We start from the raw sequence: 72,089 nt of genomic DNA, 5'->3' as shown, positions 1-72,089 counted from the left end.
GCAGAGTTAAGTAGTTATGACAGAGACTGTATAGCCTGCAAAGCCTTAAATATTTACCCTCTGTCCTTTAGGAAAGTTTGCCAGCACATGCTATAAAAGGTTTAAACAAAATTAACTAGTTCAACCACTGATACAAAGAGCATCATCCCAGAGAAGAAGGTCTGCACATCTTCCACACAGTGCATCATACTCATTATTATAAAGCTCTAATTCCACCCGCCTTGCACAATAACACAGCTGCCCAAAATATAACCCTAATCACAATAGTAGAGAATAAACAAACATAAGGACAAAATAAATAAGATGAAAATCAGTGCCTTAAGAAAAGGCATTTGAATGTGACAGTGAAATGCACAGATCTTTGGTGCTAATTTAAATGAATGTAGAGATATTGGCTGGTAAAATGTCTCAATGCAACTGTGAATATTCGTCAACATTTACTGCACAATTACTTGAAGCATCTACTGCACATTTCTTGATGGAGAAAGCTGTTAAGAGTCTGGGTATTGAGGTCGTGCAGCAAAAATTCTATTCTCAGTTCTGCCCTTTAGCAGTGTTGTCTTTGGGGAAGTCACTTAACCACTCTGTTCCTCAATTTCCTGATTTGTAAGATGAGGTTAATAATAATACCCGATAACTCCGATCACAGAGTTATTGGGAGTAATAAGTGAGATAATGTAAATGAAGAGGGATTAGCATAGTTCCCAGCACATAGGGAGTTTTCAACAGATACTACTGAACGGTATCTATTGGTAAATGGGATACCACTCAATTGATAATTGGGAAACCACCATGACTCCAGAAACAATGTGCTATGAGATTACTTCCTTTTAAGTTTTTTTTTTTATCTCTTTCCCATTTTAGCAGTTGAACTAGCCATATTTTGAGAGTTCAGTTTGCTATTATCCACTATTTTCTCATTTACTAAGAATATCCAAGTATAGTAGCAAGAAGGTTGTGGGAGAGGAGTCAGGGAAAGAACCTGACATTCGTAAGGGGAGAATAGACTCAAGATGTAAGGAAATCCAAGTTTAAGAGGCTATCTTTTATTTAGTTCTGTGACTACCTCCTAATAATGACTGTCGTGAGTGATGGCCAAGGCAGAGATGTTTTTATGATCAATACTTTAGAAAGCAAGACATTTGTGCCAAGGTTCTCTGTGATAGGAAATCAATTTTAAGAATAGAAGGGCAAAGTATATATTCTCTTAACTCTAACTCTAACCATGATGTTGCTATTCAAAAGACTAACTCATTCTGATCAGGGCTGAAGAGATAAAGAAACAGGGTTATTAGACTTTACCTACATTTAGGGAATCCATTTCTTAGCATACAGGTATCAAAAATAAAGGCAGAGCAAGAAAAACTGGCAAAGCTCATGACTCAAAGATCTGGTTTAAGAGCAGAACATGGACCCAGAATATGCATTAATGATGCTTGGGGGAAAGTTTAACTTTACATACCTCTAGATAAACATTTTAATTTGTATACTCAAAAAATAACCATAACCTCTATAACAAAGGAAGCCTAGAGAGGAAGATTAGAGTACGTCCATTATTTTAGGTAAAGTTTCTTACAAGATTGTGAATCTCTTCTGTAGGAAATGTCTAATTGGGAATATTATCATTTATATAAATAGAACCAACTGACTCATGGCTGACATTGTGTATCATGGGCTTCATGTGACCTGAGACCCTTTATATAAAACATGGGAATCTCCTAAGTGATCATTAGAAACCGTAAAGCCCATCTTTTTCTAAAGCCTTTTTTTCTCTTGTGCCTGTAAGTCCTTGTAGGAGAGCATGCTCTATTATCTCATCATGGCTCAGCAACAAAGATCACAACTGGTCATTTTCACTGAGGCTATTATTTAGAAATATCCAAAATAAACTCTGAAAAATTAATAGCTTGAGTTGTATCACTGTTCTTGTCAAATGTTGCGCTGGTAGAATTAAAACTTGTATTTAAATAAATTATGGTATCATCTCCAAAGGAAAAATAATTAGAATGAGTTTATAAACACTCCATCTACCGATCTGCCTTTTCCTAGGGTGTACTGAAAAAATATTTTCTTTGGTTTCCAAATATTTTTATTGAATTAGGCCTAACCATGCACAAAACATATAGTTGTGCTGATTTCCAAAATCATAGAAGCAGCACTAAGTAACTTGGAATTTGATAAATATTTCCTTCTGGCATTTATCTTCTGAATGTGTTGAACAGTAAAAAAAAAAAAAAAAGAAAAATCACCTCATAGAATCTCATTTCGGTAGGCAGTGCCAGTGTTAATGCAATCAAGTGGCATAAACAGGAAAGCACTTAATAAAAAATTGTTTCCCGTGATGACTACTAGTTTTTAAATTTGTTCCTCAGGTATCACACTTCTGTTTACACCTCATCCAGGGTGCAAGATTGGATGATTTGCCTCTGTCAGATATTGAAGCCTGGGTAAAATAAACAGTTTTCATTGGGTGCCATAAAACTTGAGACCAGAAGGCCATCACAATAACTCAGGGAGGCAATCAGAACACAGAGCAGTCCAAACACAACATTTTCTTCTCCTCTCACTTCACAAAACCAAACTGGGCTGAAACCATGCAGCCATAAAACATCAACCAGCCTAGACCACATCTCTTGAAGGCCCTGACCTCCGGAGACTTCTGTTTGTTCTGCAAAAAAATTTCTATGAGCAAAATCCTATGATTATCAGTTGCCCTAAAGAGAACATGAGGACTCCTGTACATTGCTACCATTTAGCTACAGGGAAACCATATCCCCTTTCATGGATATTTTTACAAAAAAAAAAAAAAAAAATAGCCTTCTCCCTGGTTTTCAGCATTTGCTCTTTTTTTTTCTTTTTTCTTTTTTCTTTTTTTTAAGATTTTTTATTTATTTGAGAGACAGACAGACAGACAGAATGGCAGGCAGAGGGAGAAGCAGGCTCCTCGCTGAGCAAGGAGCCTGATGTGGGACTCAATCCCAGAACCCGAGGATTATGAACTGAGCTGAAAGCAGATGCTCAGCCAACTGAGCCACCCCGGTGTCCCCGTTTGCTCTATTCTTTTTCCCCCAAACACATTTAAAAAAAAATACTTTCCTTTAAAAAAATAAGCCAAGGCGTAGCTAGTGAAGAATTTTGCCTACTGAGTTCCCTATAAGAACCTCTATGATTAGTTGATAATAATTAAATATCAATAATATTCAATTACAATAAGTAAATAAATAAAATTTTAAAATAAAATTTGAAGTTTTTAAAAATTATTTAAAAATTAAAAAAAATATATTCAATCCCCGGTCTATGGAGATCTTGGTATTTCTTTGATACTAGTTTTCTACCATTGTCTCAAAAGTAATTTATAAAAACCTTTCTAAATGCTTTACATAAAAATTAATAATTTACAGAAATCAGTGGCATTCCTATACACCAACAACAAGACAGAAGAAAGAGAAATTAAGGAGTCGATCCCATTTACAATTGCACCCAAAACTATAAGATACCTAGGAATAAATCTAACCAAAGAGGCAAAGGATCTGTACTCAGAAAACTATAAAATACTCATGAAAGAAACTGAGGAAGACACAAAGAAATGGAAAAAACGTTCCATGCTCATGGATTGGAAGAACAAATATTGTGAAGATGTCAATGCTACCTAGAGCAACCTACACATTCAATGCAATCCCCATCAAAATACCATCCACTTTTTTCAAAGAAATGGAACAAATAATCCCAAAATTTGTATGGAACCAGAAAAGACCCCAAATAGCCAGAGGAATGTTGAAAAAGAAAACCAAAGCTGGCAGCATCACAATTCCGGACTTCAAGCTCTATTACAAAGCTGTCATCATCAAGACAGTATGGTACTGGCACAGAAACAGACACATAGATCAATGGAACAGAATAGAGAGCCCAGAAATGGACCCTCAACTCTATGGTCAACTAATCTTTGACAAAGCAGGAAAGAATATCCAGTGGAAAAAAGGCAGTCTCTTCAACAAATGGTGTTGGGAAAATTGGACAGCCACATGCAGAAGAATGAAACTGGACCATTTCCTTACACCACACACAAAAATAGACTCCAAATGGTTGAAAGACCTAAATGTGAGACAGGAGTCCATCAAAATGCTAGAGGAGAACACACGCAACAACCTCTTCGGCCTCAGCCGCAGCAACTTCTTCCTAGAAACATCGCCAAAGGCAAGGGAAGCAAGGGCAAAAATGAACTATTGGGACTTCATCAAGATAAAAAGCTTTTGCACAGCAAAAGAAACAGTCAACAAAACCAAAAGACAACCGACAGAATGGGAGAAGGTATTTGCAAATGACATATCAGATAAAGGGCTAGTATCCAAAATCTATAAAGAACTTCTTAAACTCAACACCCAAAGAACAAATAATCCAATCAAGAAATGGGCAGAAGACATAAACAGACATTTCTGGAAAGAAGACATCCAAATGGCCAACAGACACATGAAAAAGTGCTCAACATTGCTCAGCATCAGGGAAATACAAATCAAAACCTCAGTGAGATACCACCACACACCAGTCAGAATGGCTAAAATAAACAAGTCAGGAAACGACAGATGTTGGCGGGGATGCGGAGAAAGGGGAACCCTCCTACACTGTTGGTGGGAATGCAAGCTGGTGCAGCCACTCTGGAAAACAGTATGGAGGTTCCTCAAAAAGTCAAAAATAGAGCTACCATACAATCCAGCAATTGCACTACTGGGTATTTACCCCAAAGATACAAATGGAGGGATCCGAAGGCATATGTGCCCCCCAGTGTTTATAGCAGCAGTGTCCACAATAGCCAAACTGTGGAAAGAGCCAAGATGTCCATCGACAGATGAATGGATAAAGAAGATGTGGTATATATATATACAGTGGAATATTATGCAGCCATCAAAAGGAATGAAATCTTGCCATTTGCAATGACGTGGATGGAACTGGAGGGTGTTATGCAGAGCAAAATAAGTCAATCAGAGAAAGACATGTATCATATGACCTCACTGATATGAGGAATTCTTAATCTCAGGAAACAAACTGAGGGTTGCTGGAGTGGTGGGGGGTGGGAGGGATGGGGTGCCTGTTTGACAGACACTGGGGTGGGTATGTGCTATCGTGAGCGCTGTGAATTGTGCAAGACTGTTGAATCACAGATCTGTACCTCTGAAACAAATAATACAATATATGTTAAAAAAAAAAAAAAAAAGAAGAAGAAGATAGCAGGAGGGGAAGAATGAAGGGGGGGAAATCGGAGGCGGAGACGAACCATGAGAGACAATGGACTCTGAGAAACAAACTGAGGGTTCTAGAGGGGAGGGGGTGGGAGGATGCGTTAGCCTGGTGATGGGTATTAAAGAGGGCATGTTCTGCATGGAGCACTGGGTGTTATACACAAACAATAAATCATGGAACACTACATCAAAAACTAATGATGTATGTATGGTGATTAACATAACATAATAAAAAATTAATAATTTATGTGCATGATTTTTTATAAATATCTCAAGCTATTAATTGAGGTAAAATCTGAGGAAGACTCTTAGTAGGAGAAACTAATTCCTGTATCTGTCTCTTTCCCACCTCTTTGCATTCATGGTTGGTGGATTTTCTTGGGAATTTACAAAACTGCTGTTAATTTATCCAAAGCAAGCAGGAGAGCCAAGAGTAACAAGAGTGGCACCTGCCAGAGGTCAGAAAGGAATGGCCACTACCGGTTATATTCCTTTTCTATTTCCAGATAGAACAATATGTTGCCATCACAATATCGGCTATGTCAAATCTTACCAAAATAAACCAAAATCCAAAGGCAGCAGACAACTCTTACATGTTTATTAACCCAGAGAGGTACTTCCTTAGAAAGTGAGTTCTGTAAGCATGGACCTTTTCTGTCTTGTTCATTAACATATTCAAAGGACCTAAAACAGACATCATTATAATTTTTAAAAACCACTGTTTTTAATTCTGAAATTTAAACCGCAGAAAATAATGCCAACTTTTAGGTTCCAAAGCTTACACACCATATGATGTCTAATGACAATATAAGATAGACAGGAGGATATATAATCTCAACAAAACCAAGGATTGATCTTTTTCCCCTTATCTGTGCTAACAGGTATAAACTTCGTTGGCCCTTTGCAGAGCACATATTGGTTATAATACATGCTCAGAAAATGAGTCTAGTATTTAAGGTTATATTTCATTCTCTATAATGATACTTGGATCTAAGTAAAGATACAGCAAATGTCAAAAGTAAAATCAATGAGGCCTGCCTTCTTCACCTGACTTAAAACTGAGTAATGTTCTTTCCTGTACTCCTGACCTGCCTTAGCCTCTTCTGTTTTTTTAATAGCACTTCCCACCTTCTGATACATTACGTGTCTTATTTATTATCATAATGGTTTCTTTGCTTGACTCACTCACCCCCCAACTAGAATATAAGTGCCACAGGAGTATTTTTAAAGACAGAAATACTTGTTTTGTTCACTGACTGGTGTTTCCCATATGCTTAGCTAAAATCATGCCTGGCACAGAGCTGATTGATGCTCAGTAAGATTTTTTGTTTAATGAATAATATTATTTTTTAAAATTAGATATGCCATTCTAATGTTGCTTATGTTAATGACTGGAAATATAAAAACATAAATGCTAAACTGAGTAACAATTATAGTATACCAACCATGGTTTGTTCTTTTTTTTTTTTTGCCTTTTTTTTTTTTTTATTTAAATTCAATTAATTAACATATAGTGTATTATTATTTTCAGAGGTAGAGTTCAGTGATTCATCAGTCTTATGTAATACCCAGTGCTCATTACATCACATGCCCTCCTTAATGCCCATCACCCAGTTACCACCCCCCCCAGCAACCCTGTTTGTTTCCTATGTTGAAGAGTCTCTTATGGTTTGTCTCCCTCTCTGATTTTGTCTTTTTTACTTTTCCTCCTTTCCCCTCTAATCCTCTGTTTTGTTTCTTAAATTTCACGTGAGTGAGATCATATGATAATTGTCTTGCTCTGATTGACTTATTTTGCTTATCGTAATACCCTCTAGTTCCATCCACGTCATTGCAAATGGCAAGATTTCATTCCTTTTGATGGCTGCATAATATTCCATTGTATATAAATACCGCATCTTCTTTATCCATTCATCTGTCAATGGACATCTGGGCTCTTGCCATAGTTTGGCTATTGTGGACATTGCTGCTATAAACATTGGGGTGTAGGTGCCCCTTTGGATCACTACATTTGTATCTTTGGGGTAGATAACTAGAAGTGCAATTGCTGGGTCATAGGGTAGCTCTATTTTCAACTTTTTGAGGAACCTCCATACTGTTTTCCAGAGTGGCTACACCAGCTTACCTTCCCACCAACAGTGTAAGAGGGTTCCCCTTTCTCTGCATCCTCGCCAACATCTGTCATTTCCTGACTTGTTAATTTTAGCCATTCTGACTGGTGCGAGGTGGTATCTCATTGAGGTTTTGATTTGTATTTCCCTGATGCTGAGCGATGTTGAGCACTTTTTCATGTGTCTGTTGGCCATTTGGATGTCTTCTTTCCAGAAATGTCTATTCATGTCTTCTGCCCATTTCTTGATTGGATTATTTGTTCTTTGGGTGTTGAGTTTGATAAGTTTTTTATAGATTTTGGATACTAGTTCTTTATCTGATAAGACATTTGCAAATATCTTCTCCCATTCTGTCGGTTGTCTTTTGGTTTTGTTGACTGTTTCTTTTGCTGTGCAAAAGCTTTTTATCTTGATGAAGTCCCAATAGTTCATTTTTGCTTTTATTTCCTTTGCCTTTGGAGACGTGTCTAACAAGAAGTTGCCACGGTTGGGGTCACAGAGGTTGTGGTGTGTGTTCTCCTCTAGCATTTTGATGGATTCCTATCTCACATTTAGGTCTTTCATCCATTTTGAGTCTATTTTTGTGTATGGTATAAGGAAATGGTCCAGTTTCATTCTTCTGCATGTGGCTGTCCAATTTTCCCAACACCATTTGTTGAAGAGACTGCCTTTTTTCCACTGGATATTCTTTCCTGCTTTGTCAAAGATTAGTTGACCATAGAGTTGAGGGTCCATTTCTGGGCTCTCTATTCTGTTCCATTGATCTATGTGTCTGTTTCTGTGCCAGTACCATATTGTCTTGATGATGACAGCTTTGTAATAGAGCTTAAAGTCCAGAATTGTGATGCCACCAGCTTTGGTTTTCTTTCTCAACATTCCTTTGGCTATTTGGGGTCTTTTCTGGTTCCATACAAATTTTAGGATTATTGTTCCAGCTCTGTGAAAAAGTTGATGGTATTTTGATAAGGATTGCTTTGAATGTATAAATTGCTCTAGGTAGCATAGGCATTTTAACAATATTTGTTCTTTCAGTTCATGAACATGGAACGTTTTTAACCATGGTCTGTTTTTGATAATTTTATCCCAGTGTATTTTATGGGAAATATCACAGATGTTTGTGATAGCAGTTATATATTTAGACAAATTGTTTTAGAGTTTTAGCCAGGGCTTCTGAAAACCATTTCATTTTGGGGATTTATTTGCATCTAGTTTGAGTTTGGTTTCGGATACCCTTTGTTTCAGTTCAAAATGCTTTTGTAAGCAGGTAATTAATGGGAGGACCACTGTTAGAGAGATTACACCATAAAGACACTTATAGCTTACTTAACAAGAAAAAGTAGGTAGTCCGAGGGTTCAACATGTTATTAGGGATCCAGGTTCTTTCCAACTTTCTGCTTCCCCATTCTTAACTTGTTGGGTTTTTGTTCTTAATGCTTGTTGCCTCATGGTTGCAAGATGGCTACCAGAGCATGAGGCATCGCATCTGCATTCAAGACAGAAAAGAGGAAGATGCTACACCATTGGTTCTCTGGTATCTGTTTCTTTTATCAGGAAAGCAAAAAGTTTTCCAGAAAACGCAGCAGAGTTTCATTGGCCAGAACTAGGTCACATGGCCATCCTTAGGGCATAAACAGCCTGGAAAAGCAAATATCTGGCAAAGAAGAACAGGATTGCCTGACAATGGTTCTCTATTCTACTGGGAGGTTTTTAAAATTCTAGTGCCTAGGCCCCTTTTCAAACCAATTAAGTGAGAACCATGGAGGGGGAGCAGGAATCTCTATGTGCAGGCAGGGATGAGAGCCACGGACTGGATCATTCAAGAGTCATTGCTAGGATAGGCACTTTGTCATCATGAGAGAAATCTGGGTTTTGTTTTTTAAAGATTTTGTTTCTTTATTTGACAGAGAGAGAGAGCACAAGCAGTGGGAGTGGCAGGCAGAGGCAGAGGGAGAAGCAGGGAGCCCAACATGGGACTCGATCCCAGGACTCTGGGATCATGACCTGAGCTGAAGGCAGTCGCTTAACCAACTGAGCCACTCAGGCGCCCTGGGTTTTGTTAAAAAGAGAATAAAAAAGAGGATGGGTTAGGAAAGCCAATAACAGTGCCAGCCACACCCTTCAACTTACTATTAGTCCCATAACTCTACTTGAAAAGACTCATTCTGATGTTCCTTCTGACATTCATTCAACAGACTTTTATTAAGCACCTCCTAAGTATCAGGCCCTGGGAACAAAAGATGGATAAGTTCCATAACTTAGAGACTCGTGAAGGGGACAAACATGTGAAAAAAATCCATCAAAATCCAATATGCCAGGGGCGAGGAGAAGAAGGAAATGGGAAGCTGTTCAGTTTTACAAGATGAAAAAGTTCCGGAGATCCATGGCACAACCACATGACTCTAGTTAACACTGCACACTTAAAAAATGGTAAATGTTATGTTATGTGATTTTTACAATGAAAAAACAGAAACAAAACAAAACCAATCTGGTAAATAAATCCTAATAAATTACATCTAAAGAGCTCACGGAAGAACAGAGAATGTTTTGTTCTTTTTTTTGGCGGGGGGGGGGGATTTTTTTCATTCACCGAAATCTTTGGAAGTGCATAATGATCCAACTATCTTTTTCAGTAATCATCTGTCTCTGCCTTGTGATTTCACCCTTCCTGACCCAATCTTGGGACACCCACCTTGCATAGAAAGGGATCAACAGGGGAAACATCAGTTGCTGCCTTCTAGGACACCCAGAATACACCATCATGGGAGAGGAATCAGCATGCCACACAGCCAGAACATCAGACCAGGGGACGTACCAGTCTCAAAAATCTTTGAAGGGTTGAGCCTGTGCCCTTTTCCAGTCCTCTTTATAAATAGGTGAGTATCTCACTAAGGATTCCAGTCATATATTTGAAAATACTTAAGGTATTTCTTAACCTTTCCTTCATTTCAGCAAGCTAAACAATTTCAACTCCTTTTAACCTTTCACACAAGATTTATTTTCCTTAGTTCCTTCTTTCATTTTTCTTCCTGAACTTCTTTACTTTCCTATCCATGTCAAAATAAAATGATTATAATAGTCAGAAAAATACTATATTAACTCATAGGAAATAAATATGAAATTCATGGTCAGTTTGCAATCCACTTTTAGCAGTTAGGCTTAAAACAGCTAGATTTGGATTAAACTTGTGCCTTGCTTGTCTTTCCCCATTTTTTCCCTTGCATTTGCTCCCAACAGATTTATCTTATTATTGAGACATTTTTTTTTTCTCAAATATTTGAGTATCACTCTGATGGCATCTGGGTAGAAGGCTAACCATAATTTAAAGAAGAGCGAGGAATTTCCCAATCAAGTTATCATCTCATGCAGTTTTCAACAAAGTTATGTGCATGAATGTTTTTATTTTGTTTATAACCAGTTTGAAAGAGCAAATACCATATTGAGCAATACATTTAAAACATATGGGTGTCACATTGATCTGGATGTTTGGATTAATAATGGTTTCTAATTATTTGTTATAAGTGCTCTGTCTTCTGAGGAAATCCAACTCTTCAAAACTGTCACTGCTGTTCTCAGTCCACAAACAAAGAGTCTCTAAATTTCTAACAGCACCTCTCCCCTCCTCCAACACGCACATTCTTTCACAACTTTAGAAACCTGTCATTTAAAAGAAGCCAAGCTCACCACGACAGTGGAGAAGAATGCTGCCAACTTAAAGAGCATGTGTGCTCAGCCTAAAAAGCCTGGGAAATCCACAATAGGATCTACATCCAATGTAGACAACCAATATAACATCAAGTACAAACCACGTTCAATGTCCAGATAACAGCTTTAAGCAATTCTGATTAATGTGATTAATCCCTGTGCTAGTACAAAGCTAGTACTATTTTAAATTTTTCTTAAAAAACTAGAAGTGATCATCCAAAAATATAATATTGAGACTGTTAGGTCCAACCCCTGATTCCCTGATTCTAATCCCCCATTAGTTAATCTGCTCTGGGTTGCCCCAAGATTTCAATGTCTACCAGTGGGGCTTAAATATTAGACACTTGGTTTATATAAAATTTATTGTTCCAGATGAGGGATAAATGCAGCTGAACCCAGCTGTCGACTGGATTTCCATCGTTTGAAATTGGCCTGCATCCCCATCCTATGTCAGTAATGACTGCAGGCCCCTCTCTGTACATTCCCTGGTAATAGACCCACACACTTAGGTTTCTCTTACCAGCTTTGCTCTGAGTTTCTGCTTCTGCTGAATTTTCTCAGATCAGAGACATCCATAGGCCATGTAAAGGGTGCTGCCTCTTTTCCACATCAAAACACCCTGATACTTTGAATCTTAAAATACCTCAGGCAAAAAGCTATGTTTTGTCTATTTGTTTTACAGAAAGTTGGGGTCACAGAAGAGGGTTCAACATGGTAACACCAGAAACAAATTTAAATTGAGCACTGAATATCCTTAGAAGTTCTTTAGGTACCATACTACACACCATCTCTCACTGGTTGTTTATTCCCACTGGCCTCAGTTTCCCACACTGCTGGCCCACACATCCCCTTTCCTTATCAGATTTTCCCTCTCACAATATTCTCTATCTCCTGTTGACTTTTATGCAGAGCAGTTTAATAATTTCTATATTTCTCTGGTCAGTGACTTGAAGCCTTGCTGAACTCCATCAAGGAAATTTCCTAAAGACTATTTTGTACCTAAGATGAATTCTGAAGCCAGCTTTTAAGATTTTTCCCAACCTGGCTACATTTAGATTTTGAAGATTTAAGATAATCTGTATGGTATAAGTTGATCAGAGTGACAGGGCAATAAAGAAACATATCATGATAAAGATACAAGTATTATCTGCCTGTGATCTAGAAACTCATCTAGTATCAAATAATTTCTGGCGTTATGTCCTATTTTGAAGGTATTTCATGGAAGAACCAAATGATGACATAACCCAATGTTGCAGGTTGCATGCTTTTATTTTGTATCTATATTGTTTTTCTGTTTAGCCAAGTAATTCATATCATTATAAAAAATCATAACATTAAATATAAGTAGTATATTCTTAACTATTGAATTTCAAACTTTCTGAAAGAACAGTGTTGAAAGGCAAGACTGATTATGTATGGATAGATATCAGAAAAAGGTTTTCAAGGGTGCTAAATTTTTTTTTTTTCAAAATAGCACAAAATGTCCACGAGCAGCGAAAAATTACTTCCCTCCAACAAAAAGAAAAGTAGAGATGAAAACATATAAGCTTGCTTGCTCCACAGTCCACTCTCAATTCTCATGCCAACGATGGGAGAGAAGCTGACTGAATTAAGCCAACGTGCTAATACAATCTTCAGATTCTATTCTGCCAAATACCATTCACATTAAAACAAGGTACTCTCTATCTGTATTTCTGAAGAAATAGAATCTGTCCCTTGGTTGTTTTGTTCATTTGTAGATCATATTTGCTTGAGTTTTCAGGTGATTCTGTTTAAATTGCCACTGATAAAACAGGCAAAATAAATAACCATCTACCAGAAAGGAGTGAGTCTTACTGGAAAATGGAAGAGGGAAATATCAAAGTAAGGGAATCCTAGTTAGTTTGGGCCATGTCTGGGGCTTTCCTTGTACTAAGAAATAGGAAGATTAGTAATAACAAGCCTCTAATGGAAAATAATTCATAGTAAATATACATATAAATGCAACACAAGGAAAAGGAAAATTAAAACAACAGTCTGAGTGAGGTGAACATAACTGCAAGAAGAAAATGGCTTTATTTTATTTAGGCAGTATAGGTCATCCAAGTAAATGGAAGAAAGTTGTATATTCAGTCATTTGTTCAGTCAGCAAATGTATCAAAGAAATAATTTCCATACCCTCTTCCAGCTCGGACATTATAAGTATCTATCAGATATAAATACAGTTTTATGAGCTCAAAATATATTTAAACAAATAAAATCACATCAAATACCCTAGTGTTTTGAAATATGCATTAAATGCATGTCACACTTTTCCCGAAAAGCACTGGATATACTAGAGTCTATTTGTACATCAAAATAATAATGAAATAATAATTTCATGCACTGCATAACTAAAGCAAGATAATACATATAAAAGAATTGTCTCTCTAGATCAAGGCATGGAGATTGCACCTTTTGAATTTTGATGCTACATTAAAACTACAGTGACATGAACACTAATGAATAAATAATGTTCCACAGGCAGTATTTATGTACACAATGCAGTAATTTTCTGCTAAATTTTCTCTTTTCTAACTGTATACTTAAAGGAGCACCATTCAAGGTGGTTACCATGTACATATAAGTGGTTTAAATGATTACTATGTGACCAATAGCTTTTTCTCAAATTGCTTTTGCAGTTGCAGCCATAAAAATATGTTGATTCTTTCACAATCTATACTGACTTAGTTGGAATGTGTGTCCAACAGACTTCTGTGTCTGTAGCTGAGGTTTTACCATGATGCTGTAACTCCACTGAATTATAAAAAATTTATAAAATCTTAAAGTTACTACCCCGGGTTGTGTGAGCAAGAGTTCACTGTATCTCCATGGTGTGTACAAACCTTGGGGAGGTGAGTTTCAGAAGATGGAGAATTGGGGTGCCTGGGTTGCTCAGTTGGTTAAGTGTCTGCCTTCGGCTCAAGCCATGATCTCAGGGTCCTGGAATTGAGCCCCATGTCGGGCTCCCTGCTCAATGGGGAGTCTGCCTCTCTCTCTCCTGCTGCCCCCCCCACTTGTGTTCTCTCTCTCTCTCTCTCAAATAAATAAATAAAATCTTTTAAAAAAAGAAGGAAAAGAAGAGGAAGATGGAGAATGTCCTGATTTGGCAAAGATGCCCAGAGGGAGATGAAAAGCGACAAACATAACAAATGCTCACTGGACTTCAGGATAAGTTCATTTATTCAACTCCATTTATTTATTAAGTCCTACTATGTGCCAGGCCCAGGTGCTTTCCTTTCCTTACCATATAGCACTGTATTGTCATCCTTTATGTGTCTCTCTCAGCAATCCAGCACCATCACCATTACCACCCATTAAACTGAAAGTTTCTCAAAGGCTGGAACCTTCTCACATTGATACACTGACATGGACTCAATAAATATTTATGAATAAATAAATAATAAAGGTATATAAAATATGTAAATAGAAGCATGCTAGAAAGGCAGCAGAGAGCATTCTGGAAGATGTGGCATTCTACCTGAGCCTTATAGAAAAGAAATGGAAGAGAAGATGATTCTAGACAAAGGGAACAGTATAAGCAAAGGCCTGGTAGGAGGGAAAGAGTGGCCATTTTGGAGAAGTTGGCAACTGAATCCATTGGGATACAGCAATGGCTCCTGTTCTCTTGGGGAGAAGGGGCCTGACTCGCAACCAACCCCACTCAACTGTACCAGAACATGAGGGGTGTGAGGGGGTGGGCAAGCATGACATATTGAAAAGACCCTAAAGGTCATTCTGACAAGTATTCCTAGTTAAGGAACATTATTTATAAAGTATGTGGGGAGGATAAAAAGGATGCTGAGGAAGGAGGGGAAATAGCAGGCAAAATTGTGAAGAAGTTATCTTTGGGGTCCTTCTATCCCCTCAGTGCCCTCCATTGGCCTCAATCCTCTACCCTTATCACCATATCTCACTCACAAGGGCCCCTGCTGGTGTAGTGGTGAGGAGGACTTCCTTAGTGAGTGACCTTCCATTTAGTTATATTCCATCCAATTCAGCACACATTGACTGAAACAGGCAAGCCAGCATGCTTGTTGTGGATGCCCAGATCAATGAAGTCATCCCATCCTCAAGGATCTCACAACCTAAAGCATTTGCATTTTAATATCTAAGTACATATATCAAACACTTTTTTTAAAGATTTTATTTGTTCATTTGAGAGACAGAGAGCTGCGTTGAGAGCACAAGCCAGAGCAGGAGCAGAGGGAGAGGGATAAGCAGTCTCTACGCTGAGTCTGGAGTTTATGAGGCTTGATCCCATGACCCTGAGATCATGACCTGAGCCGAAATCGAGAGTCAGCCACTTAACTGACTGAGCCACCCAGATGCCCCTACATCAAACACTTTTAAGAATTAAAGGAATTGCCAATTACACCAAAACATGGAGATCTTGAAGCAAATAATCATACCCTAAATTCCTAAAATGGTCCCACTTAAAAGTATATCTGTTGTAAAATTGTTCCTGCCAACTGCCAACTTCCTTCTTGTTGAATATGCAATATTGAAACAGCAAAACTCAGCTGGATATGCTAAGCATCTATAAGGATCAGTGGGTTTTTTTCAGTAGAGACATATTTTAATGAGAAGCAGAAATGATGGAGCAAAGAGTATTTGAGTAATGAAGAGAGAATTCCAGGCAACTCTCCTCTCAGAAAATCAATTATCTTCTCCCTAAACGGGCAAAACTCCACCTATTTCACCTCATCTCAAGCATTGTGTGAAAGGCATTCTTGGAAGTGCTGTGCTATAGCAAGGCCCAAAGGTGAGTGAATGCACTTGCCCCCACCCCCACCCCCAATTGCAGCAAGAGTAGCCCCTGACCTTGCTGACCAAAGGCTCCTGGTGGCAGAAAGACAAGAGATGAAGGGAAAAGAGGATGTAAGGGGAAGACTGGCTCTGGAGGACGGCAGCCTCAGCTCAGCAGTGGTTCTGTCCAGGAAGGCATGCTGCTAGCCATGGAGGAGTCATTTCTTCATCCACCTTGGGCAGCACCACCATAACATTACCTCTACCCACCTCTCTACCTTTATCTCTATCAACTTCCCAACTCATATACTTATATTCTAATAACACCTAACTGATGTTGTGGCCTTCCTCTCCCCCACCCCACCACCACAGACACACACACACACACACACACTCACATTTGGATCTGCTGCTCCTATTACCTGAAAGGCTACCCCACTACTAACACCCTCACCCCTACCCTCCATCCCCAGAGAGAGAGTCATTTAACTCTTACACAACCCTCAACACTCGGCTCACGAGTGATTTTCATCAGGAATCTCTCCCTGCTGCCTTTCTGTGCTGCCACAGCATCCTGGGCACATCCTCACTAAATCAATCTTACCGTTCTCTAAACCCCTTAAAGTCCAAACCCTTGCTTACTCATCTTAGCATCTTCAAGACTTAGTGTGAGGACTGGCAGAGAGCGGGTGTCCAGTATTTACTGAACTATGTCTGGGGGCTCACCATCTTGGGTATAGAATGTAGGAAGTACTAAGGAGGTTTCATGGGTTTCCCCAGACAGACTTGAGTGTCAGGAATCCCAAAGCATAAAGAAGTTGGAATGAGCTAAGTCAACTGCCAAAAGAATGAGAACATAAGTCTGGAGGCAAAAAAAAAAAAAAAGAAAGAAAGAAGATAAGGGGAAAAAAAAGGAAAGAAGGAAGGGAGAGAGGAAGGAAGAAAGGAAAGAAGGAAGGAAAGAATTTGTCAAAATGAAAGGATCTGAGAAGAAGTTTTAGGACTGAAACTTTGAAACACTCACGTTACATGATTCCATAAGAATTTTCTTACTACTGTTCCAGTAGACCAGGAGCTGGGGTGGGGCGAGGAGGAAGACAGGGAGTACCCGTTATTTGCCTAGGTCCCATTGGGAAGCACATGAGAGGCACTTGCCAGAAAGATAGTCATTTGTTTAATAGTTTCTATATATCTTCATATAACTACATATATGACTTCTATATAACTTCATATAACTACAGAGCTAATGTAATGCTGTCCACTTTGTAATACAGCTTCTATTCCTCCAAGTAATATTTTCATTGCCGATTGAAAATTCAAAATTAAAGAAGTCCCTTCAATACCGTTAAGAGAGCCAATTAAATCAGGTGGCCCAAACTGGATGGTGCATTCATTACCTTCGTGGTTAACTTAGTAGTACAAGAAATGTGACCTGTTCCATGAACATGAAAACATTCAGTTGGAGAATGGGAATTTCTGCTCTTGGTCCTAAGGATTCCTAGCTTTGGCCCAATTCTTGGTGAAGACAGAAAAGGCCCCTTATTTGAGGACAGTAGTGGAGCGGGATGGAGAAGAGGAGAGGAGAAAGTTGGGAGAAATAGAAGAAAGCTCATTATCCTAGCTATCAAGACCAGCCTCAGCTGTGCCACTAACTGTCCCTTGGCCTGTCTAGGGATCAACTTCCTCAATTTCAAAAATAAGGCAGATGGATTAGATGATATATATCCTTTTTGTAGATCATATAACAGATCCCAATTGTATCCCTTCCATCTGTGATTCTAAGTAGTTCCAGATGCCTAATCAGGGAAGTTACAAGCCGTTAACCAAGGAGACCCCAGCCACCCCTCCCAGGGGACCGCATCCCCAGCCCCAACTGGGATTCTCCCTGCCCGCTGGCCTCGGGCTCCACCCCGCCCTCCGGCCCCTGAGCACACAGCCGGGAGCGCGGGGACGCGCCGCGCGCGCCCCAGGCCACGTGACCCGGAGCCGCGGGGCCGCGCGCGCGGGCCGCCATGGCGGCGTTGCGGACAGGTTCCGGCTCGCGGCCTGCAGCGGGCGCCAGGTTTTTCTGCACCGCGGGCCGCGGCCTGGAGCCCTTCCTGATGAGGGAGGTGCGGACGCGGCTGGCGGCCACGCAGGTGAGTCGCCCTCACCGAGCGCCCCGGCGGGAAGGAGGGAGGCCCTGCTCCCTCCGCGCCAGGGTCGGTGTAGACCCTTGAAAGCGACGCGAGTCCCCAACTCTCAAGCCCCGGACCCACCAAGGCGACGGTCCTGAGCCTCGGAGTTCTGACACGTCCTTTAATTACTGCTGGAAAGAACCTCCAGTCGTTCTCCCCTCCACATCTATGACCGCGTCTCTCTCATGCCTGTAGTTTTATTAAAAGGGGGGGGGGGGGCGCCTGGGTGGCTCAGTCGGTTAAGCGACTGCCTTCGGCTCAGGGCATGATCCTGGAGTCCCGGGATCGAGTCCCGCATCGGGCTCCCTGCTCGGCGGGGAGTCTGCTTCTCCCTCTGACCCTCCCCCTCTCATGCTCTCTGTCTCTCATTCTCTCTCTCGCAAATAAATAAAATCTTAAAAAAAAAAAAAAAAAAAAGGGGGGGGGGGGGGGGGGGTAAGGGAAGTTATTTCCTAGATTCTTAAAAAGAAGGTACAGGATAGTGCACGTAGTTAGAATGAGACCTGTCAGAGTTAGAAGCCTTTCTCCATCCTTTAAATACAAATACTATCTTCAGGTTCAATTACTTGACTCTTGCCAGTTTCCTGATCGTGATTGTGTTTACTTCATAGGATTGTTGGGAGGATTATATGATACCGGGTACCTCAAGTGCACCGTAAACACCGAGTAAATAGTAGCTACAAAAGTAATACAGTCTCGGAGGCCTCACAGTCCAACTTCTGGAGGAAGTTAACAGTTGGTGGTATCTATCTGTTCATTTCAATGGAATGAACAAGGTTTTAAACTTGAGTTTAGGTTCTTCAGAACATGCTGAACTGGTTTCTTGAAAGCAGAGGGAAAAGACGTAAGAGAAACAGACTCCAGTAACTTGACGGGCTCTTTGTGACAGTGTGAATGATGTGTTTTTGGGAAAGGAAAACTTACTAAGTGAAATTGACCACGCAACTCTAGCAACCCTTACAGCGTCGGAAGCCACAAAAGGATTTTCCGCAATGAGGGAGTTGGGGGCGTGGAGGATAGAGGGCCTCATGAAAAAGGGCATCAGTCTTAGATCACCAGCCATTTGTGGTTTGGGTCACAGAACTTAATAGAATGCTGAATGTAGCTAATCTAAAAAAGCAACAATGTAAGAATTGCTGACATTGAGTATTTAATATGTGTCAGGCCCATGTTCTTAGGTCTTTACTCTGTATTCACCTGCTTAATTTTCACAACAGCCCTATGAGGTAGGCTCTACATTTAACAGAAAAGGAAAATGAAGCACAGGTAAGTCCAATAAATTATTCAAGTCATGTAAAGTGGCAGACCTGGGATTCAAACCCAAGCTGTCTGTGAACTCAGGCATGAGTATATAATCATGTCCAACCCAGGCAGGCCAGTTCCTGGGTCCAGTTCCAGTTGATACTGTGCAGCTGTTACATCATGCTGCACTGATGTAAAAAAAAAAAAAAAAATGTTAACGTAGAGTCCTTAGTATGAAAAATAGAAGGCTTGACCCAACTGGAGTATGTCTAATTAGAAAAATTATCTTCTCTGCTTGTTCTCCATCTTCTCTAAAGACAAAATGAGATACAGGAGGACTAAAGGGTTCATCACAGCAAAAAAAATTCAGTAAATTATAGGGACAAACTTCTTGGCAATGAGAGGAATTAAATGCCAAGAGATTTAGGGATTTCCATATTTGGATTGTGTATGTTTTAAGGATAGGTATGCTGGGACATCTGGGTGGCTTAGTCAGTTAAGTGTCTGCCTTCAACTCAGGTCATGATCCCAGAGTCCTGGGATCGAGCCCCACATCGGGCTACCTGCTCAGTGGGGAGTCTGCTTCTCCCTCTGCCCCTCTCCCTGCTCCTTCTCTCTCTCTCTCTCTTGCTCACTCTCAAATAAATAAAAAATCTTAAAAAAAAAAAAAGGATAGATATGCTTGGAAATGGGATCTGAACAAATAACCTCTGAAATTCCATCTGTTTCACTAATATAAACTCTCAAAGTTAAGGCAATCCTGAAAGCATAATGATAGCATCTAACATTTATAAAGCACATAGAGTGTGTCAGACACTTTTATGTACATTGGATATGATTTAATCCTCAAAAGACTCCTATGTGATAGGTCATTTTCCCCTCCATTTTACAAAGAAATAAAGAGAAAACTGATGCTACATGGTGGAGCTGGGACTTGTATCTGAAGCTTTCTTGCTTTGAAACCCATGTGCTTTACAACTACATTAAATTATGGTGGGAAACTGCCCAGAAGCATGTAGGTTATTTCTGTAACAGCATGGAAAAGAGTGTATGTAAACTTTAGAGGCCAAAGACATGTTCAAATCTTAATCTTCTTTTAATAGATTTTTTAATTTGGGCTAAATACTCAAATCTCTGAGCCTCACTTTTCCTTGGATATAAAATGGAGATGATAATACTTACTTTAAAGGATTAGAGCAGGGGCGCCTGGGTGGCTCAGTCTGTTAAATGTCTGCCTTCAGCTCAGGTCATGATCCCGGGGTCCTGGAATCGAGCCCCACATGGAGCCCCACATCGGGCTCCTTGCTCAGTGGGAAGCCAGCTTCTCCCTCTGCCACTCCCCCTGCTTGTGCTCTCTCTCTCTCTCAAATAAATAATCTTTTTAAAAAAGGATTAGAGCAGTCCTTGAGATAAAGATTGGTAGCATGTGTAACACAATGTCTTGCAATTAGTAGGTGATCAGTAAATGTTCCCAAAGAACGAGTTGCACAGGAATACTTAAAATCATTCATGCAGTAATAAGAGAGTCTGTTAGAAACTTTGGTTCGCTTCAAGAAAATTGATATTGTAAAATCTGAATTTACAAAACAAATTAATTTAGAAATTATTGTTTACTTTTACAAATGAATCACACCATTCTAATCAGTGTTTTTCCAGTTTTAGTGAACATAAGAATCATGTAGGGAGCTTGCTGAAAATACATGTCCCTAGTTGCCACCCCCAAAAACTTTTCTTTCAGTAGGAATGTACATAAGCCCAATCGTTTGCATTTTAACTTGCAAACTCTTCCTCCCTCAGGTGACTGATTTAGGTGCTTCCTTCAACATGCAGCTCGCAATAGAAAGTGCCTTGTGTATTCTGTTTAGCTTTTTATCCTGGAGAATTTCAAACATACACAAAAGTAGAATAGTGTGGGAATCTCACATACTCATCAACCAGCTGCAAGAACGATCCCATAGTGAATTCTGCTCCATTCCACCCATGTTAATTTGAAGCAAACTCAAGATATCACGTCATATGTGAATGTTTGCCTATATAGTAGTTGCCCTTCTCCGTGGGAGATACGGTCCAGGACCCCCAGTGGATGCCTGAGAACATGGATAGTACCAACCCTATATATAGTGTCTTCTACTATATATACATATCCATTAAAAAGTTTAATTTATAAATTAGGCACAGTAAGAGATTAATAATAAATAAAATAGGACAATTATAAATATACCATAATAAAAGTTATGTGAATGTGGTCTCTCTCTCACTCTCCCTCCCTCTCTCTCAAAATACCTTATTGTACTGTACTCACCCTTCTGGTGATGATGTGAGATGACAAAGTGATGAGATGGAGTGAGGTGCGGGACCTTAGGCTACTGTTGACTGACTTTCTGACGGGACTTCAGAAGGAGGATGGTGCTTCAGAACTGCGATTGACTTACGTGGCCTTACGCTGTTGACCTTAAGTCAGAGCGGAGGTCATCTGCTTCCGAATCACGCGGTTGAGCGCGGCAAGTGCGGGAAGCGATACCACCGGTAACGGGACTACTCTATGTCTAGAGTGAGAGGACTCTTACCGCATAATATGTATCATATAATATAGAAGAGATAATACACATAATGGCTCGTTTCAAAATACAAGCCACACTATCACATCTAAAAGTAACTTATCAAGTATCTAGTCAGTGTTCAAATTTCAGCTTGTCTCATAAATGTCACTTTTGTTCTTAAGTTTGTGTATTTAAATGAGGATTCGGGGCACCCGGGTGGCTCAGTCCGATGAGTGTCTGCCTTTGGCTTGGGTCATGATCCCAGGGTGCTGGGATCAGACCCCACGCTGGGCTCCCCATTCGGCAGGGAGCCTGCTTCTCCCTCTCCCTCTGCCTGCCACTCTCCCTGCTTGTGCTCTTTCTGTCAAATAAATAAATAAAATCTTAGAAAAAATAAAGAAAGAATGAATGAGGATTCAAATAAGGACCACACATTATGATTGGCTGATACTCTTTTAAGTCTTTTTAATTTTTCTAAGAAAAAAAAAAATCTCTTTTAATCTATAGATTTTCCCTTCACCTCTCTTTTTTCCCCCAGCAATTTATTATTTGTTAAAGAAGCAGGTTGTTTGTCCCATAGTCTAGAGCAAGGGTCGGCCAACTTTTCCTTTAAAGGTCTGGTTAATAAATATGTTATGCTTTGTAGATCACATATATGGATCACTTTGTGGTTTCTGTTACACGTTCTTTGTTGTTATTGTTTTTACATCCCTTTAAAAAGGTAAAGACCATTCTTAGCTCACCAGGCCTCATTTTCTAACCCCTAGTCTAGAGCTATGCTATCCAATAGGGCATGGTGGCTATTTTAACTAAAATAAAATTTTAAAAAATTCACTCTCAGGCACATTTCAAGTGTTCAGAAGCCACATGTGCTAGTGGTGACCGCATTGGACAGCACAGGTTATAGAACATTTCGTCATCACGGAAGTTGTTGGACAGCACTGCTAGAGTTTCCCCTGGTCTAGTAGATATTGCCAGTTGCATCTCCATGGTGTAGTTTAACATGTCCTCTCTGTTTCCTGTAAATTGGAATCTTGTAAGTTGTATCTAGAGTTTGGTCAGATTCAGGTTAGATTTCTTTTTTTCCTCCTGGTGGTGAGGCAAACTTCTTAAGAGGTTCCTGGGTTTGTTTAAATATTTAATTTATATTGTATAATTATATATTTTTAGGTGTATAATATATTTTATATACATGCATAATATATACTTATTTTACCTGGACTACTTTAAAGAAATACATTGGGAAAAATTAAGCTTTACTTTATAACAATGTTTAATGTATTAAATACTGTTATTTATTATAACAATAAAAGCAAGAATACTTTTAAGATAAAATCAGTAAAATAGAGGTGTACCTAATTTTTCTAGCTAGCCAGAAAGGCTCTGTCAGTGGATTAACTGGTCTTTATAAACCCACATAGCAAAGACTTTCAACTTGGGTCCTGAACCTGAATAAGGCAGTCAATTTTTAAATTTTTAGTGGGGTCTTGGTGATAGAGGGTAGTGGGGTAGATCTAACCAGATAATCAGGTTATTTCATAGTTATTTTATTTAATGGGGTAATTATATAAGGTTGATATCTTTTAAGATTCTCCGCATATCTTGTAGAGAAATTTCTTGAATTTTTTCAATTAAATAAAATATATTTTTTAATTCTTATAAAATGTATCAAAAAAGCTCATGTACCACCTCAATTCTTCACTTAGCAATTTAAAATTAATTCTAAAACTAGATGGCATCTGTAGAATTAGGAGAACTTTGATATCTCCCTATCTTCCTATGCATTTTTGCCTAGAGTTAAACTTTAAATTTTTGTGTTAGATTTGAATGACTGAATTCTAAAAGAAAGGCAAAAACGCTAACTGCTTAGATATGCTACCTGATAACAGAACTGTTTTTACTTTAATAAAGACTGTTATTTCATCTTCAGAAGTGTTAGACATAAAACCAGCTGGTTTTAGACACTTGGTTATGATTTAATTCCAAATGGAAAAAACAGATTGTATATATAAATTTTCAAGTAACAAATATTTGGATGAAATACCCTAAAATGCCACATTTCTCTCCTAAGTATTGTAATTGAATATGGTAAGTTACAAGCAATAAATTAAAGAAAAAGGTTAACACCAGCTTTAGCAGTTTTTGAACTTATAAGCACCAAAATTCATTCTCCCTCCTGCTTTAAGATATAATACAGTATCTTCACCAAAGGTAAACCATTATAGTGCTTCCATGATATATGATTATTTGATTTTCATAGTGACTGTTTTGCAATTTAGTAAACTACTTCTGATTACATGCATATTACTTGTAAAAGGAATGTAGGCCTCATGTTAATTTTGAAATAAAGAGAATAATGTTGCTTTTGGTTTTGAAAATGTATTTAGCATTTTAATGCCTCAAAACCTTCTTATAATTTGATTCCCCAAATAAATTAAGCCTTTAGTTCCTTTTAATTAACTTGATTTTCAATCATGTTCTCTTTTTTTGTTGTTGTTCTTCCCACCTCCCCAAAATGATATTTTTAGAGGAAGTTCACTGTATAAAATGTTTCCCTTCATATTCAAATAAGTAAGAAAAGATAAGATCTTTGTACAATTAACAACTACAAATTAATATCTAGATCACTGACTAGGTTAAAATCACTGGTCTAAATGTTTGCATCAATTTGTTTATAGAACTTGAATCTTAAAACCATACATTTTCAGTAGAATATTTATTTCAGTTGCCCCCCATAATCTTGGTAAGGTATTTCATGTCTTCTAGCTTGTTTTGTGATGGCTTTAATATCAGCTATATTTTTATGTCAGGTAACATAAAATCTAAACTTTTAAAAGTTACTTTTTAAAACTTTGTTCTCAAGATCTAAGCATTTTGAGGTATATATTTAGTTTTGACTTTTGTGGAAAAATGTCACTTTTGTAATGAGAAAGAAGTAAATTCTAGAAACTAGAAGTTCTTATTTTTGTTACTTCCTTATCGCCTTAAATGTTGATTCCTAAACATTCTTCTCATTCCCTACTTTCTCAAGCTATCTTGGTCAGCTGCACTTTCCAGTACCCAAGCTGTTTGGGTTTTATTTAATTTGTTTTTCCAGCTTTATTGAGATATAATTGACATATACTATTGTGTAAGTTTAAGATGTGCAACATGTTGATTTGATAAATTTCATATTGCAAATGATTAATACCATAGCATTAGCTAACACCTCCATCCAGTCACATAACTACCATTACTTTTTTGTGGTAAGAACATTTAAAAATCTAATAGCAACTTTCAATTATATAATATAGTATTATTAGCTATAATCACCATGCTGTACCATAGGTCCCCAAAACTTGTTAATCTTATAATGAAGTGTTTGGGTTTTACGTGATGTCAATCTAGGGCTTCCTCAGCAGTGATTCTTCTTCATCAAGCTAGAATGGTAACCCAAGAAAGTACCATCCCAAAAACTTAATTAGACCATATCAGATCAAGAGTACAAAAATACTTGGAATTCAAGTTCCCATTGGATGGCAACTGCCTGAACACATGGGATACTCCAAATTCCCCATTACCTCAGTTCTAGGAGATAACTTAGAACCATCCCAGTCAGCCAATGGCCACCACTAAAAGGAAAATTTTAAGACAATCCACATCCATCCTGAGCTTGAGAGAATTGCGTTAATCCCAAAAGTTTTAGAGGAGTCCATTGGTATTGAGCACCATTTGCCATACCTCACCAGACTCTCTATTGCCAGTGCACTTTTTTATTTTTCTTTCTTCTCTGGTTTTTACAACATATCCATCCTGTCTCCAAAGCCTCTTTCTGTGTGATGCATATTTCTTGTTGTTGTCCCTTTTTCAGTTCCACAACCAAGTGTCTCATTATTTCTACCTCCGTAATCTTCTTCCTCCAGCATCACAATCTACACTTCGTACTTTATGCCTCTTCTAAAGTAATTTTTTCTGCTAGCTAGTTCAGTGCTGTCACAGCTTTCATCAAAAGTCTATAATGGTTGACCATTACCATCTGGGGTACTCAGATTTTCATTACCATTTATCAGGCTGGCCTGAGCTACACCCTCCATCCACCTGACACTATCAGTCAGCATAACACAGCAAATTTTGCCATGCTGACTTACAGTTTACTTCAGCCAGGCTGTCACTCCCACCCCTGCATCTTGCCCTTTCTTCTGTCAGAATCTCTCTTCCCAAATCTTACAGGGTTCTTTCCTGAGACTTTTACTAATGATGGTTCCCTATTCAGTGCTACTTTTGTACCTTGTACCTACAGCTTATCAATGCATTTATTATGTTAACTTTTTTTGTTTTCATTTGGGTTTAATTCAAGATATTTTCTTATAAATTTTACATTCTTATTTATATGTCAGTATATAGGTATTAAATTATCATTCATCTTTAGGACATATGCTGGATGCTTCCTCGTAGACCACGAGGTAGGTGTTTAATAAATGCCTACTAATGATGTTAACCTTGGGCTAGTCACCCGATTTGTCCTAGGAGTGTCTGTGTGCGCACGTGCATGCACACACACACACACACACACACTTTACAAAAGGTACCGTGACATAGATTATGATCTTGGTCACTGTGTGACTTCATACAAGTTATTTAACCTATCTAAGCCTCAGTTTCATAATCTAAGAAATGGGGGTGATAAAATCTACCTTAGAAGGTTGTTTTTGGTTTGGTTTTTTTTTTTTTGTATTTTATTTATTTATTTGACAGAGACACAGCAAGAGAGGAAACACAAGCAGGGAGAGTGGGAGAGGGAGAAGCAGGCTCCCCGCAGAGCAGGGAGCCCGATGCGGGGCTTAATCCCAGGACCCTGGGATCACAACCTGAACCGAAGGCTGACGCTTAACAACTGAGCCACCCAGGCGCCCCTTTATTTATTTATTTGTTTGTTTGTTTGTTTAGAAGGTTGTTATAAGGATGAGAGGGGAAATGTATTCAGAGTGCCTAGGACAGTGTCTGACAAATAGTACATATTTTAGAAATGGTTGTTTTTATTGTCAGGCTAGACACTGTGTTTTAATTCATTAAGAGGGGAAAAGGGAAATGATTCTTACTCTGACACAGGACTACATTAATCTTTTCTGTCTCTAGGTTGAATATATTTCAGGTAAAGTTTTCTTCACCACCTGTTCTGACTTAAATATGCTGAAAAAATTAAAATCTGCAGAAAGATTATTTTTGCTGATTAAAAAGCAGTTGCCACTTAATGTTTCTTCTGTAAGTAAAGGTATGTAGATGCCTGTTGCTTTTACCCCCATGATATATTGTACTCCAAAGTTTTCTGCTCGATAATTAATTTGTACCCATTTCACATTTTTAAGATTCATTCATACCTGTGGGGTCATTAATTATGTATTTTTCCATATTTCCTGAATATTATCACCATATTAATCATATTATCAGCTAATGTTGTCTCTTTGCAATCTGCTGCCTATTTTCTGAGCCTTAGTGTTCCAAGTCACATTTCTTCCATTTTAATTATGTTCAGAAACCTTATGTAGAGATACATATGGTCAGATGCATTTATTTAGACCCGGGAGCATGTAATAACCCAGAATGCATGGTTTTATAAGTTGATCAAAACTGTCACTTTGTACATTTTAACTAATGAATTATATAATTGGAAAAAATACTATGTAATAAAATCTCCTGCTTAGGGGACCTTAAATTTAAGGTTTTGAATAAATTTATACCCATTTATAAAGCATTACAGTTAAAGGAGGCTTAAGAGATTCCCTTTCCACTTTCTAATTTTATTTATTTATTTTTTTAAAGATTTTATTTATTTATTTGACAGAGACACAGCAAGAGAGGGAACACAAGCAGAGGGAGTGGGAGAGGGAGAAGCAGGCCTCCCACTGAGCAGGGAGCCAGATGCGGGGCTCGATCCCAGGACCCTGAGATCATGACCTGAGCTGAAGGCAGATGCTTAACGACTGAGCCACCCAGGCGCCCCTCCACTTTCTAATTTTATAAATATGCTACTAAAATAATTTAAGGATCTTAATAGAAGGAAGGGTCAGATACTGCTAGACTAGACATTGGCTTAAACTTCATTTTAATTTCTGAGATCATGTAATATTATGGTCTATACTAAACTGTGTAAATAAAGATACAAATGGCAAGAAGTCAAAACAGGTCAGAAAAGTTATTAGAAAGCAAATCCTAAGGTGTTATACCATGGGGTCAATATAATTTCATCCCCAAATTCCACACATTCTCATCTTTAGAGAATACAGTAATTACTCTTGGGTCACCTTGATGAACTTTGTTCATCAAAAGAAGATTACATTATATTGAGCATGCTGGCAGTCCCTAAGTTATGAATGGGTTGTGTATCTGAAGTATTACTTTATGAAAACTCATTTTATGATGTACGCTAATATTGTATGGTCTAAGATAGTTTCAATATTCATTTGCTCTGTTTCTGAGCTCTGTTTTGCAGTTTATTCTGTTTTTTTTAACTTAGTTTTTATAGGCAAGATCAGCATTATTTCAAAAATCAATACGTACTCTAGGTGTATGCATATATTGAAGGTATAGATATATATTTTCATAGGACAAATGATCTTGCTAAAATATATGATAATTCTATAGAAATTTTAAAACAGTTTTGATGTTAAGTATGGAATATAAGAATGAACTTTATTTTGCACAATATTCTTATGTTAAATTATATAAATTCCAGGTGAAGGTGAACTCACTATTCATGTAGCAGTTTAGTAAAACTTATTTTAAAGAAATAAAGGTAATGGAATTTAGGGGTGATGAATGTAATAGCCTGTCTTTAAGGCTTTGGTATAGGATAAACTGAGATCTTATTTCTTTAGGAAAAATATTTAATGAAATGCAAAGACTTGTAAATGATGATCCAGAAAGTTGGTTGAGTGCCATTTCAATTTGGAAAAATCTTCTTGAACTTGATGCAAAAAAGGACAAACTTTCTCGAAGAGATGCTAACCCACTAAAGAGAAAAGTAGGAGAAAATGACATCACCAATCCTAAGAAATTAAAAACAGAGCAAATGCAAGAGCTACAAGAGAGCAGGGAATGCCAACTGGAAAAGCAAATGGAAGAAGAAACAGTGGAGCACGGAGGTTTTCTCACTAGCGGAGAAAAACCTCCAGAAGCATTTCAGAACGATGTAGTGAAAGCAGCTGGTACCCCAGACCGGAAGGACTTGACGTTCCGAGTTTCTTGTCGCTGCAGTGGCACTCTGGCAAAGACCTTCACCGCACAGGTATGCCTCCCTCCCAGGGTGAAGTTCCGCTTTCTGAAAGAATTAACCACTCTTCGGATTTAAAATGAGATGGCAGCCTTTCACAGAATAGATAATTTGGCTAGGCAGATAACTAGGCCTAATTTCATATAATTAAATCTCTTTAAAAATGCATTTTCCGGGGCACCTGGGTGGCTCAGTCGTTAAGCGTCTGCCTTCGGCTCAGGTCATGATCCCAGGGTCCTGGGATCGAGCCCCGCATCGGGCTCCCTGCTCCGCGGGAAGCCTGCTTCTCCCTCTCCCACTCCCCCTGCTTGTGTTCCCTCTCTCGCTGTGTCTCTCTCTGTCAGGTAAATAAATAAAATCTAAAAAAAAAAAAAAAAAAATTTTCCTTTTTCAATTTACCTTAGATGCTTAAGAGTAATGGCATGCCATTCCATGTAATGACCTCCTTTTTTTACTTTCTCCCTCAAAGTTTCCTTAAACTCATAGATACTCTTTTTTTTTTTAAGATTTTATTTATTTATTTGAGAGAGAGAGAATGAGAGACAGAGAGCACGAGAAGGAGGAGGGTCAGAGGGAGAAGCAGACTCCCTGCCGAGCAGGGAGCCCGATGCAGGACTCGATCCCAGGACTCCAGAATCATGACCTGAGCCGAAGGCAGTCGCTTAACCAACTGAGCCACCCAGGCGCCCTCATAGATATTCTTTACATTTAGAAATCATAATATTATTGTCCTAAGCTTTTTGGGTTTCTCTTCAGTTCTGGTTGCTCTACACTACGCCTTGCATGTATGATTGTCACCAGGACCCAGACTACAAAGACACGAATGCACTCAAAGTCTCAACTATCTAGGGGAGAGTGAACACCACAGTGTCCTTCAAAACACTTCATCACTTGGTCCTTACAAAGTTCAGTGATATAAGAGCACAGATCTGGGTCCTTTGGTCAGCCTTAAAATCAGACCCTAAAGATTGAGTCTAATGTTGTTGTTCTGGTAATTTGTAAACACATAGGATTGTAGTAGCTCAAATAGTTCATCTTTAACCTTGCATCTGTATCCTAAAACCCACAATGATCATTTTTATCGATTCATGATCTGGTTATTACAAGAATAGAGATTACACATGAGTAGACATCAATGCCATAGGATATGTTGGGGGTGGAAGAGGTAAAATGCAGCCTTCTTGCCTTCAACAGAAAATGCTTTCGTGTCATATTTTAATATTGTAACCCTAAATTACCATCAGGTAGTCTGACTCATACTCTTAGTTTTTGCTTACATTTAAATGTAAAATTTTCATTTTTAGTATTTTCTATAACTCTCTGCTTTTTCAGGAAGTAGGAAGAGTAATTGGAATTGCTCTTATGAAACAGTATGGATGGAAAGCAGATTTGAGGAATCCAAATTTAGAGGTACTGAATGTTTGTTTTATTTTATATGCCTGTAACCTAATTGTTTAAAGACAAGGTCAACTATCTGTACTGTACTTTTCAGTTTTGCTTTAGAGTTTTTTAAAAAGCATGTCTCTATGGATCCAGCAGTCTGTTTTCTCTTTAGCAGTAGAATAGTGCAGATAATTTTACTAGTACTTTTCACTTTGAAAATGTCTTATCCAAATAAGATGTTTTGGGATGGAATTGTTTTGTCACAGTTGAATTTTTAAAAATTTATTATAAGGTTGCAGAGATGCTGTCTGCAGCAGTTCTTCACTGCTGTCATGAAAAATATTTTGGGGGGCCTGGGTGGCTCAGATGGTTAAGCCTCTGCCTTCAGCTCAGGTCATGATCTCCAGGTCCTGGGATCCAGCCCCAGGTAGGGCTCCCAGCTCAGCCGGGAGTCTGCTTCTACCTCTCCCTCTGCCTCTCCCCCAGCTTGTGCTCTCTCTGTCTCTCTCTCTCTCAAATGAATAAATAAAATCTTAAAAAAAAAAAAGGAAAAAGAAAAATATTTTGACCTCAAGAATGTTTTGACATGAGGGTGTCCTCCTTCCATCTCTCCTTTCCAGTTCTCTCATCTTGTGCTCTGCTGGTTCCCATCTCCCCATGTCCCCTTGGCCCCATATCACTGCCTCAAAATTACACTTTTCTCATAGCTTAGCGCCTAAATAAGTATAGCTAATTTAATTCCTATCAGCCATTTAGTGTAACTAATAATAGCTATTAACATAATTGTCAACAGTAGAATCACACGTAAAATTTGTGACCAAAATTAACAGAAGAATCAAACCTTAAAACAAATTTTGTTCAGCAAAATTAAGAGAAAAAATTTTATAGTGGGAGAAGCTAGTCTTAATAACATTTGATATACAAAAATATCAGTGTATCGGGGCACCTGGGTGGCTCAGATGGTTGGGTGTCTGTCTTCAGCTCAGGTCATGATCTCCAGGTCCTGGGATCAAGCCCCGCATCAGGCTCCCGGCTCAGCGGGGAGTCTGCTTCTCCCTCTCCCTCTGCCTCACCCTCTGCTCACACTCTCTCTGTATCTCTCTGTCTCAAATGAATAAATAAAATCTTAAAAAATATCAGTGTATCTTCTCTTGAGTATCGATTTTAAATAGAAAAGAATCCTAATACTTTTGCTAAAATGAATAATCCAAAACATTGGGAAGTTTAGCTTTGATGATCAAGGATTTAAATTGACTAAATGGAGTTCATTCCAGGTCATTCTTTTCTTAATAAAAATTTGTCAATATTGGAGTAATTCTGATTAAACTATACAGTGAAAATAACCTTGGGGTCAAAGTATTAGGGATCAAATGCTCTTGAGGTCAAACAGCAGAGTCAGAATAGTCCATAAACCTCATCAGACTATGAAAGTAAGATTCTAACTTTTAAAATTTAATTGAGCTACTAGTTATAACTTGAGACATTTAAATCCTCTTTATGGCCCAACAGAAGAAGGGTAGTAGAAAGGAAGAAGCTCACCTACGGATAGTGGAGAGAGAAAAGGTCACCCTTGCTATGATATCTTTGGCCTGAAGAAAATTTTGTTACCCTGGAAATGTAGCCTGTGATGGTCCTGTGTGACCTCAAGTCTTATTTGAAGTTAGAATTAAGGTGGGTTCAGGAAGTCTTCTCTAACCCACAATGCTAAAGAGTCTGATCCAGTTATGATAATTCAGAGAATCTCTGGGAAGAAAGAACTCAAGATCTCTTCAGAACATGAGTGTCCATATACCTTGTATACCGAATTATCCTCAGAATCTTTCTATGGAATGTACTAAAAATTTACTTTGTCTCTGCTCAAGAAAAAAATATTATGGAACATCTTTCCATATATGATAAACAAGGCCTTAGATTTTTTTTATTAAAATATAGATTATGTAAAAAATAAAAAACAAAGTAAATTTAAAAATAAAACATAGTTTCAAAATGGAAGTTTTCAAATTGTCAGTGCATTTGGTAATGCATTTCCTGTTCTGTTCTAACTTCTCTATTTGTTCTTTCAGATCTTCATACATCTAAATGACATTTACTCTGTGGTGGGAATCCCTGTGTTCAGGTAGATATTGTTCTCTAAGCTTCATGTTTGTCCCTTAGAGTTTGTAAAAGTAAGAACTTTATGTTCTTATTTATAATATGAAACATCGATATAACAGAGGGGGCTAAAGGCAAAGCATTTGAGTTTTTTACTTGAGCCAGTGTTTTCTTGGTGCTTAATGCTTATGATTTAATCTGGCCAGTTAGAGCTATAAAAGATTTGATTACAATCATTCACTGATTGTGATTCATACTGAAAATTATATCTAATTATTTCTATTATTAAATGATTTTCACAGGCCCTTAGTCTGTTGGCATCTGGAGTTTTTATTGAAATAGAAAATACAGCACAGTTCTTAAAATTCACATTTGAACATTCTACAAATTTTATTGCTATTATTCTTTTATTGTGGGAGAGTATTTCCAGTTTTTAAAATCTACTTCAGGTATCTCTCTAATCTTTCAGGGTACTATATGATAATAAATGCAAATGGTTCATTTCCTTATTCCAAAATATTTGTTGAATACTTATCATATAACAGGTACTTTCCTGGATGCTCTGGGAAGAAAGAGCTAGTTGGATGAAAATAGTGATTTCCAGTTCCTTGGAAGCATATAAATGTTGTTGGCATTCTTCAAAACATTTTATATGCACATCCCTGTTTACATAGTATAATGTGATTTAGATACCCTTTTTCTAGATTCTAGGCATGGAATATTTTTAAAGATTATAAAAATTCAATAGGAATACCCCATTAGCTCTAAGCTCACATTTAGGCATCTGTAAGCCAGGATGTAAAAAAGAATGCTTAAGATTATTGTAATAGATTTTCTCAAGCTTTCTTGTTCATTGCATTAGAAAGATAGAAATAATATTTTGAAAACTTCTATCAAATCTGGAAACACTGATAATAAAAGTGATGAGGTAGAGGATAAAATATGAAGTGATACATAATGGAGGCCAGTGAACTCATTTGGCAGATGTCTGCTTCAGCTCTTCGTTCCATAAATTATTTTAGACAATGCAATGTCATGCTTCATTTCATCTTTTGAGAAAGATGCAAATGAGCAAAGAACAAATTTACAAAAGCGATTTTTTTCTAGAAAACAGATTTCAAGGGTTAGCATCCATTCAGCCCTACTTCCCATAGTACATCCATATCACAGAACAGTGTGTTCCTCTTGATGACTCCAGATCAGCACCATATATTCCATATGGGAAGGCAGGAAAGTATATTAACATTTGAAAAAGATTTTTTTCTACCTATGTGATTAGATTTTTATAAGTCAAACACTTAAGAGTTTAAATTTCAGTTGTCCAACAAATTTACCTTTTTTTTTTTTTAAGATTTTATTTATTTGAGAGACAGAGAATACAGGTGGGCAGAGGGACAGGGAGAAGCAGGCTCCCTGCTGAGCAAGGAGCCCAGCGACAAAGGGCTCGATCCCAGGACCCCAGGACCATGACCTGAGCCACACGCAGGTGCTTAACTGACTGAGCCTCCCAGGCGCCCCACAAATTTACCTTTCTGAAATACCACACTGGCTGGTTAGACAAGGTGCCGATTGGATAAGGTATTTTTGTAATAAGATTAAAATATTCTGTAACTTAGCAGATACTTAGCTGTATGTTAGATGAATATGTTAAGGTGAGTCACAGATGTGACCAGGTTAATCATTTTTATTTATATCCTGATCTTCTTTACCATACAGTAATACTGGGGTTACCATCAGGTTCTTTTCTTTGTAGGGTTCCTTTAGCCAGCAGAGCTTACATCAAGACAGCAGGCCTGAGATCTACCATAGCATGGGCAATGGCCTCTCTCGCTGAAATTAAGGTAAGGAAAATGTTTGCTTTCTTTTTAATAGCAAGGTCCTTTGCATAATAACTGATTGGTGGACATCTTGGTTGCTTGCTTTCTTTTCCTTTCTTTTTGTTTCTCTTTTTTTCCTATCCTTTTCTTTCTCTTTCTGTTGCCCTTACATTTATGAACTGCTACAGTGATATGGTTTTATATATTGTTGAACTTCTGAGAGTATTTTGGCTATGAAAAAGCCGAGTCCAAAGATAGCTACATTTTTATCATTTCTAATCTTTTATGTCACAATCAGATGGCCTATAAAACCTCTACATAAATTTTAAGTTTTTCTCTGTGACCAAGATTTTGCAAGTGTTCTGTGGACATAAGAAGATCATTTTATTTTTTAGTCAAGGAATGTCTGCTATATTACTGTTTTACTATCTGCATAATTCTGAAAGAGGTTTTTCAAAATCTCATTAGATTACTATATTTATATTTTTAAGTTTTTGCACTTTCGCTAGTTGTTGCCTTAGCTGCTGTCTAGTTTGGTATATGCACATTTATGACTTTTATTGTTTCATCAGGAATTGTGCCTTTTTATTGTAACAAAGTTCTCTTTATCTTGATTAGTGAGTTTAAACTTAAATTTCATGTCTTATTAAATATTTTTATTCCTTTCTTTTTCTTTGCATTTGCTGCATTTCTTTGCCACTGCTTTATTTTCAACTTTGCTGTCAGTATGTTTTTTTACAAACACACAGCTCTGTTTTTATCCACTCTGATGGTCTGTTTTCCAGTGAGAGTTCAGTATTAGGACAGACATACTTGATTATATTCTTCCTATTTTACTCTGTTTATAACTTCTTACACTGTTTCTTAGTTTTATTTTTTGCTAGTTTGATCAAGTTACTTGATAATCATTTCATTGGTGTCCTTGAGGTTGAAGATTATACTTTATTGTTCTCTTCTACTAATGGTTCCTGTTCCCATCTCTCTTGATGAAACACACAGAACTCTGCTGTTACTTTAAAACAAGATATCCACTCTTTCCTCTCTCAAGACACTGTTTTTACCACCAAGACACTCTAAACTTACCCTCTTCCCTATCGTAATATGAGGCCTCTAGAGTGCTTTTCTTCTTTTCTCTTGCCCCACCTTTACTCCTCCCTACATGAGACCTTTGTAACATTTTTATACCCTTCAACTATCCCCAACGACTAGATTGAACTAAATTATCATGTGTCAGAATTTCCCTTGAAATACGCCCCTTCTGTTTCAAAAGTTCTTATTTAGCACTTACATTAAACAGCCTGTCCTTAATCACTAAGCTCTAATTGTGTATACACACACACTTTTCTGTAGAAATACACAGAGACGTATTGCAAGGTGTATCACTCCTCCCCATTGTTCTTCACTTTGTCTTTCCCTATTTGAGGTCTCTGCTCTGGTTTATTTGTTGCTTGATTAAAGTCTTAGTTGTTAAGCGTCTGCCTTTGGCTCAGGTCATGATCCCTGCCTCAAGCTCCCCGCTCTGCAAAAAGCCTGCTTCTCCCTCTCCCACTCCCCCTGCTTGTGTTCCCTCTCTCACTGTCTCTCTCTCTCTGTCAAATAAATAAAATCTTTAAAAAAAAAAAAGTCTTAGGTAATTTTCTCAAATGTAGTATCCAAATAATACACTGTCTGAACTTACTATATATCCTCAAATTTGTTTTTCATCCTGGGATACATACCAGTTTTGGCCAGATGTAAGAATCTTGAGTGGCAGTCCCTTTCCCTCAGAGGTCTGTAGATGTTGTCCTGTTGCCATTTATTTTCCTGTGTTCTAGATGAACAATATACATGCCAGTATGATTTTCCTTTTCCTGTATAGCTGCCTGTTCTTGCTGCTGGGAGGCTTGTAAGACTTTTCTCTTCAATCCTCTACAGTTCAGGAGATGGGTTAAATGGGTGATGGGCATTAGGGAGACCACTTGTTGTGATGAGCACTGGGTGATACATACAAGTGATGAATCACAAAATTCTACTCCGGAAACCAATACTACACTATATGTTAACTAACTTGGATTTAAATAAAATCTTGGAAGAAAAAAAAATCCTCTGAAGTTCAGGAATACTAGCAGGATATACTTACATATGTGTGTTTTCTATTCAGCGCAGAACTTGGTGTATCTGACTGCCTGAGTTCTAATTCTGGCTCCACCACTTACTGACTGGGAAACTTTAGGCAAGATATTTAATATCTCTGTGCCTTAGTTTCTCATTTGCAAGATGAAAATAATAATCTAGGGGGGCACCTGGGTGGCTCAGTCAATGAAGCATCAGACTCTTGATTTTGGCTCAGGTCACAATCTCAGGGTTGTGAGATTGAGGCCCACATCAGGCTCCACGCTCAGTAATGAGTCTGCTTGAGATTCTCTCCCTCCCTCTCCCTCTGTTCCTCCCCCCACCTCAGCGTATGCACTCGCTTGCTCTCTAAAATAAATAAATCTTTAAAAAAAAAAAAAGCTCCTAGGGTCATGTGAGGATTAAGTGAATTAACATTTATTAAGTGATTAGAACAGTGCATGGCATATAGAAAGTGTTTAAGTATTAACTGCTGCTATGGCAATAATAATTATAGTTATAATAATTATTTGGAATATATAATAATTATAAAAATTATCATTTCTCTGGCTCAGGCACTCTTTCTTTCATTACTTATTTAATTATTATTGCCTCAAATGTTTTTGCTTTAGTGACTTTTTTACCTTACACTACTTTGTTTTCTGCTTCTGAAATTATAAACACGTTAAGCTTCCTGGAGCTATCCTCCAAGTTGTTTATCCTTTCTCACATGGTTTCCATCTCTTTATATTTTGGGTCTGCGTTTTGAGTTATTCTTGAACATAATCTTCCAAGCTATAACAAGAGTCAAAGTTCTACTTTATTCATCAGAATTTTTAGCTTAAAAATCATGGTTTTTTAGTTTTGAAAAGTTCTCTGTGTGTGCACACTACATTTGAATATCTCTAGAAGCTCTTCGTTCTTTTGTTGCAATACTTATCTGTCTCCCCCAGGAGTTCTGTTTCACTGGATACATGTTTTGAGTGTTCTGCCTATTTACTCTCTAGCTACTCATGGACCTGTGCCCTTTGGATGTGCCATTATTTTCTTGGTGGCTCACTGGGACTCAACTGTGGTTATTAAGATATTTTAAATGGCTAAAATCCTATAAATGGTAGAAGGCACATGGATCTCTGCTGCCACTGGGCTTGGCAGTGTAAGGAGAATCTGTCAGCCATGCGGAAAACTTTTCTCTTTCTAGGTGAAAGCTCTTTGATTCACTGGTCTCCCTACAGATCTGTAGATCTCTGAAGACCAGATTCTCCCCGGTTCCAATGATTTTCCCCTCTGGGCTCCAGTGCCGGTCTCTAACGCCCCACCCAGCCACGGCTGAGAGGCCCCATACCAGTTCCTTCTTCTGGCACCCAAATGAAGCCCAGGGCTTTCTCTTAGCCCCTACCTGCCTCTATGTCTGAGCATCACTTGGGCCCAGGGGAAGATAATAGCTTGGAGTTGAGAGAAAAGAAGAAAGCTACTTTAAGATTATCATGTTCCCAGAATTCATGATTTTCTTTTTTATTTGATTTTAATCTTTAGTCCAAATTTCTTTTAGTCTAAGGAGAGAAGTTATGGTTACCAAACTGCCAGTGATCTCACCACAGTTTATATAACTATATAACTATATATATGTGTATATATATACATATTACATAAATATAAATTTATATAACCACCTTATACAAGTTTGAAATGTTACCTTTATCTTGACATAAACATCCATTTGTCAGAAAAGTAGAAAGTAAATTAAAATATCCAAAGCTAATGTTAGATAAAATGTTTCCTTACTGTGAGTTTGCCTTGTTAGAACCTGGAGTAAGAATTGTTTCTCTAAATGTGACCACCAGCATAGGAAGTCTGTTAAAGCAAGTAAGAAGTAGCAGGCACAGTTGTTTTGGAGGAGTTTAGTAATTGTTACAGGATTTCTTTTCCTTTAGTGCCTGTGGTTCTTGGTCACGCAGCTTCAAAGAGTGAAGAGGTAGACCAGATGAAGAGTGGTGGGCAGCAAAGCAAAGTTTATTGAGAATAGAAAGCTTCCAAAGAGGGAGGGGACCCAAGATGTTGCCAGTTTAGATCTAGGGGTTTTTATGGGCTTTTTGGCAGACTGTTTTAATCTGATTAACCCTCCCTGCGCCTATCACCCAGTCAGGTTTTTGTCATCTACCTATCCCATGAGAAACGGTGGAGGGCTCCTTCCAGGGTGGTGTAAAATCCTTTTAAGGTGGTTTCCTCTTAGGGCAGGAACCCCTTGTCCCTGCCTGCCTTTCTTCCAACTATCCTTCATTATAGTGACCCACAGTGTACATGATCTCAGCATCCAATCTTGGGTATGCCAGTGCCGCTAACAGTGAAATCTGAACATGAGGATGGTAGATATTTTTCACGTTTACCACAAACTCTTTTCCTTCCTACATATCCGAACAAGGAAAATCAAGTTCTATAAGTCTTAGTTATTAATATAAGCATACAGAAATACTTGTCTACATCTGCCCAGGTACCCAAATGTCATAGCTAGAGAAGGTCTTGTGGTAACATAAAGACATTAAAGATATTTAAGGTCAGATTATACCATGGAGCATGGACCATGTTGGGGGAAGGAAGAGCACAGTGTTTGACACATACTAAGATCTTAATAAAAATTAGTTCTCATACCATTGTTATTTTTACCTAAATTGTCATTTAGATCATTATTCTTTTTACTTACCACCCCTTCATGGGGCATCCATGGGATACTCTCCTTAGAATTTCCGCCCAGAGGAAAATCTCTCTCTCTCTCTCTTCTGAAGGACATTATGTTTCTTTCCATTAGGTGCCCTCTGGCTCTGACTGAAACCTGGCTGTCCACTGAGCACTCTGCTTCCTCTGTAAACATATCAAGGGACCATGGGCCTGGAGGTGGTAGGTGTCCTGCTTGCTCCTCGTTGCTCTTTCTGCCCAGAACCTCTCTGTGCATTTGAAGCATGTGCCATGAAATTATCCCAGTCACATGCAGACCTCTCTTCCTATCATTTCTATGAGAGTATAAGACACTATTCCTGTCATAGTTCTTTATGATCTCAATGTCCACTCTGTAACCTCACCCCTTAGTGTCTTGGTTTCCCTACCTCTAATGATCTACCCTAGTCATATCCTGGACCCTATCATACCCAGAAGGGGATACCTTCCAAAAATCTCAGTTTCAGGAATCCTGCTCTTAGCCTCTTTTTCCTTCCTGTTCAATTCCTCTAGCACGCTACCACACAGTTCCTTAACCCCTGGGGCCTCTAGTCATTTGACCTTACCATTGCCATTACTTACCACCTGTCCTCACCCCTCCTTCACAGCTTGGATTCTGTGTTCTACCATTACAGTCATTTCCTTGCCCACACTTTTCACTCTCTTGCTTCTTATTTGACTTAAATATTGGAATCAGAAAAGAACTTCAACATGTTCTCCTCACCAAATCTACCAACATATTGGAGTCTGTGCCCACATACTTTGTGTTATCATCATTGCAGTAAGTGAACTGTCCTTGTTTCACTCCAGTACTTGCTTCCTGTATTCTGTTACCTCATGCCTACTTCAGGACTTTTCTCTCTACTACACATTCCCAACAGCATGTACCCTTGATTTAATATCTTGCAATTTAAGAAAATAACCCGTTCCTGAACCCACATGCTCCTTCTCTGCTTCCCTTTACAGAAAAACTCTTAAAAATAGTTGTCCATATTTGGTGTCGCTACTTCCTCTCTTCCCCTTCTCTCTTGTGCCCACCTCCATCAGGCTGTCATCACCAGCACTCCACTGACACTGCTCATCTTACTTACCTGTTAGCACTTCGATACTGTCATCACTCTTCTTCCTGAAATGTTTTTTTCCACATTTTTTTGGAACACCACTCTGGTTCTCCTCCTACATGAGTATGTGCTGCTGTCAGTATGCATTGCTGAATCTTCATCTACCAACGTCTATACTTAGGAGATCACCAGGGTCCAACCCATAGACTTTTCTTTTTTAACTTCTCTCACTTTCTAGATGACTCATCGAGTTCTGATGCTTTAAATATCATTTATGACTAACACTGAGTGTTCCCAACTTTATATCTGTAGCCTGAACCTCTCCCCTGAACTCCAGACCCATATGTTCAACAAATCACTTGACGTCCATACTTGGTCTAAGAGGTATTTCAAAATTAACATGTCCAGAACTATATTCTTGTCCTCTTCGAAGCTTCTCCTTCCCATCTCTTCCCATCTCAGGAACAGGGAACTCTTCCAGTTGCTCAGGTCAAAAACTTTAGTCATTTCTGATTATTGTCATTCTTTAACATTCTACGTCCAGTCCATTGGCTCCACCTTTAAAATATATCTAGAATCTAACCAGTTCTCACCGCTTTTACCAAAACCACTCTTAATTCAAGTCACCATCATCTCTTGCCTACTTCCCCTAACTAGCCTCCCTGTTAACACCCTTACCCTTCTCTGGTCCATTCTCAGCAGAGCAACCAGAGTGATCCCTCTGAAGTGTAAATGTCATGTTACTCCTCTGCTCAGAACCCTCCAATAGTTTCCCATTCTTCAGAACAGAACCAGAATCCTTGCAGTACCTACAAGATGTGACATAATGTGACTCCCCCAGAATGGGAGTAATTCCTTTTTTCTCCAAGTTTCCTGTTTTCCCAGGTACAAGTAGGATTACACTTTCCTGACCCCTTCAAATTGTGTGTGTCGTGTGACTAACGTGCTTCAGCCAGTTAAATGGCCATGGAAGTGATGTGTCTCACTTCCAGATGGCACCTTTAAGAGCCACTACATCATTTGTCATGCTTTTCTTTCCCCTCTGCCACAGTCATGGCAGTGCTCTGGATGGTGCCCACTTCATGAGCCTGGCTTCCAGAATAAGAAGCAGAAACCCCAGATGCCCTACTGTGGGGATGTAGCATGAGCTGTATATTGTTTTCAAACTCTAAGATGCAGGGATTATTCCTATGTGCAGCATAATCCAGTGCATCTTGAGACTCGCCCAGCTACCTCTCATGTGAACACCACATTTTCTTTCACACTCACTGTACTTTGGCCACACCAGGGACCTTCCTAATCTTCATACATGCCGAGCATACACCTGCCTCATGGCTTTAACCACCAGAAATTCCTAATAGAGTGTAAAAAGCAATCATTACTCTTGAAATGTGGATTCCTCAAGTTTTAGGTTTCTTTTATAATACATATTTGTGATAGGCTGAGTAATACCAAATCAATATTTCTGTCTGTAGGCTGGTGCATTTGTTTTAGATCCAATGTGTGGACTTGGAACGATACTTTTGGAAGCTGCTAAAGAATGGCCAGTAAGTTCTAAAGTTTGATGAACCAAGCAGTATATTTACTTTAATCATTATATGTATATTCACTTCCCAATTATTTACAAGTAGATTGTCTTTTTAGGATTATTAGCTTTGATTACATGAGTTACTATTTACTGTTGTCAAAATGGATTATGATGGGTTAATTAAATTGCTTAAAATACTATGATTAAATTTAGGAAAATGTGAGCAGTTTCAGTGATTAGTCATGACAGATTATGCTAATCCCCAAATTCTTTAGACATTTGTTATTGTAAAATATGGATAGTTTTTTAAAAATAACAATCCTTCTCATTTTTTGCTATTGAATATCATTTTAAAGAAATACTGTAAATTTGTTTTAACCTGAATTAACAAATCTATTAAATTCATTTTAATTATTTGAGAAGAAGCAAGTAGGTTTTCTTAACTACATACAGTGTCCGGTAGTTTAATTCATACTTAAAATATGACTTTCTTTCCTCATAGGATGTGTATTATGTGGGTGCTGACGTCAGTGACTCACAGTTACTAGGTGCATGTGATAATCTGAAAGCTGCAGGCCTTCAGGATAGAATTGAGTTACTTAAAGTTTCTGTTATAGGTAAGATATTAAAAATGCAAACATTTGGGAAAATGAACATATGTAAATATATTTAGAATCATAATATTAAACAATTCACTTTCCATATATAAAGGTTGACTTGTTCATACCCTATAACATATCTGTGGGGCTAATCCTTGATTTATTTCCAGTAGTATAATTATAACTTATTTTTCAAAAGATTCATTATTAGTAACAACATTTATTCGGTCTCCCTAGGCATTTAAGTGAAAATACCTTTTTAAGATGTGTTTGTTATATCTAAACCATTTCTCACATCCTAATCAGGGGTCACTTAATATAGGCATAAAATAAAGAGGGCAGTATAATAATAATAATAAAACTTTGCATTTCTTTCAGATAAACTGAAATGTTCTGAATTATCTTACTTTTCCCTTGCCTCACATTGGACAGTATTCCTGTGGTATATAGGAGTGAGGCAACCAAACATCCCTGTTCGCTAAACCAGTACTTCCAGTGCTAAAACTGGAACGCCTGGGGCAAACCAGGACAGTTGGTCACCCTGTGAGGTAGCGGGAAGCCTTTTACTGATGGGGAATCAGCAATAACAAACATGACTAGAAATCAACTCTGCTCAGTCCAACCAAAATAATATATCCATAAGACCCATAGTATTTAGACCACTTTAGACAAGCCTCACATTCCTTATTTCTTTCCTTTCCTCTAGTACATCTTTCTCCCTTAAAAACTGAGCACATTTAATTCCAGCTAAGAAAATGGTATTCTCTTGACACAGTGTAAATAGGTAGTAGATGGTCCCAGTGTTAAACGTATAATCTGGAGGAACAAAATGTTTTTTTTTAATTTTTTATTGTAGTGGAAAAGTAGTAGAGTATCAAGAAGAAAATATTAGGGTGACTTATGCATAAATACATAATAAAGCACCCCCATTTTTAAAGATTTTTTATTTATTTTTGTGAGAGAGAGAAAGAGAGAATGTGAGTGTGCACTCTCGAGTGGGGGGGGGAGGGGGGAGGCAGAGGGATAAACAGACTCCATGTGGGACTCGATCCCAGGACCCTGGGATCATCACCTGAGCCGAAGGCAGACGCTTAACCAAAGAGCCATTCAGGTGCCCCTCTGTCAAGGTTTTTAATGGGACTCTGTGCATAAGACACAGGTTTCTAGAGGAAACCAATGGATGATGAGGCTAAAATCAGCTTTCATGAACTCTAATTTCTTTCAGAAAGTTGTTTTGGTGGGACTTTCAAGAAGACTGGGATGGCTTCCTCAGCTATTGCAGAGTAGTTGTTTTTCAAACCCTTTACAATCTCCAGATTGCCTCTGAGGTGTCAGGAAGGAAATACCCAGAGGTCTGTCTGACCTCTGCCACACTTCTGACTCCATTTTTATCTATTTTCGCGTGGGGGGTGCATTTTCCATAAGATTTCACTTAAAGTGAAAAAACAAAAACAAGCAAAGGGGTTCAATTGTTGTTGTTCTTTTTAAGTGTTGAAAACAAGAGGTTATCTACGGCACCAAGTAGGCAAATAAAGGAAGGATCATTCTAAGTGCCATGTTAAGAATAGATGATAGCAGGGAGGATGGAAACAGGAAACAAAGAAACTAGTTAAGGCTGTCGCACTAATCCAGTCAGAAATGAGGTGGCTTGGGCCCGAGTGCTATTCATGGAGGTGTTGAGGAGAGGTCAGATACTTAATTTTTGAAGGTAGAACGAGCAGGATTTGTTGTTGAATGTGGCATGTGAGAAAAAGACCAAGAATGACTCAACTTCCTGGCTTGAGCAGCTGGAGGGTGGGGTTGCCATTCACTGAGTCGGGAAAACTGCTGGAGAGCAAGTTGGAGTTCTGGGGCCTGTTAAGTTCCATGTGATCATTAGGCACAAAGTGGAGAAGGTGGCAGGTTAGGAGCCCCATACCCAAATCTGGAGTGTAGGGGCGAGGTGAGGCATCGTCAGTGTAGGTAACATTTAAATCCAGATCACCTAGGAAATGAGTACAGCTAGAGAAGGGAAAGAGGCCTGGGGGTGAGGAGAGCACTTGAGAATCACAGTTGTGCTAGCTTATCCCAGACCAGCGGCAGTCAGCAGGGCACGTTTCCCTAAACCACTGTTGAGGCTAGACAGTATCATCTTACTGCAGGATTGCAGTCTGGAAAACTAGAAATTTGATACATTTTTCAAACTTTTCCTCAATTACTAGTGAGATGAAACATTTTTCACATTATGTCATTTGTAGATTGTTCTTTTATGAATTGTTCTCAGAGTAACTTTCTGGAGGAAAGAATAAACCATCTATTTTAAATTATTTCATCATCCTAACCTTTTAATATTAAATTTCAGCCTAGAGGGAACCATATATATCTTGTGTACATAGGGCCCAGTATCAACTGTCTAATAATTAGCCCTTCATTACACATCTTTACTTTAGAGATGGACATTGTAGCTAGAGCCAAGTGTTTATTTTCTTCACTAAATCGGTTTCACCTTTAAAAGCTTTAATCATAAACACAATTTAGAATGTTGAGACCCATGAATCAGTCCCTTGTTCAACATTGACAGGTGTGAGGATCTCACGCCTTTTTTACTATAGTAAGAGCACGCAGAGACTTCAGGGTCAAACAGACCGAGTATAAATCCTGACTCCACCATTGTTTCTCCAGTGTGTGGCCTTCAGCAAAATCCTGGACCTCTGTATTTTGTCGTCTACATTATGAAGATAATCCCTACTTCATAGAGCCTGTGGTGGAGATTTATCACATAAGCACATTGAGTACATTGCCTAACACACAGCACGGTTGAAGACCTCTGTAAACGTGGATATGTCTAGGAATTTAGTAATACTCCCATCGTGATTTGTTTCTGCAGAATCACGGTCTTTGTTCTCTTTGTGTGCTTTAATGACTGTATTTTTTCTACTTTTTTAGTAAGGTTTACTTTGTAACTTTCTACTGGTATAAAAAGAGATGATCCTTTAATATGGAGAAATTGCTTGTGTTTATTCCTAAGTTTTAATTATCACGAAAGTTTGGAACCAGACGAGTATTATGTTACAGGCTATCTTAGGAACTAATTAGTCATTGGTTAGGCTTTGTTTTTTGTTAATCCACAGATATATATACATTCCTAGGATAAGACAGAGAGCTGTAATATATACAGATTGGAGCAAAAGAAACACATGTATAAGTTAATTAAAATGACAAAATTGTTGACAGGTGAAAAAAGGAATGTTTTCACTTCCAATTAGACATTTTATAGTCTGTCACACATTACTTCGGTGAGAGTTTATAACAAGCTTATTGTTAACAGCTGTGCTTTGTTCTCAGGTGTCATTCATTTCAGCCCTTGTAGGAGTAAAGCATGCTTTTTTCAGTACACCCAGAAGCTGCCCATAATGTGGTGGTTGCATTTTCTTTCATATCAGTGTGGGTTTTTCTCCAGTATCTATCCTGCCCTTGCTGGCCTGGGCCCTGGTGTTCCAGCCACATGTCTTGTGGCCCATGCCATATTATGCAAGACTCATGAAGCTGCCAAGCTGCCCATTTGGGGAATCAAGAGGAAATGTGGGAAGTGATGGGTTAGGTGTATGTGGAGTATGTGGAAATCGGGAATAAGAAGCTTACCACAGAGAGTTGAGTGTTTTGGGGTATAATGGCTTTATAGTTTGTTGTATGGTACTAATCCTTTTTAATTATTTGGTAACACTTGTATTCTGTAACAAACTCAGCAAGAATAAGTTTTTTAAAGCACATGTTTAATGAGAAAGTTAATACAGAGTTTCCATTTCTCAAGAAAGCTGATGAACACATTACTTAAGTAAAATGTTTGTTGACATTTATCATCCACTGTGAGGGCCCTGGTGATATCACTGATCAAATGAAACAGATCTGTTTATAGGAGCATCTAGCATTTACTCCAAAACATAATAGTTATTTTAAGGAGACTGAGCCCAAAGACAGCTATTTATCAAATGCAGCTAAAGAAAATGTATTTAGGGGCACCTGGGTGGCTCAGTTGGTTAAACGACTGCCTTCGGCTCAGGTCATGATCCTGGAGTCCTGGGATCGAGTCCCGCATCAGGCTCCCTGCTCGGCAGGGAGTCTGCTTCTCCCTGTGACCCTCCTCCCTCTCATGCTCTCTGTCTCTCATTCTCTCTCTCTCAAATAAATAAATAAAATCTTTAAAAAAAAAAAAATGTATTTAACTCTCATTCTGTGAAGCATGACTTTTCATTTAGATCAAATGACTATTCTAAATTAATTTTGCTCAGTTTCAATTCCAAGTTTTCTTATGTATGTAAACAAAATGAAGCTACAGCTATTAAATTGTTGGTTCCATTAGTAGACCTTTGCAGACAGTTAAATTTTGCCAGTTTTGCATCAGTGTTATCAGAAGCTTCAAAAAGAAAATGCATTATATCTTCCAATGGTGGTTTAGCTTGTCTTTTTCCCAGTTCTTAGAAATTTAGGAAGTTTTTTCTGTCAAAGATAACATCTTTCATAATTGTGAGTGCTACTGTAAATTGAGCTCAGAACTGCATGTGTGTCTGTTTATGGTAATATTCTACTAACGAAATCTGTGAAGCAGAAATGTACGTGGAATTAGGCATGGTACCCACATAATTCATAATTATCTTCAAACAAGCTCTGATATTCTATAAGTGAAATAGAAACTTAAGTTATCAAAATAATAAACTTTCCAAGAAACATTTTTTTAAATACATATTGAGTAACTGACCAGCAAACTATTTGTGATGAAGATGGTTGCCAAAAAAAAAATTAATAAGCTTCAACATAACAGAACACATTTTATTTCCTTGCCCATCATCAGATGGGTTTAAAAATATTTAAGCCTTCAAAGAATGGCTTTGTGGATTGGCCAAAGTATTCTACAATTGTCTACAAAAGTTTTTTTAAATAAACCAATAGGCTTATTGTGGTTGCATTTTTCAAAAAATCCATTGGAAATCTGTAATCAAAGAATTTAACAAATATAATGCCCCAAAACTTAAGTTTTTGCAATTTTTGATGAATAGCAGTTATGAAAAACATTAAAGACATTAAAATCCCTAAAAACACCAAGGAAGAAATGAACAAATTAAAACCGAGAGCTCCATAATGCACAACATTTAATTCTGAAATTCTATAAATACACCTTGGATCTCTTAAAGGAAGAATCTTCTAATGGCTTTCTTTAATTGGATAAATGTATATTCTAGAATGGAATGGAATCAAATTGAGAAGAGCTTAGATTCTGCAGCCTCTACACGTGGTAAACCAATTAAAAGAACAGTAGAGACAATTTATTTGAGCTTTGTGTTGTGAAAATGTTTGTCAAAGGCACTCTAAATGGAGACACTCTAAATGGAGACACTCTAAATGGAGGGCTGAAATATTTACACTCTCCTTATGAAAGAAATAGAATTGAGAGTATCCTCCAGTTAGCAGAATTTGCTCTGAGCTCTACTGTTACTTCAGAACCTGTAAAGAAAGTATTTTCTCAAATAAAAATATTAGAATCTACAGAGAAGTTTATTAACCATAAAAGTGAAACTTTGAGGAGTATTACAGGCAATTTTATGAAAAAATTTGAAGTTCCTATTTAAAAAAATACTGCATTCTTCAGAAAAATATAATGACATGGGACTAGAGACGGATACATCATTCCAATTTTAGTATATGTGCTGCCGAAGGGAGCACGAGACTGATACATCTAAGAAACTAATCAGTATAAGAATACAGACCACAAAAAATCATTTTACTTGTTAATTTTAATGTTAAAATAATATCTTAAAAGTTTGTGGGGTTTTTTATTTCAGTGTGCCCAGATATTATTTTTCGGTCCCCTGTAATAACCAATTTGTCAGACAATAAATATTTCAAAAAGTATGTAATCTTATTTCTAATCATCTTGTTCTTGAAAATGTTCCTATTTGGACTATAAATTAAAAGGTCACCAGTTCCAGATGCCAAAGTACATTTTGCATATTTAAGACTAATTATGAGCTTCTGGATTAAGATGACAGAGTGAAACTTTATTGAAGGATTTGTATTCTCCTGCACTTATTGAAATAAGGAAAGGAATAGTAAAAAATAGAAGGAAAAAAAATCAGCAGCAGCAATCAAACAAAGAAAGGGCATAATCTATATGCAATAAACATCAAAATCGGGCCACAATGGAAAGAAACAGGAAGTTACAGAGCAGTATAGTCAATAGAATAGTGGCTCTTAAGGTTATTGACACCAAGTGTGGCCCCAAAAATATGCCCATCCAAGATGTCATTTTAGTACAAAGACATTTTCAAATATAACAAAGTTGAGGCGGGGTGCCTGGGTGCCTCAGCCAGTTAAGAGTCCGACTCTTAGTTTCAGCTCAGGTCATGATCTCAGGATGGTGAGAGCAACACAGAGTCTACTTAAGATTCTCTCCCTCCCCCCCCCACCCCCGCCCACCGTACCCCCCTCCTCCGGCTCACAAACGTGCTCTCTGACTCTCTCTCTAAAAATAAAATAAATAAAATCTTTAAAAACAAAAAGTTCAGGCATCATTTCACTAATAAATCCTTTAGAGGAAAATTTTAATAAAATGCAAACATCTAAGAGATAAATCAACTGAAGAATAGAGAAAGCAAGACAAAGTGATTGGTCATGAGGACTGAATCAACTTGAATATACAACTGATTTTAAACAAGTATGAGAATTACAGATATAGGACAGAACACGAATGTGATAAATCCAGACAGTGGAAAGAATGTTCAAACAGTAAGAAGTATGAGGAAAGAAAATAGAAGGGTGTGCCCAATTTTGTAGAAGACCTCAATTTATTTAGTCATTTGTCTAAATATATGCACAAAAGGGTATCTTGAAGGCTTTTAAAACGTATTGGAATAAAATATATTAGGGCCATAATCCTGAGTTTTAAGCAGTTCTTACCCATTTTTCTCCTGGAAGGAAGGAGAAATAGAGCAGCTCTTTTGTTCAAGACACACCAGTATGTTCAATTTTTTTCATCTTCTTGAATCATCCTGCTGAGTTGTAAAAAAGAGATGATTTTTACATATTTGTTTTGAGCTATGTTTCTATTTCAGAATTTTATCTCCTTAGTTACAGGCAAACTCTTTGTTCGCAGGCAGTTCAAAAGCATTTAATAATTTAAAAGATTTTACTGTGTTGAAAATCATGGGTCGGGTGCTCATGATTTCAGGAGTTTCCTCACCAGAAACCCTGGAGGTGGGGCCAACAGCCTGTGTGTCACCAGCCCTTCCTTTGATTCTGAAACACTCTAGATAGTAGGTTTGGGATGAAGTGGGAGAGGATTTGCATTTGTACTTCCTAGGAGACACTGCTGCTGCTGGTAGCCCCTGATGACGCTGCGTGGAAGATACTGAGGCCCTGAGAACCGCTGCAGGAGGAAAGGAGTAGGAAAGAGGCCCGTCTGGAAGCCCTTGCCCCGCATGGCCTTTGAGGAGTGGGGGGAAGGACGTGCTGTGTCCCTCAGAGCTGCTTTGAAGGCTTCCGGCCCACTGATCTCCCCCGCTGTCCCCCGCCTGTACACCCAGAGAAGACATTGTACATACTAACCACAACAAGACCTAACCGTTATCGAGCGCTCACTCTGTGCCAGGCACCGTTCTAAATGCTTTCCATAAATGACCTCACTTGTAAACTTCGGAGATAGGTACTCTTACCACTTTACAGACGAGGAAGCTAACACAGTAATTTCCCAAAGTCCTCTAGTTAGTGGCAGAGCCAAATGCAAGCTGCCTGATATCAGGGCCTGCCTGCACTCTCACACACATCCACAAAAGCTTATTTTATGTTCTTCTGGACGATAGCAGTGCTTAGTTCTAGAACTTTTAGAAAGAACTATTCTGTTAAGTTCCTTCACCTTCTAAAATTATTTAAAGCAGTTTAGCAAATTATATAATACAGAGTAGGAAAGTTGCAAATAAAAATAGAGACTGACAAGAAAAAAAATGTTAACCAAACCTGAACAAATTGGGCAGCTAATTGTGTGTGTGTGTGTGTGTGTGTGTGTGAATGCAAAAGAAAGACGTGGGCTCAAACTCAGGAGTAAACTGTTGTGGTTTCTCATGTATAAAACATCCGATAACCCTGATGGCCTTCACTGTACATTGCCTTGAGTAGTTCTGCAAAAAGTATAGAAACAGTATTTAAATGTACATGTGCTATATCAACATCCTAAAACTAAATGCATGAAGTTTAAGTATGACTTGGGGGCACCTGGATGGTGCAGTCAGTTGAGCAACCAACTCTTGGTTTCGGCTCGGGTCATGATCTCAGGGTCATGAGATCAAGTCCCGCATCGGGCTCCGTACTCAGCACGGAGTCTGCTTGAGATTCTCTCTCCCTCTCCTGCTGTGCTCTCCCGCCCCCCCCTCACAACCCCGCTCTCTAAAATAAATAGATAAATCTTTTAAAAAATCTATGACTTGGGAAAAAAAAAAAAGAATTCCTGCCTGGCTTTGAAAGAATATTATCCTGAAACTTTTTCTAACAACCTATTCTTTCTTCTACTAATCTCAAGCAAGGGTTAGAACTAGGTGAGATTATCAAGTGTTCATTAGACTTTCCCAGGTAATGGGACTTTTTGTTTTGTTCTTAAATTTCCAGCCAACAAAAATTTATATGTTATTCAAAATAGTAAAGATTATTTAAATTTTATTATATTTTTACAGAATTAGATGCTATTCAAAATGTAAATTGGGACATCTACCTTATTAATAATGGGGATGCCTGGGTGGCTCAGGCGGTTAAGCGTCTGCCTTTGGCTCAGGTCATGATCTCAGGGTCCTGGGATCGAGTCCCACATCCGGCTCCCGGCTCAGTGGGGAATCTGCTTCTACCTCTCTCTGCCTCTCCTCCTCCCCCTGCTTGTGCTCTCTTGCTCGCTCACTCTCTCTCTGACAAATAAATAAAATCTTAAAAAAAAAAAAAGAAAATTGGGACATCTACCTTATTAATATCTAATTTACATGATGGGTGGCAAGTAAAATAAGTAAAAAATGAAAAGTATATTCAGAAAATGTGGAAGTTAAGATTATGTGTACTACCTTCTGATAATCTAATTTCTGAGGAATGTAAACATGAGAAAAAAATTTAGATTTAGTAATCAAACACTATATTTAATTTTGTTAGGATAATATTCATTTTGTTGATTTGTTTAGCCTTTTCTCTGATCTTAGAACTAGATGTTCCTAACCTTTTGGGTCTCCTTTAAATTTTCAGTGAAAGCTAAGATCATCTCCCTTAAAAGCAAATAGATCTACACATGCAAAATTGTATATGTAACTATGAGGAGAGAAATGAAAGTTATAGAATATCATTTGTAGAAGGTTCTTGTAGACAATTTAATGTATTTCTTCTTGGATCTGGCAACTTTCTAGTCATGTAATATGTTTAGAGAATTCAATTTTCTGATTAATTTAAGATTCTGCTTAATTTATGTCATTTTATCATAACAGAAAAACCAATTTTCAAAGAACAGAATATAATAACTTTACCATTTACTTTTTAGTGAAAAGCCTTTTGGAAACTTATAATTTCTTGGAAACAATGTTAGCAACCCTAAATTTTATTTAATATGCAAAAATAATTCTACATACTTCAATTTTCTCTTATTTAGGTTGTAAATATTTGAACTTAATGTAACCAGATTCTCTGGTTTCTGTATTTCAGAATTGCCACTGCCCTCAGAGAGTGTTGATATTATTATTTCTGACATTCCATTTGGGAAAAAGTTTAAGTTAGGGAAGGACATCAAAAACATTCTACAGGAAATGGAGAGGTAAGTTGTTGAGTTTATTTTTATAATTTTTGAGTTAGGGGGCATTTAACCAAAATATATCCTAGTTCTTCAGTTAAGATTTGATTGCATCTTATTAATTCCCCCAAAGCTTTTGTAGTTTAATTTTCTAAGGTTTCAAATCAGAAGCTTAATATCATCTTACACTATTAACAAGTTTTATTCTGAAAAAAATACTAATTTGTCATTATTGCCTGAAATTTGAGCATCTGAAACAGTGACGTGTATTTTACTTAGAAGTAAATACGTAATTTACGTATTTACTTCTAAGCCTCACAAAAACCCTGCCTCCTGTGTGTTAATCCCCCACACTTTACAGATGAGAAACTGGGACCCAGAAAGATGAACTTTCTCAAGATCCCAGCTACTAAACCATACAACAGTTCACATAAGGAACACTCAGTAACATAGAGAGGTTACAACACTGCTGATTGTAGAATGAAGATGCAAAAGTGTTTATTCATGTCATGGTTTCTAAGGTTGGCCTCAGGGAATCTAATTCAGTGAAAGTATTTCTTTGAGGAGTTCAAACAGTGAGGCGTGTTTTCTGATCATTGAAGTGGAGAAAGGAGAGAACCTAGAACACATGGAGGAATAAAAAGATATGACTGAGAGGTCAGTTCATGAAATTGTCTCAGTTGGACATTTGATAGAGCAAGACAACATAGATGTTCAAGAGCCTGTATATAAATAATGTCACCAATAGAAAAAATGAGCCATGGGTTTTGGGTGGAGAAAATTCAGTGTCAAGGCTGACATTCTGTAGGAAAAATTAAAGCTTGACATGAAGTCTAAGTCCAACTAAGAGCCATCTCAGCTCCATTGTGTGAATTGGGTGCTCCACACTTCTGTTTGGATTATCTTATTTCTAAGCAACCTCCTCTGCTGCACAGTTACCTAACCCTTGACATATTACGTGAGGTCTCTCTTTCTGGGCAACACCTATAATTCAGACATTTCCTCAGCTCCTGTCCATGTTCCCCTCAAGCAGATTTTGCAACCCTGACTTCATATTAAAACCATTTCACGAGCTTTTGAAAAACTCTGACACTCATTCTCCACCCCTCCCCACTGAGGCTCCAGTTTAACTGGTCTGGAGTAGAATGTGAGTGTATTTCTTAACCACTCCCGGGCTGAGTCTGTTGTGCAGCCAGAGTTAATAACCACAGCCTTTGTGCCTAACTAGGTAATGCACCAGCCATACTCTGAAGCCAGCTCATGGTGAAATACTAATATGTGTGAGCAATGACTTACATTTAGCCTGGAACTTTCCAGAAAGTATTCAAGATTTCCCCCCTAATCTGAAGGCCTCAGTAGGATCCATGTACGTATTTGGACAGAAGGAACTTCTATGATCATGCCTCCCTGACACCTGCTCACAGCCTTTGTAGTTTGATTTTTTACTTTTTACATAGTTTGAGGTTTTATATAGGCAGTGTAGCATAATACAGTGTAGTTTGGAGACAAACTTGTCTTGATTCGCTGACTGTTTAGATGAGGGAAAGCTACTTGAGCTCCTGACATCTTTGTCAGGTGTGGGGGAAATTCCCTGTAACTCCTGGCCTTCAAGCTGTCACCTGTTTCCCTACCTAGACAGCCAAACTTATTGAAAGAATAGTCTACACTTGACATCTCTGCTTCCTCACCTTCCAGTCCCCCTTCAGTTCTGGCAGACCAGCATTTGCTCCTGCCCTCAACCAAGATTGCTGTGCCCAGGTTCACTAATGACTTCTCGTAATCCTAGCCACTTGTTAGTCCTGCCACATTAGACACTGTTGAGACCATTCCCTTCTGGAAAGTGTGCACCTTTGGCTTCCATGCCATCACTGTTGTCCAGACTTTCTCGTAGGATTATGGACCCTTCCTACTCTTTCCTCCCTTAAACGTGAAGTCTCTGTTCCTTGGCCCTTTTTCTCTTCTCACTTGGTACTGCCACCGCCAGCCCCCCCCCCCACCCTCCCCATGATCCATGATGTCCTCCATCATCATGGCTTTATCTGCTGTGTACTATTGAAAATCTCTACCTCGAGCCCTGGTCTTCTCCTTGCCTCCAGGCTTTATATCCAACTGTGAATTGGAATTCACCCCGCCCTGTTCCTTCGGTCCCTCCCGCACATTCCAACAGGCTCTTTCCCTCCCTCCTCCTCCCACCCCCTCTCATTCACCCTCCTGCTGAATTTCTTTCAGTGCCTCCCCCTCCTGGAGTCTTCCTGTCTGCTGCTTTTCTGCCTCCAGCTGCCTGCCTTGCTCCAGTCCCTCTCTGTCACTTGGCCTGCCTCGCTCCTGCTTGTCCTTAACGCACAGCGCAGGTTTGGGACCCACCTAATGCGCTCCTGGGGCACCTCGGACTTGCCTGGAGCATTTACCACCCTCCTTAACTCTCTACTGGCCTCTCTCCCACTGTCAGTAATCTGTTTAGCAACTCCCCGGACTGTGGTATTGGTCACTTTCTCCACATAGACGTGCTCTGCAAATTTGCTCAAGTGATTGCATCTCAGGGTCTTCCCTGTTGTCCTTCCCTTGTGCATGTCCTCACTCTTTCTGGTGATTTTCTTCTGCCAACAGCCTACTACCTCTAATATATGCTGATTCTTTAGGATTCTTTCATTTGCCTTTTCCTTTGTACTTATTAGAATGTGACTATGAATTACTTTGAGGCTTGCCTTTTAAGTAGAGTAAAAATAGATAATTAAAGCAGATTTGTGCTAGTGATTCTGTAATTACTATAATGAATATGCATTATGGAAGATACTACCTAATTATCAAAATCCTTGTGTTTAAATAGATAAAATTAAATTTCAAATTAAAAACACCAAATATTTAAAATAAAGTGGGATTGTTTGTTGTCTAAAAAGAAAGAAATACTCATTCCAATTACCATTTTTTGTTAAGAGTGCTCCACGTTGGTGGAACCATTGTGTTGTTGCTCAGCGAAGATCACCACAAGCGCCTCCAAGATTGTGAACAGAGCGGTATCCCTTTGAATTCCAAGGGCAGCCACACAGATGAACCTGGAATCGAGAAGTGCTTGAATCCTGGAGAGAAGACTGACCTATCAGACACAGTGTCATCTTCATCCGAAGCCATTGGCCAGGGGGGCTTAGACAAAATGCCACCGTTTGGCTCTTTAGTGCCGATGGAATGCTACCAAGTTAGCCTTGGAAGGACAGATGCGTTCATATACAAATACAGGAAGTTGCACTCTTTGGGACTCTAGCAGGCTTGCGGGTGTAAGCCAGGGTCAAGTCGTCCCAGGGCAGCTGCACAGCAGGGAAGGCGGTTGTCTTGGGACCCTGATAGGGCCCCAGAGTCCCAAGGAAACAGACTCCCCTGAGGACAGGAGGCGTGGCAGCTGGACGCAGGTTCTGAGTAGAGTTCAGCTTTATACCCTAAAGAGCTAAAAGTTGCCGACCAGGACCAGTGAATGAACATTTATACCAAAGGACCCTTAAACTTCGTATTCTGTCGGAAGGTGAAAAGTTCTGCCCTGCCTGCACTATTTCTGAGCAGAAGCTGCAACTTGGAACAGAGGTTTTCAGGGGTTCACATAAAGTATATGGCAGTCATCACAAGGTTAGTGATGTTTTCACGGTCAGATTTTTCTAACTGTAGAAACTTTTATGTGTTACTTCTTTTAATATTAAACTTGATTTTTTAAACGTGTAATTTTCTTCTCCATTGGAATAAAAATAATTTTTATTTGCAATACCTTTTATATGTCCCAAGTTATATAAAACATTAATGGGAATAATAACAATGTGAATCCAGCCAGTATCCCCCAACATGATGGAAAATACAGTTTGCTCTTTTTTATAAAAGCATTAATAGGTCAAGCCTCATTAAGAATGGGAGATTGGAGCAAATATTTAAAGGACATGGAACAGTGTTCCAGGCACATGGAATAGCCAGTTGCAAAGGCCGTAAGGCAAGAGCATGCCTGATGTATCTGAGGATCAGCAGAGAGGAAATCGGGCTGGAGCAGAGTGAGTGAGAGGGGAGGACAGCTTGAAGAGCAAGTCAGTGGCAGGTGTGGCAGTGGCAGGTTAGACCAAACAGGGCCTTAAAGATCACTAGGAGACTGGCTCTGACTTAAAACTACCAGACAGGTTTGAACAAGTAGAAATCTAACATACATTTTACAGAACCACTGTGATGACTGTAGTGTGGGGAGGCAAAGGTGGAAGTAGACCAGTTGGAAGCTTTTTGCAATAATCCAGGCAAGAGAAAATGGTAGCCTGCCCCAGGGCGGTAGCAGCAGAGGTGGTAAGAGGCAGCTGGATTCTGAAATATACTTCATTTCTTAAACCAGGAGGATCTACAGATGTGTTTGACGTGTGGTGTGATAGGTGGAGACGAGGCAGGAGAGACTCTAGGATACTTGGCCAATTCCCCTGAGTAGGGTGCTTCCATCAATTGATAGGGGAAAAACTGGAGGGGGTGGGTTGGGTGTGAGATGGCAGAAGCTTATTTTTAGACTTGCTGACTTTGAGATGTGCATTATACATCCCAGTGGGGGTGTTGAGTAGGCAACTGAATATATGAGTCTGAAGTTTAAGACAAAGTTCTGCCCTGGAGATATAAATTTGGGGATTTTCAGCATATTGGTGCCATGAAACTGGATGGGATTACCAAAGGACTAAATGGAGGAGAAGGAGGAAGAGGAACAGGGCTGAGGCCCGGGTTCCTCCACACTAAGAAGTCAGGAGAAGGGAAGGAATCTGCAAGGGAGCAGGAGAAAAGCAAGTGGTTGCCTGGAAGGCAAATGAGCAGAGGCTCTGGACTAGACATTGACCCTTGGATTTAGCAATGAGGTCATGAGTGACCTTGACCATGGGAGTTCTGGTGGCGTGGGGAAGGAGCAAAACCACACTGGATTGGAATTAAGAGAAAATACGGGAAAAGCTGGAGGTAATGAATACAAACGACTCCTGATGAGAGCGAAGAATGGAGTTAGTAGGTTGGTGAGGGATATGGAATCAAGAGAATGATATATTTTTTTAAGGTGGGAGAAGTAGCATGTTTTTCATATTGAAGAGAATGCTCCGGGAAAGGCGAAAAACTCATGAGGTAGGAAAAGGATAATTGCTGGAGCAGTGTCCTTGAAAAGGGGGCTGGAATACATTCCACACGTGGGGGAATTAGCGTTCGATCAGAGCATGAATAATTTCTCCATGGTTACGAGTGGGAAGGCGGCATACAGGCATTTCTGCAGTAACATGATAAATGTGCTCCTGAAAATGTTTCATTCTCAAATTCATGCACTAAAAATAACAATTTACGGAAGGAATACCGACCAGACCATCCCAAACCTATCCAACTTTGGAAATTGCCTACTAACAAAACACCAATTAACATAGTCTGGAAAGAACAGGTTAACATTCCTAATCAATAAATACAGTCGAACCTTTGAACAACCCAGGGGTGAAGGGGCCCTGACCCCCACACAGTCGAAAACCCACGTATAACTTCAGAGTCCCCAACAACTTAACTCCTGACAGGCTGACAGTCTCCTTGGTTTCAGCTCAGGTCATGATCTCAGGGTCGTGGGATGGAGCCTGGATTCGAGCTCCACTCTGAACGCAGAGTTGGCTTGAGATTCTCTCCCTCTCCCTCTGCCCCTGCCCTCCCCACCCCATCTGTGCACATAAATAAATCTTAAAAAAAAAAAAAAAAAAGGGCGCCTGGGTGGCTCAGTCATTAAGCGTCTGCCTTCGGTTCAGGTCATGATCCTAGAGTCCTGGGATCAAGCCCCGCATCGGGCTCCCTGCTCCACAAAAAGCCTGCTTCTCCCTCTCCCACTCCCCCTGCTTGTGTTCCCTCTCTCGCTGTGTCTCTGTCAAATAAATAATCTTAAAAAAAAAAGTGAAAGTGGACCCCCACAGTTCAAACCCAGGTTATTCAAGGGTCAACTATATATCAGTAAATAAAGGATTTCACCTTTCCAAGAAAAGGGCAAAGGCAGCTTGAGAGAATTTGGTTGCTATGTACACAATCAGGACTTCCAAGACAGAACCTGTGGCCCAAAGGAATCAAGAAGAAGATGCAGTGAAGAAGGCCTCATGCAAACTACCTTATTCTTTCTGCAGATTACTCCTTGAGCTCATTCCATTAGTGTCTTCACATTCAGCTGCTCTTACCTGGTGGCACAAAATATTAACGTGCTGGGGGGAAAAGTTACTTATGAACCGACCCAATTTCCACATTAGAGTGACATCATCCCCGACCTAGCAATAATATTTGAGTGAGTGCCTATTACAGAAACATGCATTGTAGAACAGACTGTAAGTGGGAACAGATGCTGGAGGGTGGGCGGATGTGGTGGTGGTAGACTGTGCAAGTTCTCTTCTGACTGCTTCAGTTTTCTCAGTGACAAATTATGTGGCAATTTCCCCAGATCCTGACTCTAGGCCTGGAGCAGTGCCCTCAGCAAATGCAGAATCCCCACAATGGCTACCAAACCACGGAGTAAGGGTGTCTGTTATTGGAGGACCAAGATCCCATCTTCCCCAGGCTCCCCCACACCCATCCTACCAAAATGGCCAAACAAGAGCAATAATTCCTTTGTAGAACTGCCACTACTAGTGCTATTAAGAAAAAGGCACAGATGCTTGATGGAATTCCTTGGCATCAGAAGGCAATCTATGTCACCTTTGGGTTTGTTGCTCTGTCTCATTTACTTTTAATGGAGGCTTACGCAAGGGAGGATTCTCCAGCTGTCCAGGCCCACTGTGAGCAGCTCTGCATTTTTGCCCTTATGACCCAGGGGATCTCATGGTGCTCAGAATGTCTGTGAGCAATCTGGATGCTGTGTGGAGCCTGCAGCAAGTCCTAATAGGGGAAGTATAGCTGTAGCCTCTTTGCTTTTGGAGCAAAGCCAAGCTCTCCTGTGCAAGTAATTATTCTCCTCTTAGAAAGAACTCTTGGCTGGCAGCTGAGGGCTTGACCACAGGACACCAGGTGACTGTGTGACCTAACCTGCCCATCTTGAACTGAGAGTGATTTGATCCACCAGGCCAAAGGTCAATGAGCCCAGGCCAACAGCACATTCTCATCAGGTGGAAGCGGTGTATATCAGCACTGAGCTCCACAGTTGATGGCCCTCATGAGCTACAGGAGCAGTCAGCACCTCATCCTGCAAAGTGCCTCCCGCCCGCCACACTCCTACCCTCCCCCGAGACCATGGCCCCATGGGGGATTTCCCGATGAGCAGCTCACCAAAGAGGAAAAAAGTCCAATCTGGCTTACAGATGGTTCTGCAAGTTTTGCTGGCACCTGCTGGAGTTTAACTGCTGGGGCTTTTCAACCCCACTGGGGCCAAGGGACAATGAGGAAAGGAAATTTCCCAGGAAGCAGAACTTGGAGTAGTCCACATGGTCCACTTCGCCTGGAAGGAGAGACAGCCTAAGAGGTAGATGCTCACCATGTCATGGCAGGCTACCAGTTTGAAAGGGTGGCCAGTGACATGAAAGAAGGTCAGGGGAAGAGGATTGGGGTGGACATCTCAGAACAGGGCCCAGTATGGGAGAGTATGTGTCCCACCAGAATGGTCAAGAGTAGTAACTCTTGTTCTAAGGTTCTAAGTACGCAGGTGGAAGTTTGCCTGCCCTGTGCCTTCCCTTTCCCTAGCCACCCTTGCTCAGTGGCCTCATGGACAAGGTGGCTGTGGTTTCAGGAAGGGAGATAATGTACTGGCCCAGAAGGACGTGTCACCAAGTGCCGCTGCCACCACTGATTAACTTTCAGCAGCAGTGACCACCCCTGAGACTTGTTATGATACACATTCGGAAGGAAAAGTATAGTGGGGATCCATTCCCTTGTGGAGAGGGTGATGACTGGGCTTCTCTGGAATAACTCTTCATTCTAGATTTGGATCCTCCAGGCCAGCAGCACCTTTCATGGACTTACCAAACTACCTTATCTGTGGTCGTTTATTTCATGCAACAGTGCTTCCCACCAGAGCTCAGTTACAGTGATGGAAGTGAGACCATAGGCCTATGCTCATGGGCTTTCTCACCATGTACGCCACCCCCTGAACAAGAGGCCTTGGGCTAGCAGTGAGAATTCCCGGAGAGGCTGAGATGCCTCCCTGCAGGACGCTGTGTGCGCTGTGATCCAGTGACCAACAGATGGCGCTCTTTCTCCCAAAATCAGAATAAAGAGACCAATGGGTGAGAATGGGAGGGGTACTCGCTACCGTAGTACCTCTAATTAAGCAGGCAACCAAAATGGAACCCACTTTGTGGAAGGGTGGCAGAATAAGCGTTGGGTCTCAAGGGTCAGCAGGGACAGAGGGCAGCATTCAGGGTCCACCGTCAGGGGTGCAAGCTGCGGTGTGGGTGTCCAGCAGAGGCTGCCGGGGGTCCTTGTGGCAACAATCCCGTCATAGGGTTTGCGTGGTGTTCCCGGTTATATGGCCAACCAGACAGATTTTCTGGCCCTCTTGAGCACCTTCATGGATTTTAAAATGAACTCCTTTTCTTCTAAGCGACCCGAAGTGGACTGCTGATCGCACCTGGGAACCCGCACACCTAAGTTTCTAAGCACACTCATGTGCGGGTACTGTCTGTGTCAATCTCACTGGAGGGTTTCCGTGTGATTTGCATTTTCCCTTTCGCCATATTTTCCAGGTCTCAATTTTCATGTTTTGGCCTCAACGATTTTGAACAATACGGTATTTTTTACTCTGTGCTGAAGCCTTGCTTTCATCTTTCAGAGAGAAAAATCACATGTGGGGGTGGACATCTTTGTGTGTCACCAAGATGCAGCAAATGACAGAAAAATGTGTTTCTTCAGTGACTTGAATGACAGCGGCAGAGATCATCAGATGCAGTGGTTCTAATTATCTTAGTGTATTTCACAAGAATTAAATCATGGTTTCGGGTTCTGCTAAAGCATCTTTTTTTTTTTTTTAAGATTTTATTTATTTATTTGACAGAGAGAGCAAGAGAGCACAAGCTGGGGGAACAGTAGGAGGGAGAGGGAGATGCAGGCTCCCCACAAAGCAGGGAGCCTGATGCGGAGCTCCATCCCAGGACCCTGGGATCATGACCTGAGCCAAAGGCAGACGCTTAACCATCTGAGCCACCCAGGCGCCCCAAAGCATCTTTAATATCAAATGCATAAGGCAATAAAGCTTTTTGAGGATTTTCCAAACTTTGAAGTTATCTTCTAGTTGGAGTATTTTATAGTATTTTCCCCCCCTTTGGTACAGGGCGTGGCATATAAGAACGATTACTATTTCTTGAACTAATTTGCACTGGCTCCTGCTAGAGAGGAGCAAATAAATGCTTGTGATTCTGAGGACAGTGAATCAAAGGGACACTCAGAAAGCCATGCAAGAGACGGACAGCTGTCAGGGGGGACACCTACTTCCTCTATGACCTAGAAAGCTAAGTCTCATCGGGGATTCAAAATGTATTAAGCCACTTTAGTTGGTATGGTTAGGGAAGACCTCTCTGAGGAGGTGGTATTTCAGTTGGGGTCCGAAAGATGAGCATAAACAGGCTATTGGGGCGCCTGCGTGGCTCAGTCAGTTAAGCATCTGCCTTCAGCTCAGGTCATGATCCCAGGATCCTGGGATCGAGCCCCGCATTGGGCTCCCTGCTCCGCGGGAAGCCTGCTTCTCCCTCTTCCTGCCGCTCCCCCTGCTTGTGCGTGCTCTCTCTCTGACAAATAAATAAAATCTTTAAAAATATATATAAATTTTCAAGAGGAACCACTCACTTGGATATAAGGTAAGTATGATTGTTCAAAGAGCTATGCAGGAAAGACTTTGAACTAAAATTAGGTGAGATGGAAAGTCTTCACAGAGAAATCCTGGTCATTAAGAAATCTCAAGTGAGTCTTTTTATGCATGTTACACCAACACTATATCCTATAGTGTATGTAGTGTAGCTTTTTCTATTTTCCTATTCTTTCACTCACTCATTTGCTCCTTCATTCACTGAGCTATCAAGCATTGACTGAGTACTTTGTGTCAGGCTCCAGGGATGCTCCTTGGTAGACTGGCCTTGCCCGAAATGCTGCCTTGACAGGTCTCAGGAAAGAGAGGCGGGGGGGGGGGGGGGGGGGCAGCCAGAAGTCTGAGTGTAGGAGAGAGAGGATTATCCCTGACCTCTGGAAATGGAGGGATGAAACCACTCCCTGAAAAAGCTCGACCCAGAAAGATGAAGGAAGTCCAGGAAAATGTTTGAGTGACAAGCAATGGATTTGTTGGGAGTTTAAAGAAACAACTGAAAACATGCCTAGGTACAAGAGCTCAGCTTTCTTTGTCTTTCAGTTAAATTCCATGAATTTATCATGTTCAAGAGAATCAGGAGATTTGAAGTATAATTTTGCCATCTGAATGCCATAATCATTTAATATCGTGAGTTTCATCAAGTTCCTTCAACAAGTAACTGCTTTCTCGGGGGTGTAACAAAGGAGAGCAATTACTCCAGGTCCCCCCCCCCCCCGCCATCCCCCTCTCTCTTACTCATTATTTCTACCACTTCATGGTCACACTTCCGACACCCTTTTGTGACTCTGCCCTGGACACCTGGACACCTCCACACTCTTAGAGATTGAGTTCATCTTGGAAGAGTGGGCATATTAACCATGTGTTCTGCCTGTATGCCCCAAATGCCCGGTACCGGCCTCTTGATATTGACATGGAAACCAAGGAAAATAAATTCACTGAGCCAGAAGTTTTTTGTTTTTATTTTTGTGTAACTCAGATTATACTACTCTCCTGCTCAAAAGCCTCCAGTGATGTTTCATTTGACCTGGCGTCCCGATCTGCCTTCTAACCTCATCTCTAACGCTCTCTTGCGTTCTGCCCTCCTTGCTGACCCTGCAATATGCAAAGCTTTGTCCCATTTCAGGCCTTTACACTTCCTGTCCCCTCTTCGGGGACACTTCCTCCCACACCTGCATTGTTCAGGATCTCCGCTCCAATGTCCCCTTATCAGGGAGGCCAACCCTGGCCTCCCTAGCTCAATGAGCCACCACCTCACCCTACACACTCTTCTCACTGGCTCGATTTCTCTTCATAGCACCTTCCTCCAGCACAAGAGACATGTTTGTTTATTGTCTGTCTCTCCAGCTCCTGAAGGGAGTGGCTTTGTTGATTTGCTCACTGATGATCCCCTGCACCGAAGTCGGTCTCTGGCACACACTAGTCACTCAATATAGATCTGATAAACAACCACACGCAGGTTACTTTTCATGGTCATCTGCCAACCAAGTGAACAAAGCCATAAAGTTCCCAGATGCTAGACCCGAGCTCCCCTTTGCTTCAACCAAATCCACACATTCCAATATCACAAAGAAAAAAAGAAAAAATGTTGACTGTTATTCCCTGAAGGAAGATTTTTTTTTTTCCTTTTTTCCTTTGTGACATTGGGAGGTATGGAATCATGCAACGCAGAACCAGCTGCTCAGTCGTTCCTAGGTAAAAGCTTGACATTTTCTGTGACACCCTTCTTGATTATGTAGGCGTATCACAGACCCACAGGCTGATTGCTTTAAAAATAATGAAATTACACTAACTTCCATCTTAACCCATTGCTTTCTTCACTCATCTGGCTCCCTGCAGTAACTGGTATTTTTGACAAGGCTGAGAGAAGAGGGCGTCCACATGTCTGCTTGGCGTGGCTCCACGTGGTTCTCGCGACTCTGCCCTTCAACCCACCTCACTCCACCTCCCACATTCTTTCCTAGTTTGCTCCCCATTCTCTTGAAAACCATTCTCTACTCCTGTGAACACTCTTTAAATTGTTACTTTATTTGGAAAACCCTTTGTTTAAGAACCCGGCTCATCCTTTGACTCAATACTGCATTAATCACTCGTGTTATCTCCCCCAGATTACCTTTCACAGTTGGTTTAATTTCAATTCCCAAGTCCATTTTATTTGAGAAACATGTTGGCATGATAGCGATTTACTGTATCACCACAGAGGCATATAAAGCAGAGAGGCTAGTGCCCCATCGACGTGTTTGCAGGAATACACATACTTATACAGATATGTGGACCTCAAAACCCACAGAGCTCACTTGCTGCGGACTTAGACACCTTGCCAGAGACTGGCCGAGAGATGCTAGGTTTCCTCTACTGTTGACAGGGATGAGAGCCAGAGCCTCCACATACCTCCAAGGCTGTCTTGACATTTTATTGTGAAGTCACTGAACAGGGACCAACCTCTCAAAGAGAAACGGGACATGACGTGCCCTCCTTGACGTGTACTAAGAAGCTGGCAAGATATCCTTATATTGACTCGGCGTCAGATAGCTTCATTTCATTGTTTGTGTCATTTACGTGCTGTGCTTTTAAAATCAGTTCACATTACAAAAGATGAGTTCACGTTCAACTTGGAAAAGAATATAAAAGTTTGCAGAGGTGTTCAAAGTATTTCATGGGCTTGTTACGCATGCAGCATGGCCTACAGGAAAACCCATCAGCTCCCGCATGTCTCCAGAGGCCCAGGAGAGATGATTGACTTTCAGGAGCCTATAGCTGCATAGTCACGAAACAAGGACTAAAAGTCCTGAGTCTCGGAGTTTCTAGCCTGTGTCTAACCACAAGACTATCTAGCCTTCTTTTTGGAGTAATTGCTCTTGCTTTCACTGAATAATTTTTAAAAAGCCACCAGGGATGCTTTCACAGGACAAAGTAAGGAGGATCTACCCACTTAAATCTTTGAGCAGACCCACTGACATGGGAATTTCTCAGAATGTTCTGTGGAGGCAGTGCCAGGAAGGTAATTAAAATTGCTGTCATACCTTTAGGCTACTGCAGAGGACAGGAGCTCCTGAAGGTCAATCAGTAAGGAGAGGTTCTGGGCTTATAAAAATAGGTCTGGCATTCTTTACAGAATTACAAAGGGCAGTATGTGCTCGGGTTTAGAAATGCAGCTCCTTGATTAAAAACTGCAGAGCAGGGGCGCCTGGCTGGCTCAGTCGGAAAAGCATGTGACTCTTGATCTCAGGGTTGTGAGTTCAAGCCCCGTGTTGGATGTAGAGATTTCTAAAAAATAAATAAACTTAAAAAACTGCAGAGCAGTAACTTCCAAGGGGAACCACGAAAACCATGGGGGAATGTTAATCTATCTAGATGTATAAAATCTGGGGAGGGGGGGAGCTCAAATATGGTTAGAGAGGCAGGACTGGTGTTTGTGCCCCGGGTCTCCGGTAGGATATGGATGCTGTGTGGGAAAGTAGAAAGAATCACGACTTTGGAGTGAGGAGGCCAGAATCCAAACCTTGGCTCTGCCACTTAGTATCTTAGGGGAAGGTTATTTAATCTCTATGAGCCGTAGTTTCTTCATCCATAACATAGAGGCAATGAAAACAAGACAGAGGGGCGCCTGGGTGGCTCAGTCGTTAGGCGTCTGCCTTCGGTTCAGGTCGTGATCCCAGGGTCCTGGGATCGAACCCCGCATCAGGCTCCCTGCTCAGCGGGAAGCCTGCTTCTCCCTCTCCCGCTCCCCCTGCTTGTGTTCCCTCTCTCGCTGTGTCTCTCTCTGTCAAATAAATTTAAAAAAAAAAAGAAAAGAAAAGAAAACAAGACAGAGTTCATGAAGAGCACGGCCCGGCACTGAGGAAATACTGTCAGTCCTACACGTAGCAACCCATCAATGCCCAAGAGACAGGACTGGAGAGGATTCTGAAAGTCAGAGCTTTCTTTTCCACTTCTTATTTATATCTAACATTTACAAGGATGTAGGAACCCTCGGAACCGACAGGAATGGGACTCCAGCATCATCCTTTTGGAATCAAGTGCTTGAAAGAGAGAGGTGGTTTTCTGAGCACCAGTGGAGTCCAGAAGTAATACAAGCTTTGGTAGAAATGAGCAAACCTCAATGATCGCTGCAGTTTTCTGGGGCTTTTTGTGCTCTTATGCTTAACAGTGTCAACCGGTGTGATGAGACGGGGGGTGTTTGTCATGTGGGGCATGAGTTTGACGCCCAGTGAAGCCACTGCTGAGTGAAGTTCAGTTCAGGCAAGTTTCTAAAGGATTTACGTGCTCATCACAGCCAACTTGACTGACAGGCAAAGCCATGAGGCTAAAAATAAAAGGTATTGTATGATTCAAGAACTAAACACCCTGATCTTGACATCTGGCTGTGATTGTGAGGTACCTGTTGTGTTCTGGGAAGGTAGTCGAAGGAGTCCCAGACCCTTCTTGTCCAGATCTAGCGAGTCCTCCAGGAACCTGTTCCAGCAAGGCTTCCGTGTCCTTTCCAGAATTCCCAGAGAATGTCACTCCACATCTATGCCAATATTGAGGGAATTTACATCTACGGTCCTGTGTAGATGGAGGACATGTCCTAAGAGCCTGAGGCTACAGTTCATCCATCCTCACAACCCACACTCAAGGCAGTGGCATCATCAAAGTCTTGGTCATCCAAAATGAGCAGATCATGGGGCAGTGGTCTGTGCATCTTGTGAATGTTGGCAATGCCAGCCTTAAGACATGATAGGAAGCATGGCCATACCTGATGGTATGATGTGAGCTGAGGAGGCCAGTGGGTGACATCTGTCTTTTCCACTAACTCACAGTCACTACATGCATTCCCCTTGTGGCTGAACCGAAATCTTCGTGTCACCACTAACTGATAAAATCCACACTCAGACTGAATAGTGCATCTGGCATAGACAGCTTCTGGAGAACAATTAGAAATTAGAGAGGTTGAAGCCGGCAGTTGGATCAGGGAGCAGGTGCATTGGGGACCATATTCTTACCTATAGCTTTTCAGTCCTGGGCTCTACTCAGTTAAGGATAACCACCATCCTATGTGACACTGGGTTTACCATGACACTTAGTATCTCTCCCCCCTTTCAAATCCTTACCCCCTTTTGTTTTGGTTGGGTTTTTTTAAAAAAGATTTTATTTATTTATTTGAGAGAGGGAGAGAGAGAAGGCACAAACAGGAGGAGTGGGAGAGGGAGAAGCAGGCTCCCCGCTGAGCAGGGAGTCTAATGCGGGGCTCGATCCCAGGACCCTGCGATCATGACCTGAGCCGAAGGCAGACACTCAACCGACTGAGCCATCCAGGCGTCCCCCTTATCCTCTTTTGATACAAGAATCATTATTTCCTTAGTAAATAACCTAACTCTAAAAACTGCTTAGTTGTCATCCTTGATAATGTCCCTTTCATCCCCCTCTCCATCCCCTTTACCAGCAGGTCTTGTCAACTCCATCTCTGAAATATATCCACCCTCTCGTCTCCATCTTCATGGCCACCTTCTTGGTCCAGGCCACCATCGTGTCTCCTGGACTCCTGCCACACTCTTCTCCTCAACTGGCTTCTCCACCTCCACTGGCTTCTTCCAACCCATCTTCCATCCAGCGGCAACACTGACATTTTAAAACGACAATCAGATCACTTCACTGTGCTTCCTTAAACACTCTCACTGCTTTCCACAGCCAGAGTAAAACCCAGCCTCCTTAGGGCGGCCGACACAGCTCTGCCCTATCTCTACAAACTCACCAGCTCCACAGCGCCCTTGTTCTCGCCTTTCCAGCCCCGGGGTCTTCTCTCAGTTCCTGTCTGTGGAGAGGCCCAAGCACAGCCCAAGAGAGCAGAGAGCGGGCAGTATTTTCCCATACCTGCTGGTGGGGAGGAAAAATAGGGAATAAGAACAGAAAAGTATCTTATAGCCAACCAATTTATTTTCCTTTTATGGAAGCTACAAGAAGATATATGTAATAGGTTTTAGAATAAGTAGAAATTTTGCTTTGAAGGTTGGCAAAATATAGGTTATATATGGGCGGGGAATATATTGATAGCCAAGTTCCCAGTGTGATGGGTTACCCTGAGCATCTGCAAGCATTTGTGGCTGTCCTGCAGCAAGGACAAATTTCCTCTCCTTCCAGTCTAAGGACAAGGTCCTGGAGAAACTCAAATAATACAATTTAAAAAGGGCTCCTGGTCAGTATAGCTACTTGCATTCAAAGGAAGTCATGTCATTCCTTTCAGAATTCCAATTAGAGATTTAAAACATACCCGCACATAAATGAGAAAGCTTTAAATGGAGGTGTAGAACCATATTGAGGTTACTAACTTAATACTGTTTGAGCCATTAAATAAATGTTCCATAGTACTTAGTTCATAACACATTTCAAGTTATGTCTGGGCTAGTTTGGGTTAATAGTCCCTTTAATTATTCTAATGAGGCTTACTTGCTTGCCAAGCTATATTCTCATTCCATTTAGCCTATTACACTACGGTATATTTTTTGATGGGCTCTCTACAATTGGTGCTAAGGGAGTCACTTCTGTCTGGGGAAGATGAAAGTTTATCTTTGTGATCTGAATTCATGCATTTATTCCGCAAAGATTTATGAGCACCTACTGTGTTCCTAGGCTGAGCGCTAGAGACAAAACACACACAGGACACAGTTTATACCCAGGTAGGGGTGAACAAGTGATTACCATGCAGAGTGTAACTGGCAGTGGGCAGGCTTCAGAGGTGTTGTATGGAAGCCGAGACCCAAGGAAAAGTCAGCTTGAGCCAGGCAGAGTGGGAGTGGGAGTCCCCAGCAGGGGAAGCAGCCTAAGCAAAGATGGACGTGTTAGCATCCCAGACGCACCCACCTTCACTGGGTAGTTCATCCTGACCTTGTAGCCTTCTGAGTCTCTAGGATCCTAGGTTCCTCTTCATCTTTTGCTCACGTAACCTTAAAAGTCCAAGAACCTGGGTTCCTTAACTCAGGTAATTGCAGTCTACCCGTGCAGTCCACCTTTGTTGTTCTCAGTTTAAATTTCAAATGGGAAATCTTTGCGAGGCCACACCCGCCCCCAAGTTAAATGTACTTTTTATGTAACTGAGGATAGATTCAAATAAGAATGATATGAAGTGAAATGTACAGCCGATGAAAGTATAATTCAAAAGAAACTTATTTTAATAACTGTATTGAATTACTTTAATCCTGGGCTTATGAAATCATTTGGGGCTTGAAAGGGTAACTTTGATTTTTACTTGTACTTTACTGCATTTTACTAGAATTTTACTTGTACTTTACTGCATTTTACTACCTGGGTATAAATTGTGTCTTGTTTGTGTTTTGTTTCCCGAAACTTTGTTCTCCTTCACTGGTGTTTCCTAAGGGCCTAACATTGTGCTTGGCACCTAGTAGGCACTCAATAAATATTTGTTGAAAGGTATAGTGACTTTTATGGAGAAATTACATTCTGTGTAAGTTTCCTACATCATGGACTCTTGACTATCAAGGGTCCATAGTACTCCAATGAAAGAGGGCTTGGGGTTCCCTCAGAGTGGCCTGCAATAGTTCTAAGATTGCAAACAAACCAAGGATGACATTGTTACAAAGGAGGGGCCTGTGGGGCTTATGATGATCTCATTAAGGTTTTGGATAAAGCTCTCTTTTTTGGTATATATTGTCTATATATGGCAGATGGACATGACTCTTAGTCTACAATCCCAAGTGTTCTGTAAATCCACTTCCTAGCCCTATCTCGCAGGAGTTGGGGGAAATTGGCCCTCATTCATTATTGAGGACATTGACACACAGATTTGCCAATATCCCTGAGCCTTCCAAGGGTCAGACTGGATAACACTGAGAAGTCCATTGTTTCAAGGGCCTCAGTTTCCTTGGATGCCCCACACAGCTGTCCTCTCTGTGGTCCTGATACCGTTAGGGAGTGTGCTGCCCAGCTAATCACCTGGTTGCCATAATTTTCTCTTTCAGTCTCTGGGATGCCCTTTGAGTACTTTTAGCCCACAACCTCAGTCCTCAGCCTATCCTCCCTTCTGGATCCACTGCATTCCTCACTTCAATGAGCTCAACCACCTCTGCTTTCTGCCCTGCAGAAAAATACCTAAGGAAAAGAAATACAGTCTGGTCATGGCATGCAGGTAGAAGTGGGACAGAGAGAACTTAAGAAGAACGAACAGATTGTCTCAATAAATTATTCTGCTCCGTGCCGTACTGAGCGGCCATTTCCATCATCCTTCATTCATAAGCCAATGAAGAAAACACCCCTTCGAGAAACCCAAGGACTGGGGACCCAATGCCTGACTTTGGCAACATTTGCTCACACTTCCATGACAGTAAATAGAAAGCAAGGAAGGTGGGGCATATCACTCCTTGCTCTGAGCTCACTTCGGCTGGAAGGCAAGGAGGCTCTGTTTTTGCCAGCACTCATTTGAATGTAACTGAACTCCCCTGGCTTCTGGGCATCTTTCTGGTGTGTGAACCCTTCAACCTTCTGTCACTCTGAGGCTTTCTTCCATTCTCACCTCAAATTCCTAGGAAGCTTCTCAGAAACTTCAAAAGTCAGTTACTCAGACACTGCTTTGGTGGTTGGAATATAAATGTTGAAGAGTCTTGACATCCTCTATGGGGATCTTTAAAGAAGACTTCAAAGAAACAGCTCTCCTGCTTTGAGAATTTCCCACATAAGTAATAAATGAAAATAATTCCCCTTTCTATATGTCTCTGATCTCATCCTGAGCGATGGGTCTATTAAACAGGCCCGAGAGATTGCCGGGTAATCTCTCCACAGCTCTTGGGAGCTTGTGTGGTCACCGGAATCACTGAACTGCTCTGAAAAGTCTCACGTGACAATATGTGGACACTGTCATTTGCAAGTCAGGCTTTATGTGTGGGAGAGGAGCGCGGGAAGGGGTGGGTGATCCTTTCACAAGTACCAAGTCAGTTTTTACAATAAAGGAGAGGGGCGCCTGGGTGGCTCAGTCATTAAGTGTCTGCCTTCGGCTCAGGTCATGATCCCGGGGTCCTGGGATCGAGCCCCGCATCGGGCTCCCTGCTTGGCAGGAAGCCTGCTTCTCCCTCTCCCACGCCCCCCTGCTTGTGTTCCCTCTCTCGCTGTATGTCTCTGTCAAGTGAATAAATGGAATCTTTAAAAAAAAAAAAAAAAAGATTATAATAAAGGAGAAATGGATCTTTCATGAAATTAAAATCTGAAACAACATCTTACTTCTGGATGTGGCATCTCCCCTTATTCTACAGAGCATCTTTAGCACACCCTGTGTGTAGGGAACAGGATAATGTTGGAGTTAAAAGGAGAAACTTGGAAGTTAGCTGGTGCCAACCCTTCTATCTAAAGATAAGGAAACACAATGGAAGGATTTTAACCTTTGTCCTATACCCCGACATAGGAAAAAGGACTGAGAGAAAATGAAGCAAACGTTCTGAGCCTGATCCTCGGCTTCCTTATCGTAAAAAATGGAATCACTGTACCTGTCTCATAGAGCTTGTGAGAAGGTTAAATGAAATCATGCCTGGAAAAAAACCATAGCCCAGTTACTGGCCCACATGAAGCGCTAAATAAATGCTAACGGCTGAGGAGACTACTGCCCCCCAGGCCCGGAACAGTGGCTCTCAATGCCAGCTGCACAGCAAAACTTTCTGGGATGTTGTTTCAGAAACGCTCAAGCCTGGGCCCAGCTGCAGACATTCGGAGTCCACTGGCCTGAGGAGGGGCCCAGTTTAGGTGTGGTTGAGGAATTCACCAGGTGATTCTTAAGGTGCAGCCAAGATTGAAACCCCCTGGCCCAGGAGATCCAGGGACAAAGGAGAGACCATGTATCCTTAGCACTAGCCTACTACCAAGCAGACGGTAAAGGAAGAGAGAGAAGAAAACTTAAAATACCACGGTAAAGGTTTCTAGAGAAGTTTGAAAATGACATCTTTTGTCAACAGCAGGTTAATCACCAACCTAATTGAAATGAAGCAATTAGTAAGGCTTACTAAGTCTTACGGAAACAGTAGAGTTGCCCTCTGTCCGCAAGGCTAAGGAGACCCATTGCCACCCCTGAAAGAAGACACACCCAAGTTAACAAGAGGGCAGTCATTTAATGCAGAAATCCAGTTAACAGAGACAGAGGTTAAACAACAGGTAAGACATCAAACAATACTGCATAGTGTCAAGGATTAGCTCTCACACGTTTGGTCTGTTTTCCTTAGGATTCGGATTCTAATACGAAGACCGAGAAG

At 40.1% G+C, this 72,089-nt stretch overlaps 2 protein-coding genes across 6 annotated transcripts in view; one reads left to right on the top strand and one right to left on the bottom strand.

The window, feature by feature from the left end:
• The first annotated feature begins 17,807 nt into the window (after window positions 1–17,807).
• THUMPD2 (THUMP domain containing 2) lies at window positions 17,808–55,793 on the top strand. Of its 4 annotated transcripts, none has more exons than XM_035000977.1 (10): window positions 17,808–17,952; window positions 26,889–26,904; window positions 28,628–29,037; window positions 30,355–30,432; window positions 32,469–32,521; window positions 34,250–34,337; window positions 41,653–41,724; window positions 42,208–42,322; window positions 52,001–52,109; window positions 55,020–55,793. In XM_035000977.1, the coding sequence occupies exons 1-10, from the start codon at window positions 17,827–17,829 to the stop codon at window positions 55,342–55,344; spliced, it is 1,392 nt and encodes a 463-aa protein (XP_034856868.1). In that variant the 5' UTR covers window positions 17,808–17,826; the 3' UTR covers window positions 55,345–55,793. The 4 variants fall into 4 exon arrangements, with proteins under 4 accessions (XP_034856868.1, XP_034856867.1, XP_034856870.1 ...); XM_035000976.1 differs by having other exon boundaries at window positions 26,889–27,024; XM_035000978.1 differs by lacking the exon at window positions 26,889–26,904 and having other exon boundaries at window positions 17,871–17,952.
• Window positions 55,794–71,928: 16,135 nt separating this feature from the next.
• Window positions 71,929–72,089, bottom strand: part of TMEM178A (transmembrane protein 178A) — a 49,045-nt gene continuing 48,884 nt past the window's right edge. For both annotated transcript variants that reach the window (XM_035000975.1, XM_035000973.1), the window contains exon 5: window positions 71,929–72,089. This exon is cut by the window's right edge and continues 821 nt beyond it. The gene's annotated coding sequence lies outside the window, so the exon portion shown is untranslated.

Source organism: Mirounga leonina, unplaced genomic scaffold (genome assembly GCF_011800145.1).
Source record: "Mirounga leonina isolate KUSES-001 unplaced genomic scaffold, KU_Mleo_1.0 Mir_125, whole genome shotgun sequence".
NCBI lineage: Eukaryota > Metazoa > Chordata > Mammalia > Carnivora > Phocidae > Mirounga > Mirounga leonina.
This window is presented reverse-complemented; position numbering and strand designations above follow the sequence as displayed.

Excerpts from the sequence above, each read along its gene's own strand:
- THUMPD2 (XM_035000976.1), top strand. The coding sequence starts at position 17,827 with ATGGCGGCGTTGCGGACAGGTTCCGGCTCGCGGCCTGCAGCGGGCGCC. Across the intron at positions 29,038-30,354 it reads CAAAGACCTTCACCGCACAG|GAAGTAGGAAGAGTAATTGG; the intron begins GTATGCCTCCCT and ends CTGCTTTTTCAG. Across the intron at positions 52,110-55,019 it reads ATTCTACAGGAAATGGAGAG|AGTGCTCCACGTTGGTGGAA; the intron begins GTAAGTTGTTGA and ends TTTTTTGTTAAG.